Here is a 72,089-nt window from a genome sequence, read left to right as displayed (position 1 = left end):
CACTAATTAGTTTGTGCACAAGCGAACTACACTAATTAGTGTGTGCACAAGCCAATGCACACATTAATTAGTGTATGTTAACACACACTGATTAGTGTGTGCACAAGCCAATTACACAAGCCACTGCACACACTAATTAGTTTGTAATTAGTGTGTGCATTGGTCAATGGGATTGGCCAATGCACACACTAATTAGTGTATGTTAACACACACTAATTAGTGTGTGCACAAGCCAATTACACAAGCCAATGCACACACTAATTAGTTTGTGATTAGTGTGTGCATTGGTCAATGGGATTGGCCAATGTACACACTAATTAGTGTATGTTAACACACACTAATTAGTGTGTGCACAAGCCAATGCACACACTAATTAGTGTACCCCAAACACACACTAATTAGTGTGTGCACAAGTCAATCACACAAGCTAATGCACACAATAATTAGTGTGTGATTAGTGTGTGATTGGCCAATGTGCACACTATTTAGTGTGTGATTAGTGTGTGCATTGGCCAATGCACACACTACTTAGTGTGTGTTTATGTCAATTACATACTAATTAGTGTGCATACATATCAATTACACACACTAATTATGTTAAATAAAACAGTAATGAACACAAAAACATAAACATACCTCCATGATTAAGTCGTAGGTGATGTATTAGGTCCCAATGGCCGTCCAAGTGATCGCGCAATTGGTCACACTAATCATAAACACAATAATCTCTTATTAGTCAATACACACACTAATATCTTATTAGCACTCAAGGCTTTGCAAGACTCTTTTATAGGTTGTAGACACACCTTAGATTCTTTCCACATTGGATACTATAGAGAATCCAATGTTTGAAAAAAATCAATGTGTAAATTTTTAATCATATATTCGAATTTTTATACCCTAGTTTAATCTTTGTCGTAATAAGTGCAGACCATGTCTTCTTCTTCCACACCACGCTTTTGCAGCATTGAGAATTTCATGGCGGACGGGATGTCATATCCCGACGCTCTCTCTACCTATAATTCACAGCCGTCGCCTCAGCAGTCATCATCAGGGTTCGGCTGGTTTCGGGACGCTCTTGGTGGGTCTGCTGCCGTACCGATCCAGATGTGGAGAGGGCATTGTGTCTTCGGGTTGAGTGGTTAGATTCGTAGCAGACCCTTACGCAGCGCTATTCATCGGTGCAGCTAGCAGCTTTTGGATTATCTGAGGTCTCTACTCCGACTGGTGGCACTCCATACCTGCAGAGTTTTCCACGTACAGCTCCAGGTTCATCTTTTCCTTCACAGGGTCCGACGCCCCAGGGTGCGATGCCACGGGCGTCCACCTATCCATCACCTATCCCACCTTCTGCCCCAGATTCACGTTGGTGCTCTTCTGGCAGTCAGCGCCAGGGCAGCTCGCGCGCTAGCGGCGTCGGTTGATCTCGACGAGGGAGCGGAGCTAGTTGTTGTTTTTTTTGGGGGCGGAGTACTACATATTCTCCTCCATAGTCACCGCTCCCTGCTCCCGCAGAAGATGAGGACCATGAAATGCCTTCACCAGATGCTCACGGGTTATACTACCAGGTTCATAGAGGAGGTATGGTGGATCTCGGGACAGCGCAGGGCAGAAGATTCCGCACACACGTCAACCAATTAATCCACTCCACATATATCAATTGTTTTCTCAAATTTGATCAGCAAGATCCCTACAACCTCACATATATAGATACAACCATGCACATGCGTTTCCCCAACCGTGAGGGGCAACAATTCTCAAGGCAATGGTTGCAAGAGCATGTCAAAAGATTTCTCAAGAGCAAAAAATCTAGTGTGAGGAGAGCTGCAAAGAAGACAATGGAGTCTCCAGAGCACAGCTATCGGCCAGGAAATGTCCATGATGTGGAGTGGGAGACAGCTATGGAAGAGAAAGAGGACGAAAGGGCAATGGGTGCGAGGATGTATACCCGTCAAGTTGGGAGAGATCCCATCAGACTCCTACGCATTATGGTTCGGGAGGAAAAATGGCTTGGAAAGACAAATATGTAAGTAAAAATATTCATTTTATTGTAAAAAATCTAATGTTTTTCATTTAATTAATTGGTTGCTATTTTTTGTCAGTATAACATTACCATGAGTCGCCCGACCAGAGATGTGCAGAGATATATAGAGAACCATACCGAGTATCAAACTTGGTGTTGGTTGTTTGAAAATCAAATGGTCTCTCGAGAGGAGTTCGAAAATGCGTGCAGAAGTCTGCAACATGTAAGTTTAATCTTATTTAAATTATCAAATTGTTGATTTTATATCAAATATTAAATAACAAATGTTAATTGTTTCTTTTTCTGGTTTTGCAGAGTCAAGGAGTTCCACGCAAAATGCCGCCATCTCCCCCATGAGCATCCTCTATTTTATATACGTGGGCCCCGCTTTGACCTATCCCACATGACCATCCTCTATTTTGTACACGCGGGCTTTTTTGCGCTTTATGTAAATGCAATACTATCATTTTTTGGCTCAATACCTCCTCCAATTGTAATTCCAATTATGTAAATGAAATTATCAATCTTTTTTTGGCTCAATGTATTGTCCAATTGTGATATTTTGTTGTAATTAATAATAATTTTATAAAATATTTTAAATAAATAAAATAATAGATGACTTTTTGGATGGTCCTGCAAAGGATAATCCAAACGGTCATCTGTTTTTCTATAATAAACCCGTCTGCGGTAATGATCGCGATAATGTCTACGCGGTAAACGTTGCGGGTACCTTGCAGTAAAACCCGCGGTAATAGGCGCGGAAATATAGCCTCCGCAGGCATTACTGCGTATCTTACCGCTAGACCATTACCGCAATGTTTGCCGCAGTCTTTTCCGCATACCGGAAATTTCATATTACAAATTTGTTTGTTTTTTTGTGGTAATGTGAGCGATAATACCGCGCATATGTTACAGTGTACTCTCTTGTGAACAAGTAAATGTTGCTAATAAATTAGAAGAATTATTAATGGAATAAAGATGTTTTTCCACATGATTTACCACCAGGGTTATTGCCAACACGGACTGTGCAACATGGCATAAACGAGGTTGCAAGAAGTTAACCAGTAAGTAAACCACCCTACAGAATGAGACATTTTGAGGCTACTAAGATGGAATGTCGCCTTGATTAGTATCTATGAAGAAGCTTTATACGACCTAGTTCTTCACATGGACGTGTAGACTATCAGGGATTGAGTGCGGTTACTGTTAAGCAAAAAGAGTGGAGGAGTTATTTGATAAGCTCACTCATGCTTGCATATTTACAAAGCTTGATTTACGGTCAGGGTATCATCAAGTACACTAGGATTATTGATATACCCAAAATTGCATTCCAAACAGGCTTGGACACTATGAGATCTTGGTTATTTCAACTTATGCACTTTGGATTAACCAATGCAACTGTAATTTTCATGAAGCCTATGGACAGTGTCTTGAAACCATATTTGGAAAAGTTTGTTATTGTTTTTCTCGATGAAATTCTAGTGTATAGTGCCTCTAAAGATGAGCACTTACAACATCTGAAGCAGGTGTTTGAATTGTTGAGAAAATAAATCATATGACAAAGAATCAAAGTGTGATTCTCTCAAAGAGGAGATTCAATATTTAGGACATGTTATTTCAGCTCATGGGTTACACATGGATCAATACAAAGAGGATTCCATTAGGAGGTGGCCCTCTCCTAGAAATCTTGAAGAGCTTCGTATTTTCTTAAGATTTTCATGTTTTTAGCAAAGATTTGTTAATAATTATGCTCATAGTGTGGTTTTGATGACATACCAACTAAAGGCTAAGGGAAAAACCTTTCATTGGGGTACATCTTAACAACAAAGTTTTGATGCTCTCTAGGATGCACTAGCTATAGCAGGAGGGAAGGCCAATTGCATTCAAAAGAAAGAATCAAGATTCAACCCACTAAAATTATTTTGCTTATGAAAGAGAACTCTATGCAATAGTGTCTGCTTTGAAGATATGGTGGCAATATTTGTATGGTGCTCAATTTGAGATTGTGTTTGACTATGAAAGCATAAAATGGTTTTGACACAATAATTTGATTTGAAGGGTCTAAAGGCAAAGTGGGCTGAGATTCTTAAGGATTATGATGCAAAGCTTTGATATCCTAAAGGACGATATAATGTGGTAGTTTGATACTCTTAGTCAATTTCCTGAGATCAAATCTCTTCTTTTGATCGAGCTTCACAACGAGTTTTTGGAATCTCTCAAGGGAAAATGTGAGCATGATGAAGCACACTCCAAAGTGTGGAGCCATGTGAAAATAAGAGATCCTTCTCACTTCAATGCTGGTAGTGCATCTTTGACCTCCACACTCAATTCTCCTCTTTTAAGTAATAATCTGCAGAGATGAAAGAATTTTTCCATAGATGATGGGTACCTAATTCACAAGGGGAGAGTGTGCATACCAACGGACACAGACATTTGGTGCCAAATTCTTTATGAATGTCACAATAGTTCAAGTGTAAGGCACCCAAGCATTAAGAAGACTTACACTCTCACACGACGACAATTCTACTGGCCAGGTTTATATGGCTATGTTTAAGACTACATCTTGCATTGTCAAAAATGTCAAGTTAATAAACTAGAGCACCTGAAGGCAGGTTTCTTGCATCCATTGGAAATTCCTAATGGTAAATGGAAAAGTCTTCCTATGGATTTCATTTGTGAATTTACCAGTCAATGTACAAGGTCTAAACTCAATATGGATGGTCGTAGACCAGTTGACTAAACTTTTCAAGTTTATTCCAACCAAGTCAACATTAAAGATTCCAAAGTTAGCTAAGTTATTTGTGCACAAATTGTATAGGTTATATGGGTTGCCAAGTAGCATTGTGAGTGATCATGATCCAAAGTTTAGCATTCATTTTTGGAGGAACTGTGTTTGAACGCTTGGGTACACAACTCAACCTAAGTATAACAGATCATTCTGAAATGGATGATCAGACTGAAAGGGTCAATCAAGTGCTAGAGGATATGCTACAAGCATACGTTAGCAAGAAGCAATGGGAAAATTATTGTCTATAGGCATGAATTGGATGGTGAGGACGAAGTTAGAGAGTTCTTTGCTTGGATACCAAGGGATCCACTTTTTACAGGAAAGGACATGCCACATGTGAGCGAAGAGTCTTAAAAAATTCCCTATTTATAACTAGGATATGATACTCCAAATTGTATTCTTAGACTTATGAAAATGAATGAAAAAAGTTATTATGCTTGGATGTTACATATATGGTTTTGAATGGTTCTTTGAAAACACACTTTTGCTAAATCCGTAGTGTCGTAAATATCTCTTTGTGTATTCCCTTTAGCAATTTGTCTTAGTAGAATTGAGATGATCAATCTACTCATCTACATAGATTCCATATTCCTCTCCCTTTGATTGCACCCATGTATCTCATATTGTTTGGAAAACATATATCGTGAGGCTTTTTTTAGGGTGGCCATCCACCATCTACAACATACAATATTGATGAAAACTAACAACATCAATCAAAGATACCCATTAGAAAAATATTTAAATACATGTAAAACAAGTAGTGCATTATGCATGCATAGTGCAATTTCTCCTCTTCTTTGTTCATGGCCTATATGGTTGATTTTTATTGCACAAATGCTTTTCCAAAGTGCTTTTTGCAAAAGGCTTTCATTTCTTAGAATATATATATATTTTTTAAATGTGAAAAAAGGACAAGAAATAGAGGGAAAGAGGGGGAATGTGAGCAAAAGAGAGAGAGGGAGAGGGAAGGAGGGAGACAAAGTGAGAGGGTACAACTCAGTACAAGATAGTGGGGAGAGAACATGAGTGAAAGAGGTAGTGAGAGCAAGGGAGTGGGAGGGTGCGGGAGAAGAAGAAGAAGAAGAAGAAGAAGAGAGAGAGAGAGAGAGAGAGAGAGAGAGAGAGAGAGAGAGAGAGAGAGAGAGAGAGAGAGAGAGAGAGGGCAAGAGCGGGGGAGTGTGTGAGAAAGAGAAAAGAGAGAGGGAGTGGGAGCAAGTGAGAGAGTAGGGAGAGAGGACACAAGAGAGGGAGGGAGCGATTGAGAGAGAAGGAGTGGCAGCATGTGAGAGAGTGGGAAGAGAGAGGGAGTGAGAGAGTAGAGGACACAAGAGAGTGGAAGGGCGCAAGAGAAGAGGGAGAGAGGGGGCGTGAGAAACAATCTAAGGAAGAGAAAAAATAGGAGGGGTCCTTTGAACCCCTTTTATAAAGGGTAGGGGATGGGCGCTCATCACAAATGGTCCAAATGGTGGAGTGGGAGGGGAGGGAACCATGTGGAAACCCACGTGGACTATCAATGAAACCCACAGTTTGTGGCATGCCACATGGATAGGTTTTTGTCCATGTGCTTGACATGTGGACAGGAACCTGTCCATGTGGCATGCCACAGATATGGGATCCATCCCGTTGGTAGTCCACGTGAATTTCCATGGGACATGGGTACCCTCCAATTGGGCCACCCTTGGTCCATGGCACCCATGATGGAGAGAGAGAGAGAGAGAGAGAGAGAGAGAGAGAGAGAGAGAGAGAGAGAGAGAGAGAGAGAGAGAGAGAGAGAGAGAGAGGGGTTGGAGAGAAGGAGGAGTGTTAGGGAGAGGGAGAGGGAGGGGTGTTAGAGAGAGATAGCAAGGGAGAGAGATGAGTGGATAAGAGAGAGAGAGAGAGAGAGAGAGAGAGAATAAGTTTTTTTTAAAGAATAATATTTAAACAAAAATCAAACAATTATTTTGTAATTAATCGCAATGTACTTAATCTTGCTTATTATATAAATATTATCTCATTTATGTTTAATAAGAGCTTATGCTATAGTACCTTCTATCTATTAAGCTTCTTCTCTTTTATTATTATCTTTCTTAAGGCTTGTATTTTCAATTTTCCTGATTTCCATCAAAGTTTATTTCTTTCACTATTATAATTTCTTTAACTAATAGTGCTACATAGCAAATATATTCACCTTTGGAACATACACTCAATCATCTTGGAAAAGGTGGTTACTTATTAAATGAGTGCTTGTCAAGTATTTATAATATTAGTGTACATATATTACATAGCCATCAACTCCTTAGGGTTTTATTGTTAGCACTCCTATTAACTTTAAAATACCTTATTTGTTTCTGAAATGAGCACTAAAAAATTCATTGATTTAAACACCTTCAAAGGGATTGATGTGTCCACGGAGGAGTGTTTACATGGTTCACCATTTGCAAGGAAAAAAATAAGCCTCCTGGATCTTTTGAGACCCGCATCATGGAAGAATACCTTAATGAAAATCATGTCGGACATTGATCTCATCTTGAAGGTGTAAGAGATTTCCAAAAGTGACAACAATGATGTCATTTTTGAGTTTCCACTAACCAAGAGAAAAGTGCATACAATGGACTCAATGGAACACATATGTGATCTTTGTCTCTAGAAAAAGTCATAATCTTCAAACATAGCCTTTTCTAGGGTTGCAAGACAAAAACAATGTGTTATTTCTTCGAAATGCATCAATGAAGTTTTTCCTAACATTTTGAACTATGGATATTCTAAGTATGCACACTTCCATGGTAGCTTGATGAGGGCATCGGTACCAGGCAGTGTGTGCGCCACAACATCAGGCAAAATAATGTTGTCACTTTTGTTCCAATGCTGCGTTATGCATTTGAACTTGTGAATGTTTTGTGTATTATGTTGTGGTATCGGATGAAACATAGGATGCTTGCTCATTGTGGTACATATCCGCACAATGTTTACGATAGTCTATCCAAGTCACTCATAGACAAAACAAAAAAATTGATGAAAAGAGTACTTGTTGTAGACCATCAAGTAGGAGCCAAAAGATTTCGGATATGTATGATGAAAGAGATAGTGTGGGGTTCTATCCTTCAATCTAAGGGTGCATACCAAAAAGCTGGTGAGCAACAACTATCCCCTATGGCAGAAAAAACGGGTCCCTTGGTCCAAAACAATTGATCATCGACACATTGCATTTATTATTGTGTTGATTTACTTTAATTTAAGTTTTTCTACATAAATGTATTATGTTTTATGTTTGTATTCATTGAATGTTTCCACTAGGTTTTGACAATCTGCTTTGGCACTACAAAGTGGATTGACCAAATATTTATTTGGTATCGATGCACTTCTAAATTTGAAACAAGATTGTACTTATGAATTCTTCCAAGATAGCGAGTTTTTGGGGCAAGGTAAAGAAGGGGAAAAGTGCTTTGTTTTAAAAATATCCACGATGGGACCATCATCACGTGTCAACTTGGTAAACCATATGAGCAAAAATGGAATGAGAGATCTACGCTATGGTTGGGTTCAATTTGATTACTTCAAATGGATCATAGATTGTATAATAATGGCATGTCATGTGTATGATCCAAGATATGCTTTTCAAGCATACTAAATACTATAGAAACCATTGTTTTGCAAGAAATTGAAGTTCATTCATGATTGGTGTAGCATGCAAGACATGTTCACTATAGCCATATATGAAAATAGGGAAAATAACATAAAATTGCAATGTTGTTTTTTTTGGAAATGCTTCAATGACACATTTTCCAAGCATGGGTGTGAGTCAATACATCTTTCGTTTTATCATGGAAAACAAAGTGCGGGGAGACTGGATATATAATGCACCATGTACTCAATGGCAGGAAGGACACAATGTGATGGATGTCCAGAAGCATTCTTACCTTTTTCATCAGAAGCAAAGCATGAATCAACACACAATAAAATATATAGTCGCACCCTTGCTTGAAATGCTACAACAATGGTGCTGACTAGGTAATTGCATGGACAAAAATCTTGTATACATGGATTTATGACTAAGTTGGAGGGTGGTCTACATTTCCCATTTGGGTAGCATTATGAGCGCATTTGAAAATAGCACAGACAATCCCAATGCCTTGTGCACAAACGTTGTCAAAAGAAAACATGGGAGCTAACTGCTGACCTGGGGCAATCACTTATCAAAAGACCCCTATATCACGTGCGTTCAAGAGGTAATTAATAATACCCCAATATACATACTATACTTACACTATGAGCCTATTTAAAAAACCCCCACCCCCCTCTGTATGTATACATTTTTATACATTTTGGTCTTTTAATAATCCTCTCCGGTTAACTCACGTGATATGATACACATTCTAAAAAGTGACCGCCCCGGGGCTGTTGACAAGAGAGAGACTCAAGAGGCTACTACTGCTATACAATTTGTGCACCAATGACCTATTACATGAAATTTTTCAAAGCACTAAGGCTATTTTGTATTTGCAGTGCAAACATTTTGGGAAAGGCCCATCCTTGTGACGACTTATAGGGTGGATGAGCACTCGACCAACTCATGTCACATGAATTGTAAGATGAATCCACTGAGGAAACCTTGTGCTAGAAGACACACTTAATTCTAACGAGCAACAAAAAAAATTCTCAAAAAAGTAGCTTGTCAATAGAGGTGATTGATGTAGACGATGAGTCAACTTGTTGATTAGATTATAGTTCAATCACCAAGGATCAACAACCATGTGGACAGCCAAGGAAGATAAATTCTAGAGCTGCAGGGTCTGCAAACAGGTCAATTAAGGGGAATGAAGAGGGAGAACCTATGGTAAAGGGGAGCAAGATCAACAAAGAAATGTTGGCTATTCGATGCATCCTATAGGTAGCAAAGTGACTAGTAGTAGAATGCCTAATGGGGGGCAAAGATGTAGTAGGTTCATTGCAAGGTCTTGTATGGGAATTTTGGCCCTCTCTTTTGAAGGATACCATAAACATCTTTGGGGAATGTTGTGTCAATGGCTTTGGTTTGGTTTTGATCACTTGTTACATTGCTATATTTTTTATAGGAATATTGATATACAACCTAGGACAATACCAATCATTTTGCCAATGCAAATTGGCACAAGACTTAATTCGAAGGAAGGGATAAAATTGTATAAAGGTGGGTATCAAGTGGAGAGAGTTATATGGGAGTATGGTCCTTCTAATTTAGCAACTCTAGCTATCAAGGAGTACGCAGCGAAGGCATCACATACTCCAAAGCAAAGTGATCATTCCAACACTTGAGATAGGGCAGGAACAAAGTACCTCACAAAAATTTCAATGGAGGAATCTAAAATAATTTCTTCGGCTCTAGCTTCAAGGGAAAGGGTGACAAAGAAGATTTGTTGAGCCAAAGTGAATAAAGTTCTCATGGTGAAAAGACGTGGAGAAGTAAACCATAAAAATATGTATGAGGTTCACACTTGCAAAGAGCCAATTTCTTGCTAATTTGCATGTGCCTAGATTTTAAAGATTTTTTCGCATCCAAGCAACTATATCTTGCACATGTAAGCACATCTACTTCCTATTCTTGCATGTTCTAGGCTTAAGTTGGAATGAGAATATGTTTATCCACCAATTACTTGTTGGAAAAGTTCAATTCACTACCATATACATGGTAGCAATTTATGTTTTTAGTTAAATGTTTTTTGAAAATGGCTTGCCCACTTGCCCTTTGTGCTATGTGGCTCACATATGGCTTGCTAAGACCATCTTTAGGTACAAGGTTAAACCATATTCAAGGTAGCAACCACAAAGACAAGTAGGCAAGCTATTTTTTGTTTGTATTTTTGGGATAAAACATGTAAATAAACTTTAGATCTAGATTTTTGGCTTGCTCTGAAGACGAGGGATTGGAGCATGCCACTTTCCACCCAACCATACCGCATGTCTGTCCTGGCCCTTGGCCTGCCCTACCTTACCCTAGGCCTGACATTATTCCCCCCTTGGAGAAGCCTTTTCATCCTCAAAAACAAAAGTGGTTCTATCTTGAATAAGAACGCTAATGTTTCCCACAATGATCCTTCATTGATCAAGATGTTTGTTTGATCGGAACACGGTTCAATAGGAGGTTCAATGAATCAAGAATAACATCTTGTTGTCCCTTTTCAACCGTCTTGTGTTACCGGCACATATCCAACATAGCGTGTAGACTCCATTTAGAACTCACTTGAGTATTCTAAATGAGTTATCACAACTAAGATGTACCCAAAAGAGTACCTCTTTAATTTTCACTTTCCATGAAAGTAACTTGCTGACCTTACTCGTCAGCAAGTGTAAGTCCTTGACTTCTTATCAATTCTCATACTCCCTCCTTGGAGAAGCCTTTTCATCCTTGAAAACAAAAGTTGTGTTATCTCCATAAGAACACTTTAATGTTCTCCATAGTGACATCCTTCATTGATCAAGCTGTTTGTTTCATCGGAACATGCTTAATCAATACAAGGTTCAATGAAATCAAGAATAACATCTTGATTTTTCATATTGTTGTTCCTTTGCAACTGTCTTGTGTAACTGGAACATATCCAACAAAGTGTGTAGACTCCATTTAGAACTCACTTGAGTATGCTAAACGAGTTATCACAACTAAGATGTACCCAAAAGAGTATCTTTTTTCACTTTCCATGTAACTAGGTGACCTAACTCATCAACAAAGTATAATTCCTTGACTTCTTATCAATTCTCATCAGTAAATTACCCCACCATAACTAGTGTTCAAGGTTGAGAATGTGACTTACACACGAAGAGACTAAACATAGTCACAAACATGCTTTACCTTATGGTAAACAAACTCCAACTAGAGCGATACACGCTTTCTAATTGGATTTCTTGGTTCTAAACGCACTTCACATATCCTTTAGCACAAGATTAAACTTGCAATTTGTCTATCCCCTTTGGATAATGACAATACTGAGGTGTGTTTCTCCACCGTTTATAAAAAGTCTTCCAAAACGACTGGAAAACAGGGATCACAATGCCTTACAACATGGCTGAGGAATCAATAATTATAAATAACCACATTTGTTAACTTTAAAGATCCACAAGCACCAAAATTGAGCCATGACCTTTATTGGTGATTGTTAGATCTATGTCATGAATGTGCATGCCGCTCCAAATTAGTCTTTGCTAAACACTAGGGACCATAACACCTAGTGTGCATGCATTTAACAAAAATAGATCCGAACCTGCATATCCATGATCATCCTTGCCAATATTTATGGAAAATATGATGCCCATAACACATGAAAGAGGAGTGTAAATAGTTCTGAAAATAAACTACATACTTTCTTATGCAATCACTTGCAAAGTAGCCAACAATGAGAACACGGTCTGCCATGGTCAAAAGTGTTTGGAATCAACTGAGAAATTTGAATTTCTCCACTACCCCTTGGTAGATTTCCGACTTCTTTCCTTGAAATTACAAGTGTGTTGAGCTCAAATCATGACTCTCAACACCTATGGAGTGATCGTGTATTAACTGGGTCATACCCTTGAAAATACCACCCCTAGAAACATAATCAATGTTGCAGCTAAGCAACAGATATTCTACAATTGGAATCTTATTCGCAACTAAGTCATGAGAGAATCTTCTTCCTCCCTGAACAGAGGAGAAAGATGTCCAATACACCCAAAGAAAAAAGTCATACTAGATTTTCTCAGGTGTTTATACAAGAGATTACTTGTGTGGAGGCACTCTTAATCTATTCATGCATGCCATGAATCAGTTTCTTGATAGCTAGGCCATTCCTACTTGCTACCCATAAAAACCATCATTTGGATTGGTTGCACCTTGTGCATAGTGCTAATGTTGTAAAGTGCTCATCATTGTTGTTGTATACATATCTTGGGGTGTGCGCATGGGGGGGGGGCGGGGGGGGGGCGGGATAACAATGTATAAATTGTGTATATCAAGTGCGTTCAAGGACTGTTTATAAAACTCCTCATCTCTAAACTTTTGACAAGTAAAATATACCCTTTTCCTATTCAATTGTAAATTGTTTTCCCAATTCCATTTTATGGTACCCTTTGTATGTGAAAATGTGAGAAAAAATGAAATTTAATAATCCCTTCCACTGCACTCATGTGATAGTCACATAATTGAAAAGTGAACACCCCCCCCTCCGAAAGATACATATATAATGATTGGAAGCCCATCTATCAGCCTCAATTCTTCTTGGACAGAGTAGCTGATGTTATTGTGGAAGTGTATATAATGATGGAGTTGACGTACTGCCATCTTATTCTCATGAAATGCATACATATTAGAAAAATAAATTGATAAGCCCTGGGCTTCAATGACAGTCTCAACCTTGTGAGCTACTACAATACGTACCTTGCACGATGACATGGGCATGGATACATCACAGTTCATCGTTGCTAAACTCAAACTGTAAGCTTATATCCACTTATTTCCAAGTATGTGTGCCATTATCCTTGATCTGAAGTCAATTCATAGTACCTTAGCACATAATAGAAGCCTTGCTTCGCATGAAGTCTGACAAAGTACTTTGCATTGCACAATAGATAGATCTTTTTGAAATGGAAGGTTAAATTGCAAAAAAAACAAGCATGACATGAAATTTACTAATCTTGTTGCCCATTTGAGACGAGTGGTTGTCGTTGGAATTCGGCTCATAGCCATGTATGTTGAGAAATTTAGAGCTATTGGGTGTACCCTACATGCCATCGTGATCGACCTCCAAGAGAAAATCATAGATAGGCATGGTGCCAAGTTTCTTGAAGTTCGTTGCTAATAGCATATTCCAAAATTTTAAAAATTGTATGCAAGGTGCCCTGAAGTTAAGCCTTTCTCACATAGATTCATAAAAAAGATGATACAAATGTAGCATGAGTGCTCATAGCTAACATGTGCTCCTGGTGACACACACATGTCAAAGCAACAAAAAAAAGAGTTGACCTTGTGAGCTTTCATAAATAAAATTGGCCTTTCCAAAGCGTGCATCTTATTGAGAATCCTTAGATTGCCCAATCTTGAAATAGATAGCTTAGGAAGCTGAGCTATCACATTTCATCTTACTGTCAATTTCTACTCGATTGAAGCAACATTTACTTGTCAAGTTCGCATTGTAGAAAATTTTGCAAGATTTAAAAATTGGACATCTAAATTTAACTTGGTGTGAATCACTAGTATGCCTTTCCTATGGATAAGGCTTTCAATGGTGTGATCCCAAGTAATTGAAACAAAGTCTCTGGCACTTGGCCCTATGAAAGTCTGTTTCAAGTAATCTGTACTTTATTGAAATTCCATGTAGAAATTTATTTTGCTTACACCTCCCAACTATCTGTGGTGAAAAGTGAACATTACTGTCCTTGACATCATTGTTGAACATTAGGTGCAACTCTTCAAGTTCTTCCTCCATTTGAAGAATATGCTTCATAAGCAATGCACACCCCTGCTGTTACAAATTCTGCAGGTAGTCGGCCTTAAATGCTTTACAAACTTTGAAATAATGATGCATCATGGCATGCATAGAATAAAGTTCGTAAATTTCAAGCATACCTCAGGTAGCTAATAGATATGCATGTGCAATCAGAAAATTAACAATCATATATGCTCGCAAATCCAAGCAGATCAATCACTATGACATTTGGACTACATTACCGCTCAGATAGACGCACAAAAACAAAGGAAAAGTTGAAGTCAAAAAATCTCGGGGGCGGTAATGCTTGAGTCAATTCTCGCGGTAATGGTCCTTCAACAATTCACACGGTAATAGGCCCGGCTATATTTCCGCGCTGATTTCCACGAAACTTACTGGCAGTATTACCGCGACCATTATCCCGCACGCGAGTATTTTTTAAAAAAAAGCAGATGACCATTTGGATGGTCCTTGGTAGGACCCATCCAAATGGTCATTTGCCTTTTTTTTCCTATACATTTAATAAATAAAAAAACAACAATTTCATTGCACAAAAACTTTGGACCAAAATCAAATGTTTAATTATATTGGAGAAACTGTTCATTACAAAATTGCCCAAATAGGCGATGCATGGCCGCTATACAACTGTGGCCAAAAGAAGACTTTGGGCCAAAATCAAGTGTTTAATTATATTGGATATTACAAAATGGCCCAAATAGGCGATACATGGGGGCTATACAACTGTGGCGAAAAGAAGACGGGCCCAAAAACACTTGGAGGATTGAGCTACTTGGATCCTGGGACCTCTCGAGGGACTCCTTGACTCTTGAAAAGAAAAAAACAACAAAACCTTTAATTAATACAAATGGATACATAATTGTGCATGCACTCATTTTTTAAAAAAAGTTCACACTTACAGGCTTAAGTGTACGACATGCATTTTCAAATTCTTCGCGATTGATTTTGTTGTTTTCATATAGCCAACACCATGTCTGATATTCGGAGTGGCTCTCTCTGTATCTCTAGATCCCTCGGCTTGGGTGGGTCATAGTAATATTTTGTTGTATATCAATTAAAAATATCACAAACCTAACCTTATTACCACAAATTAAATCAATTCAAATGAAAATACGCGCACTCACAAATTTATCTTTCCATGTTGCTTTTTCGCCCGAGCCGTAATGCGTGGGCGTTTGCTGCTTCCTCGCCTCCACCTGCCGAGTGTGCGCCCTAGCACCTGCCGCTCTCTCATCCTCCAGCTTGCCCTGGGCTTTCTCCCACTCCTCGTCGTGAACATGTCCAGGGCGATAGTTGTGACCCTCAGATTCAAATGTTTGCTTTGCCACCCTCCGCACACTGGACTTCTTATTTTTCAAGAAATTCTTGACGTACTCCTCGAGCCACTCCCTGGAGAACTCTTCCACTTCCGGATTAGGGAACCGCATGAGCAATGTCGTATGAATGTATGTCAAGTCGGCTGGGTCCTGATCTTTGAAAGATTTAAAGCAATCTTGGTATGTCGAGTGGATCGGCTGGTTAAGGTGCCCTCGAAATGTCCTCCCCAAAGATGAACCTAGATCCACCTCCCCCCCTCCATGTATATAATAGTAGTAACCACGAGCATCTGGGGCGGGCGCATCGCGGTCCTCATCCTCATGTGGAGCTCCAAGGGGTGAGCGAGGAGGTCGGGGTGTAAGAGAAGGTGAATCTGTAGCATTGCCCCCTCCACCACCAAAGCAGCACGAGCCACTACCTCGACGAGAGCGTGAGCCACCACTACGGGAAGAGCGATGGCCACCCGAAGAGCGCTGGCCCGAGCCCGAACCGCTGGGTGGTGTAGGCGATGGATAAGTCGATGGTGCTGGCATGGATCGCTGCGAATGCAAGGTGGAGGGAGCTGCGGCGCGGATGACGGGAAAGTCGAGGGTAAGGTGGATGGAGGCCCACTGGGAGGCACACTCTGCACGATTGGAGTGCCGGCGCCCGGTGTCGCAAGGGGTGAGAGCCCATGGGTAGCCAACTGTGCTGGTATGTACCGCCCTAGAAGACTCTGCTACGAGGATAGCCACTCTGCCTGGGCGCGGTATTCCCTCTTGAGGTCGGGGTCGTGTACTGCATCTTGGAACCATCAAAAGCCGAAGGTGGATTGTGACTGGTGGCAGGAAGACTGCGAGTAGTAAGCATCACAAGCGTCCTCGTAAGAGAGGCCCTCGACGAGAAAGTCCTCTATGGATCGATAGCCGGGCATGGAAGAGGATGCTATATCCTACAATTTCACAAAAAAAAAAGGGACCCTAATTAACATTGGATTTTAGTCAAAGTGAGATTCTTTATTGCATAGGATTCCTCCCTGCATTGGATTCCTTTTATCTCCTATTTAAGAAATGGTTTGTGTGCGCTTTTTTTTTTGCATCCATTTAGAGTGTGTGTGTGTGTGCTTCTATTTAATCTATTGTGTGCGTGCGTTAGTGTGTGGCAAAGAAATTAATCTAGTGTGTGTGTTGGACCTTAATCTACCGTTGGGCTTCTCGGTGACCATTGGGGTCTCAATCAACTTCATCACACATCCACATGGAGGTATGTTTTGGTATGCTAATGCTAATGGAGGTATGTTTTGGTATACTAATGCATGCCCAAGCATACACTAATGCAAGAGTTAGTGTGAGCATTAGTGTGTGTGTGCATGCATTGGTGTGTTTTCACACACTAATTTGTGCACAAGCACACACTAATGCTTGCATTAGTGTGTGCAATTTTTTCACACACCAATGCTCACAATAGTGTGTGCTTGTGCATGCATTAGTGTGTAGACACACTAATTAGTGCACAAGCATACACTAATTAGTGCACAAGTACACACTAATGCAAGCATTAGTGTGTGTGTGTGTGTGTGTGTGTGTGTGTGTATAATGCATGCATTGTGCACAAAATAGTGTGTGAAAACACACTAATTAGTGCACAAGTACACACTAATGCAAGCATTAGTGTGTGCTAGAGAGGTATGCACACACTAACGCTTGCATTAGTGTGTGCTTGGGCCCAAATTAGTGTGTGGAAACACACTAATGCTTGCATTAGTGTGTGTGTGTGTATAATGCATGCATTGTGCACAAAATAGTGAGTGGAAACACACTAATTTGTGCAACAATCCACACTAATGCAAGCATTAATGTGTGTGTGTATAATGCATGCATTGTGCACAAAATAGTGTGTGAAAACACACTAATTTTTGCACAATCACACACTAATGCAAGCATTAGTGTGTGTATAATGCATGCACACACTAATGCTTGCATTAGTGTGTGCTTGGACACAAATTAGTGTGTAAAAACTAACTAATGCGTGTGTGTATAATGCATGCACACACTAATGCAAGCATTAGTGTGTGTGTATAAGGCATGCACACACTAATGCTTGCATTAGTGTGTGCTTGTGCATGCATTAGTGTGTTTACATGCTAATTCATGCTTGAGTGTGTGCTTGTGCATGCATTAGTGTGTTTACACACTAATTCATGCACAAGCACACCCTAATGCAAGCATTAGTGTGTGCTTGTAACGCATGCACGCACTAATGCAAGCATTAGTGTGTGTATAATGCATGCACACACTAATGCAAGCATTAGTGTGTGATTGGGCACAAAATAGTGTGCGTGTGCGTGTGTGTACAATGTGTGTGTGCATGTTAGTGCATGTGTGTCTATGCATTGTGTGTGCATGTTAGTGCATGTGTGTCTATGCATTTGTGTGTGTGTGTGTGTGCAATGTGTATGCATTGTGTGTGTGTGTGTATGTGTGTGTGTAGAAGAACGAGAAGAAAGAGAGAGAGTTAGAGCACTTACAGTCGTGACCTAGATCGCTTGGATATGGTGGGGATGGAGATGAAGAGAGTAATAGAGGTTGGAGAGGGAGAAGGAGAGAGAGCTTGGAGATGGAGAGGGAAACAAGCCCGCGCAGAAGAGGAGCTCGTTTTTGAATTTTTGGCATTCAATTTTGCGGGGGCATGCAAGTGCCCCCTTTATATAAAAAAATTTGCTGGAGATTTTACTGCGCGTATTACGGCATCTGTTCCCGCATGTATTACCACAAAAATCTCTAATGAGACATTAAGGTTACGCGACTGCATGACCTCTTGTACCCACCTCCCCTCTATCTTTAATGAGTGTCAGTCATGTCAGTACCAACATTCTTGATTCTTATTTTTCTTATTTATTTTTTTCTTATTTAGCATGTGGTCGTGTGTGCAAGTCGATTGGGATGACGTGGGTCCGCCGGTTGGCACGGAACGAACTCGATGGTTGAGCAAACGACTACCATGTCCATGTACGCAATGTAAGCGATTGCATGGCTTTGGCGTATATGCTTGGCTCACGTGGATGATTATGGACTATGGGACGATCCGAGAAAACACGCTCGAATGGAAACTAGCGATCCGAGGGTTTTGGCATCCATTGATGTCGCTCCCCATTGGAGTGTGATCGGGGGCGGAGGCGGGAGGAGGACGGACGAGCAATTGCGCCAGGAAGCAGTCATGGGAGGGGGATCACACCCGCCGTCCGATGTGGGTGGGTCCACACGAGCGCATGCGCATCCTACATCCACCACATATGGGGATCTCCCCACCACCCCGCCCCACATGGAGGTGGAGGAAGATCATTTGCACAATATGGTTGAGGATCTTCTTGCACGTGAGGTGACGAATGAGTGTGAGCCTGAGTGTGCATGTGAAGAAGCCGCCCAAAAAACCAAACATTCATTGCTAGAGGCAGCACACACCGCTCTTTACGAGGGATGATCCTACTCCATATTACGAGCATCTCTTGAGATCTTGAATATTCAAGCAATGTTTGGATGGAGCAATGCAGGGGTCGATGCACTATTGAGGTACGTTTAAGTGTAATAAGTGTGTTAGTTGTGAGTTTTTTTCCTGGTTATATGCAATAACGAGCGTTCTTTAATTATTTCATAGGCTATTAGGCAAGATGATGCCTAAAGGAAATCATCTTCCAAAAAATCGAAGGAAGGCACGACAGGTGGTGACAGGGCTTGGGATGGACTATGATCGCATACATGCATGTGTCGATGATTGCGTGCTATTCGGCAATGAACATGTAGGGCTTGATGCTATCCCCGAGTGTGGATAATCAAGGTACAAAGAGGAAATGCAAGGAACCACAATACCTCACAAGGTTCTTCGTCATTTCCCCCTCATTCCCCGCATCAAGCACATGTTCAACACCAAAGGAAGAAGCGAGCTTCTTACTTGGCATATGACAAATTGCTCCACCGATGGGGTTATGAGAGTGCCAGCTGACTCGCCGGCATGGAAACACATTGAGCAGACATGGCCGGAGTTTAGAGAAGAGCCTCGTTACTTGAGGCTTGGTCTGGCTAGTGATGGGGTAAACCCATTTGGGCATTGGTCTACCTCATGGAGTACGTGGTCAGTGGTTGTTGTGAACTACAACATTCCACCATGGGAGTCAACCAAGAAGGGGAACATTTTGCTCTCTCTTCTAGTCCCAGGAAAACACAAGGTGAAGAACATGGATGTATATTTAGCACCTTTAATTGAAGAGCTTCAAGAGCTATGGAACGGCATAGATGTTTTTGATGTATCAAGACCACTTCGTGATCGGCGCACAATGATCAAGTGCATTCTCATGTGGACCATGCATGATTACCCCGGGCTTGGAGAGATTTCTAGTAAGCTTATACTTTGTGATGCTCTTTAATGTCTTTGCATTGGTCACTTATATGCGGTTATGTCTTTTGTTTTTGTAGGACTATCGACATCTGGACATAGGGCATGCCCAACTTGTGGACCCTCACTCGTGACAGAGAGACCCGCTCTACTTGGTAAGGTGATCTACCCCAATAACCATCACTTCTTGCCACCCACACATCAATCTTATGCTCCACCGTGCAATGGGATGAAGCCACTCCATTGGACCATGGCCGATTGGGCAAGACATTGGAACGAGCATCACAACACATTGCCTCCTCCCAATGATCCACCCAGGGGTATGTCTAGGTACTCTATTTTCTTATCACTACCCTATTGGGCTTCATTGAAAATCCAACACCTATTGGATCCAATGCATGTGTTCAGAAATGTTGGGCAAGCTATATGGGATCACATAGTAGGCAAGAAAGATTCATTGGGGGCTAGAGAGGACATGAGGGCCATAAGGAGGCTCCCTCCTTCGGCCACACCTCGCATGGGGCCTCGGGGGAAGATGGTTCTTCCAAAGGCACCTTGGATTATATCAAGGGTGGATCAAGAGCGGATGAAACAAGTCATTGCATCCATCCGTACTCCAACAGGTTATATGCGTTCGCTCAAGGGTGCCTTCACTAAAACTAAGAAAGGAGGATCCACACAACTGTATGGGCTCAAATCCCATGATTGGCACAAGATTCTTTAGGTAGTGTGTGTGTGTGTGTGTGGTTTAGGGTTCTGGATACTAATAAGTCTTTTTGTTTGTGCAATATTTTGTGCTTCCAATTAGCATTAGTGGATTTGCGGACATGAAGGTAAAGACTGCAATGTTCAAGGTGGGAGAAGTTGTCAGGTATAGCACATTTGATCCTCCCTCCTAAACTTTACTTTGAAGACTAACTTTACTATGAAGATTATGAAGGGTTTTTTGGTATGATAGGTTTGTGAGTTCCAAAGAAATCAAAGTTTCAGTCATTCCAACAGCTCGACTTCTAGCGATTGAAGCAACTTGTGCTATTGAGGATGCATTCCCACATTCTATCCTTGTTAGCCAAGTTCACCTATTACTCCATCTTGTTGAGGAGATAGCCATTTGTGGTGTGGTTCACTCCAGGTGGATGTTCTTTCTTGAGAGGTTCCTGAAGACCTTGAAAGACTTTGTAAGGCTACGATCACAACCAGAGGTATTCATCGATCTTAAGCCTTAAACCTTATTAGGATTGGATTGCATTCACAACGCTTTTTATTGGTTACTTTAATCACTAATGGTTTCATGTGTTCAGGCAAGCATGGCAGAGGGTTGGATTGTACAAGAGGCTTTTGTGTATGTCTCTCAATATCTTTTCACAATAGACCCATCATTGCCTCGTTTAAAGACAGAGGAAGAGGATCCAAAAAAACACGCAAACATTCCAAGTGGGAAAGATTCTCTCTTGATTTTGGATAGGGAATTTCAAGCCATAGTCAATAACCATTGTCTACTCAATGCTCCCATCATGGGAAAATGGGTGGATATGTATGTGGAGGTGCGTACAACGAGAGAAAGGGAGAGGGAAGCATGGAAGAGGTCGCATGGCGGTAGGCGAGCACCTCCCTTTTCTAAAGAGCTTGCCAAATACCTTGATCTAATTCCAGTTGGGTGGATACACAATGCCATGACCAAGGCCGAGGCACAAGGAGAACAAATAAGCCCTAAAGAATGGGAGTACATGTGAGGATGTCTACCAAGGGTAATATACTCAATGTGTTTAGTGTGTGTGTGTGCGAGTGTGTGTGTGTATGTGTTTCCTCTCTCTCTCTCTCTCTCTCTCTCTCTCTCTCATCTATCTTGATTAGTTTTTGCAGTCCTTCACATTCAACTCTATGTGGTCTGAAGGACGTCATTTTCGAACCCGCAAGATAGATGAGCGTCGAACCACTCACGATAGTGGAGTTATGGGCAACTTTGACACGACAACACAAGAGGTGAGGGAATGTGGAACAATAGAGAGGATAATCAAAGTGGATTTCAGAACATTTCACAAATATCTCTTTGACTGCCGATGGTTTGTGGGTGAGGTTAAGAGACATGAGAATGGGCTCTATATGGTAGACTTTGGGCAATTTCATCTCGGGAAGACCGACAACTTGGTGCAACCTAGTAGTTGTGAGCAGGTAAAGTCCTTGTGCAACTCACTAAAACATTATATGATACATATAAAACTACATTCATGTTGTTGTTTGCTCTATGACCTACAGGTGTTTTATGTGCCTTGTATGTATCGAAGACGACTTTGGTATGTTATTCCAGTCACACCACAGAGCAGATCTATCTTTGCAAATACGAACATAGAGACTTTGGCACATCCCACCATACCATCTCAAGAAGACGCCAATGACAATGATGCAGCTGAGGTCGAGGAGAACCAACCATTCCCAATAACCAACCATAGTGAGGAGGAGGACGAGGATGATGATGATTCAATAGGAGAGGCTGTAGAGGATGAATCAATAGATTTATTTGTTGATTTAGCTACCATGGGGTTGGACATGGATGTAAGCACTTGTAGAGATCTCTTGGAGGATGAAAATTAATAATATCTTTTGGATTTTTTCTTCTTTCTCTACTTATGCTGTACAAAAGGGCTATTTGTTTATGAACGCAAGACAATACAATTTTGATCATCGTTCGCTTGCCATTTCCATATGAATGCATAGTTGACATAAGATTTTGAGGTGGAAACAAAATATTTTTGTGTACTGAATCTCATGGAGTACAAATGAGTAGAGTAGGAGAATCATACCAACAGATGAGGAAAGCAAAGAGAAGAGAGGTACTAAAAATCCCAATGAGAATGGGATTTCTTACACTCCATGCAAAAAGGGGGTACCAATTTCTGAAAAGTAACAAAATAGAATAGGATTTATAGAAAGGGAAAAGTGGGAGAGGAATGGGCCGCGTGGATTCTTTTTCTATTGCAGTAATATGGGCGGCTATATATGCGATAATAAGCGCGATAATATTCGCGGAAAAATTGGAAAACGCGCCGGCGGGGCTGCAGCATACAATCTCTCTCTTTCTTGAAGCTCTCTCTCTCTCCTCTTATGCGGTAATGTTGTGCGGTAACAACAACATTCTCCCATAGTGAATGGAGGTTGCTAAGTCAGATAACATCCTTGCTGTAATGATCACCAAACCATGTCCGACAAGCTCAAACATACCCCTTGGGTGGTAAACAATACTGAAGTTTGCATTCATATTCACAATAAGGTGCATTCACAAACAAAAAGTAAATGCAAATGATTGCATAACGAAAGTGAAATTAAAAATATAACTTGAAAGTGAGTACCTGGTAGCTTTTCGGATATGCCACAAATCGTGCCAACAAGTCCATAGCCCTTTTTGAATTTTCTTACATGTCGATTACAGCATCCAGAAACCACCAATAATCGAGCCTAAAATACTACAAAATTTTCAACGAGCTACTTGCTTGTACAATCTGGTTCGGAGATGCTCATACAAGCCATTGTGTAGGCCATTGATCTGTAGCTCAGGCTTTGGGAGTGTGCATGCACCCTTAAGCAATTTGATAATATTGAAAGTGGCAAGCCCCTGAGGTTATGGACGACTGCATGTGAAAAAACCACTACCAAATGAGCTATGGCATTTTTGCAGACAGCGTAGGAAGAGAAGAGATGCTCTCACCGGTCCATGCAAAGCGTTTCAGCCCTGCTCACAAAAAAGAACTTTGGTGTGCATGCTTTGGCGACACCCTTTGGAACCAGATTCGCGTTCAAATCATGTATACTTCCGCTCCTCCCTTTTGCAGACAAGGGTCGCTTCCTGTGAGCCTCTACCTCCTCCTCGACTCTGAGTATGCGAGGGACCATGCCCACGTCCTTTCCCCCTTCCTTGCAAGAGATCTTGTCCACGGCCCAAGCTCGCCGCGAGAGAGAGAGAGAGAGAGAGAGAGAGAGAGAGAGAGAGAGAGAGAGAGAGAGAGAGAGAGAGAGAGAGAGAGAGAGAGAGAGAGAGAGAGAGAGAGAGAGAGAGAGAGAGAGAGAGAGAGAGAGAGAGAGAGAGAGAACATGCAAAGCCATGCTTTTCCATGCAATGCTTTCCCCCACCTCCATAGCTTCCCCCCTCCCGTGAGCTCTGATACCACTGTGAAGACCGGGGACTGGAGCACTTTCCACCCAAATGTGCCCTATATAGGCCCCCCCTGCTGATAACAGGGACCCCCTGTGCCACATGTATGTCCTGGCCCTTGTCGTGCCCGATCGTACCCTAGGCCTAACACTTTCCATTTGTGCTTTATAGCTCACATGTGGCTTGTCAAAACTATCAATAGGTATAAAGACAAGCCATATGCGAGTTAGCAACCACAAATGAAAAGTGGACAAGTCGTTTCTGAAGTCTTTTTGCCTTTTTAGATGAAAATACAAACGAACTTTAGAAATGGTTTGCTCACTTACCATTTGTGCTTTGAGGGTTCCATATGGCTTGCGAAAACCATCAATAGGCACACGGATAATCTCTATACGATCTGGAAACCTCAAATGATAAGTGGAAAGCCATTTTTGAATTTCGTTTGGATGTTTTGAAAAATAAACACAAACACACTTCAGAAATAGCTTGCCTAGTTGATATTTGTGTTTTACGGCTCGTATATCGATTATCTAAACCATCAATAGTAGGGATAAGGGCAAGCAATATGCGAGCTGCTAACCAAAAATGGTAAGTGGGCATGCCATTTTCAAAGTCCGTTAATATTTTTTGGGCTAATCTTATTTGTTTCCAAACAAGTAACGGTTATTGTTTATGGGTTGTACAGAAAGTTCAGAAATAGCTTGCCTAGTTGATATTTGTGTTTTACGGCTCGTATATCGATTATCTAAACCATCAATAGTAGGGATAAGGGCAAGCAATATGCGAGCTGCTAACCAAAAATGGTAAGTGGGCATGCCATTTTCAAAGTCCGTTAATATTTTTTGGGCTAATCTTATTTGTTTCCAAACAAGTAACGGTTATTGTTTATGGGTTGTACAGAAAGTTGTGGCATACTTGACTATTGTATTTATTTGCAATTAAGTTATGGTTATTGTTTATGGTTGGATATGATTTGTATAGAATTTGCACATGGCATAGTTTGCTATTGTATTTGTTTGTAATCAAGTTATAGTTTTTGCCTGGTTTTTGAATCAAATAGTCATCAAACTTTTAAGAATTTTATTTTCCAAAAAAATTATAGTTTTTATCTTCCGATTGATTTGGAAGAGGACAGGTCTTGCTTTTGCGACCTTTTTTGTGGCTTGCTTTTGTCGCAAAACTATGGAGCTCGTTCGGTTTTTTTTTGGGTAGAGTGTGGGTTTTCGTTGCAACTGCTAAAAATGGATGTCCATAGGTCATTATAGTAGCTGTAGCAAGAAACCTACACTCTACCCAATAAACTTGTAGGTTCTAGCACCAATTTTTCGATGCTTATACTGGTGCATATATTGGGACGCAAATATCAATGCTTATACCATGGAAAATACCGACAATTATATTGATGTTATGAGGCCATCGAACATACCAACGTTCATATTGATGCCGATGCAAAAGTATAGATGATTCAAAATGTCAATATAAGCGACTGTCTCCGAGCCGTCTCTTGTAGTGTAGAAACCACAATCATCACTAGTGAAAGAACACATGAGTTGGTCTAAAATGTCCTTCATTACCTGTAATAGGTCGAGAGAAATAGTGCTGCCTATTTATGTTGTAACCAAATGTACAGTGGTAAAGGCCTAAATAGCAACCAAGTTAGCATGAAGATTAACATTTTTTAAAAGTGAGAAATGGTCAAAAAGGTTTTTCTCTTAGCGATGGCGTGATCCCCTGCTTACCGCCATCATTAGGGGGGAGATGTCTACTCCTCCCTTCTCTTCTCGCTTTAACTCCCCTGTGCCACCCAATGCGTGGCACCCAACTAATGCCCTACCTCACCGAAGCCTTGTTTTGAACAATGTGCACAACGAAGAGACCCCGGTCATCAACAATGCCCTGCTCAGCGAGGTGCTCTTAGCTCTACCGCAAGGGATAACACAGAATTTGAAGTCTGCTCTTCCTGGACAAGATAATGGCAAGCGAGTAGAGGTTCGAGCTCACCTAAGTTCTACAGAGGGAAATCGTCAAGTCAATAGTGAGAGACACGAAGTTCAATTTCCCGAAGATCTTCTCGGCGGAGAAGACTGCCCAACTGCCGCCGCAGGAGGATCTCAATCAACTCCAAGAGGTAAGCCCTTCGTCACCTTGCCCGTTGCCTAGATTTGTAGGAAATAGAGGGACTTGGAGGAGAGAGCTCTGATTGGCTTGCTTGCGGGGCCTAGACCTCCTGTCAATATCTTCAGGAGCTGGATAAAGCTCAATGGGGACCTTTAGTTGCTGAAAAAGAAACCATTCAGGCCCTCCCTAAATGGCATTATCTGTTTGTGTTCAAGCAGGCAGACATGGCGTTTTTTGTCTTGAGCCATGGCCAGTGGGTCATTAGGTCTTCACCCTTGAGCCTATTCTGATGGCACAAAGACTTTAACCCTGAAAGATCAGCCCTTGTCAACTACCCAGTTTGGGTGGAATTCCTGAATCTGCCCATGCACTATCACGCCCATCTTGCAGAGATTGGGGCGCCTCTTTGGCAAAGTTATGGGTGGAAGGCAGAAAGCCAACTATATCCCCTCATGGCATCCCCAAGTGCTTATTGAGATGGATATCTCACTAGACTTGCCCACATCCATTGACACTTTCACTGATGATGGTGAACTCTTTGAATAGGAAATCTCCTACAAGTATCTACCTAATGCTTGTTTTGATTGCGGTGATAAGTCTCACTTTGTAAAAGGCTGCCCTATGAAGCTGCCCTATTAAGTTTTCGCCTTCACCCAAACCTGCATCGGTTTCTAACCCTGAAACAGAGTCGGAAGCTAACAAATAGAAATTCCTCATGCGCGTGGCAAGTCCCCTCAGACTAACAAACCTAAAGACAAGGGAAAATTTTGGCAGCTCAACAGGTTTTCAGTTCTAGTTCCCCTTCCTTGTTTTGATGAGAGTGACTTTGAAGAATCTGAGGTCTCCGAATCAGAAGGTGAGGAGTCCCTCCCTACCAAGTTAGAAGAGCAAGTCAACAAGATGGATGAGGACACATTCATTGATCTCAATCAAGTGTCTCCTCAGCAAGACCCTACCAAAAAGGAGAACTCCCCCCCCCCTCTCCGCTTCCTGCACCCATGGAGATATAGAAGGATAACATGAGAACCCATGAGCAATCCCCTCAACGGCCTGTGAAATCCACCCCTGGCAAGGCCAAAAAAGACAAACAAGTGCGTAAATGAGATTTCTTTCATGGAATATTAAAGGGCTTACTGACCCCTCAAAGTCTTAGATAATTAAAAATTGGCTTAGCTCAAACACTGTAGATGTGGTGGCTCTGCAAGAGATCAAGGTCTACGATAGAGATCTGTCCAGTAGGCTGGCTCAAATCTCCCCCCACCTCACCTAGTTCTCCTCTTCCCACTCGAGAGGGTCAGGTGCTGCTGCTATTAGTATTCCCCAATCTTGGTTGCCCCCATCCCCCTTAGTCACCTCTGGGGAACATTGGATGGCAATGCCTGTTTCTTCTCCGATATCCTACACGATTATCTTAGTTTATGGTGCTGGCTAAGTCTCTCTTTGAGCCAAGTTATGGGCTGAACTGGCTCTTATTCAAGGTGAGATTATCCTAGTTGGCGATTTCAATATGGTAGAATCAATCAATGACAGATTTCTTGCCAGAGGCGAGGTGGTTCATGGTCTAGAAAAGAATGCCTGGGACCACTTGAAGGACGTGCTGAATCTTCATGACAGTGGTGAATCAGGAGTGTTCTCTTGGCAGAACTACTCCAAAGGCCATCTTGCCAGGAAAGCCCGACTTGATCGTAGTTAAATCTCTCTCTCTCTCTGGCCAAATCTTTCACTAGAGTTAAGAGTAAAGTTAAAATCAATTCTTGTCTCTCGGATCACTACCCGGTCATCACCACTTTAGACCAAAAAGACGTTAACTAGATTAGAAACCAGTGGTTTCACACGGACCCTACTCTGTTCAAGATTCCCATTGTACAGGACACAATCAACAGTATTTGGTCCTCTTACTTCACTGGAAATATCACCCCTACTGTGTAGCCTCGTCAGAGGCAGCTGGTCAGAGGCAGTTAAATCTACCCAGCAAGCCCTTTCTCATTTCAGAAAGGAGGTGTCTATCATTAGAAGAAAAAGGAAAGAACAGATTTACCATTCCCTTCACGAACTGGAATCTTCTCCTCACAATGAAATCACCCAGACTAAAATCTCAGCCCTCATATCTAAACTCAGACAGGAGGAAGAAATTTCTATTAAACACGCCTCCATTTTTCTTAGAGAATGGTGGGTTGGAAAAATTGACCGTCCTACTGTGCAAATGTTCAAAATTTTGAGAAAGAAGTAGAATCGGGACTCTGTTCCCTTCTTTGTCTCCCCCGATGGCCCTATCCAATCTGAAGAATCCAATCCGGAATTTGTCCGCTCCCACTTTGAGGTCCTCTTCAGTCCCAAGAAATCATTCTCCCCTCAGGTTCAACAAGCCTGGAGCAGTATTTGGCTCTATAGAAATAGATTTATCCTTGCTGATTCTTAGCGGCAGGCTGACCTACCTGTATCAGTTTCTGAAATCAAGTTAGCTATTGAGCAGCTCGCCCCTCATAAGTCCCCGACCATTGATGGCCTTCCAGCTGAATTCTTTTATGCTTTTAAGGATGTTCTCTCTCCCTTCCTCCTTAAGGTTTGGGAAGAAGTTGTGCATTTTGGTGGTCTCCCGTTCTCGATTAACACAGGGATTATAAAACTACTGCACAAGTGAGGTGCTAGGGAAGACCTGTCCAATTGGAATCCTTTGACCATGCTCACTTCTTGCTACAAAGTGTTTGCCAAAGTAATCGCAAACCGGATCATGTGTTTGTAAAGATTGATTTTGATAAGGCGTATGACCGCCTCGAATGGTCCTTCATCCTCCTCAGTTTGGAACATATGGGGTTTGGTCCGGGTTGATCTCGTTTGTAGCTACTTTGTTTGGACATGCAAGAGCTAGAATCACTCTTAATGGTTTCCTTTCAATTTTTTTTGAGGTAAAATGTTGCATTCGATAGGGTTGCCCCCTAGCCTCTCTCTTGTTCGCTGTGAGTGCTAATGGTCTCAATTGCTTGGTTAAGGGCAAGATGGATGAAGGTACCATCAAGGGTATCCCTCTTCCTAGCTCCAATAAACAGCAATGTCTTTCTCAATTTGCCGATGACACGAATGTGCTTCTAACTAATGAGGAGTCCTCTTTAGCGTGCTTCTGGGAGGTAGTTGATACCTTTTGTATTGCTTCTGGTTCTAGGGTCAATCATCACAAAACACATTCAGATCATCCCAGTCCCCTCTTCCTCAGTGGCTAGACAGCCAAGGTTGTAAAATCATTCTGAACGGGGAAGTCTTTCGGTTGCTTGGTATACCTTTTGGCTTCAGAGTTACCCTCAAACAGAGGTGGGGTTGGGTGATGGAGAGGCTCACCTCTAAACTCATCCGTTGGAAAGGTCTTCAATCCTCCATTGCCGGGAGGGTTCTAGTCGTTAATCACTTCCTGCTGACTTACGTTCTATTTTTGCTTATGTTGTTGGCACCCTCCTGATTCCCACTTAAAGGTCATCAACAAACATTGCCGCAACTTTCTATGGTCAGGTGATCCCTTCAAAATCGTCTTGCTAAAGTTAAATGGGAAGTGTGTTGTTTACCCGTGGAGAAGGGGTGGTTAGAAGTGTGCGACCTAAAAAGTTGGGCAGATAAGATGGCAGTCAAGCTTATTATCAGAGCTTTGATGGACATCGAGCAGGAGTGGGCCATCTTGCGCTTTAGAAATATTAAATTCTTCTTAACCAACAGACCATAAAGGTTGGAAAAATCTAAGCTGGATCACTATTTTTTTTTGGACCAGTGCAAGTCTTAGTCAAAGGTTATGACCTCTCCAAATCTCTATGGGGGGCTTGAAATAGATACCGAGTAAACCTTACAGTACTGTGGAACTCCAATAGATCTATCCCTGTCAGGCATTATGATTCAATCTGATGGCCCCTCTCCCCTATTCCACCCATCCTCCCTTGTCATCAGAGGACTGCTTTGAGATGCCCTTATTGTGGCATCTCTGCGTGGGCTGACCTGTGGTCCTCCTCTTTTCACCGATGGAAATCTGATGAGGAGCTTCAGTTGGAATTTCGTTTGCAACCGTGGGAACTTACCCTTCTCCATTCCAGAATGGAGCTTTTTCCTTAGATAGACCAAGGGAAGCTGTCTCTTCGGGGTTCAATATATATTTTTGCTTTTGGATGGAAGGGAGGTTTCACACTGATTCATCCCCAGGCCCCGCTCAATGACATTAGTCCTCCTCTTCATATCACCATGAACAAACGATGGGGAGTCAGTTTAAATCGACGACATTGGAACTTTAAGTTTAAAAAAATATGGGATCATGCAATTCAACCAAAAAAGTATGTTCTACTCTGGTTAATTCTTGACAAGGCAATTTGGACAAGTGAAAGGAGTATGAAACTCGAACTCTCTAATGGTGTGTGTGGTAGATGTGGCCGCCAGGTAGAAACTTTGTGCCACTTATTTCTCTCCTGTCCTCAGTCTACTGGCTGGGTTCTCTCCCCCTTGTTTGTAGTCATCAGTGTCTCTTGGAAGCAGCTATTGTTAGGGGATTTAGTAGGCATTCTCAGTAGCTTCTAGAACAAGACTAGAGTTGAATTCTTGTGGATTGTGTGGAAATTGCAGAATTGCATGTTTTTCAAGAGGGCTTACCAGGCTCCCAGCTTGAGAGTACTGTTTGGTAATTTTAATTTGCAAGTTTTCAAGATGAAGATCAATCAGACCAATCTCTATTACTTGCACAATCGGATTGTGTGTTATGCCAAGGACTACCAACTTCTACTATCGGACGAAGAGAGAGATGAAGATTCTAATCGTGGTAAGCTCCCTGCCATCGAGCAAATTTTTTCATCCAACCGTGAAGCTATTCAGGAAGCATATCAAGCCCTCAGTTCAACAAGGAATTTCATGGAAAAGATCCAACGATTGGTGGACTCCCTTCCTGTATGAAGGGCTGCTTTTGCTGGCATTCTAAGTTGGGTACGTTTTGGAACATTTTTTGTAAACTGGATAACCAGAATGATGTTGTGGACATACTCACTGGATGTCAATGATGTATAGTTGTTTTGTCTCTTTTCTTCTAATATAAATATCTCTCGCCTTGATGGAAGAAAACAAAGAAGAACATTTTCACACATTTTGTGGGAATCGTGGGATGCATTTTAGGTGTGAAGAGGGGATCGAACTCTAGCTTTCTCGGAGCTCTGTACCACAGCAATGTACCATACTCAAATCAGGCCTGAACCTTTTGCAATAAATAAAAACCGTTTTCTGTGAGTGTAGTTTAGGGACTCATACTATATAGGGAGGAAGTTTGTGTAGGAAGAGTAGTACGCTGGTGGGCACGGTACAGACTCCAGAGGCATGCGCGTCAGTCAAGAATAGGCAGAAAACGTAGAAAGTGAGCTCGCATTTCACTACTTCACATGGCAAAATTTTGGCAATGTGGCATCGTGTCAAAGACTCGAGAAGAGGAAAGCTGGACTTGGAGCTTTCCTGTCGAGAGCTTTCACTAGCGGACACCCACCCTCTTTTGCCAGGTTATATAAAAACCCTTTTCAGACCTATAAAAGGAATTGTCCGTGTCCCCGAGGGCGGTCACCCCGTCAGGCTCATGTCCGGGCGCCCGGCGACAAAGAACACTGGCTGAGCCGCTGAGCAGAGAATCAGAAATTCCCGAGAAATAAAAAGAAAATGCATACACACACACACGATTCGTGTCAGGACCGTTCGATGTGACCCCTCAATGCGGGGCACGATGCAATCGTCGCCGCCGGTTTGGGGGTGGCGCGAATCCTGGACTCTTGCGCGCATTTCCTCGGCAAGCTCGATGTTCAGCCGGACAGAGAGCGACCTGCAGCAGGAAGCGTATGTATGACAGATACGTACGCTGTATAGAGAATACGACCATTTTTTCACGGATTATAATAAGTTTTTTTTTTGGAGATAAACTAATGGAGTAATGAAGAAAAAAGAACTTCAAGGAAAAAAACAGCATTATAGTAAGCATACGGTTATTATATATACGTATATTTCTACTACAGCATGCAGTGTATACAGGTTTTCATGTAAACTGTGCTGAAAAGGAGGAGGGCCCCATGGACGTTGGACGTCGAGCTCACAAATCATGACACCATGCTCCACCCCCACGTACCTGCATCATTCAAGGGCTATTCTCCATACAGCCTACGACGCACTAGTCGCATTTTCTTCGGTAGCGGCTGGATCTGGCTGTGGGTGTCGGTCCCGGGGCCCGTTCCCGCGGTAGCTTTGGGGAGGGATGATAGGATCTGCTATTCTTTCAGTAGATGGGCGGACACGGCCCCGGCGGCCCGGCCACAATGCATAGAGGGTAGGACCAGGTGGTGTGTGTGTGTGCATGGCAATACTGCACGCATGCTGCATGCAACGCATGCTCGCACGCCAACCTGCCTTCCTCTGTGCAAAGCCTTGAAAAATGATAAAGAAAGAGTGGTAGGAGGCCCTTGGCCGTAGCCGCTTCATCTGCCCAGCCGTCACATCCATACGTGAGAAGCACGCGAGTGGAGTACACTCGCTGGCCACCGTTTCAAAATTCCCAGCCGAAATTTATCCCATCTTCTTTATTCTCTTTTATTATTTTTTATTAAATAGCTGGAGCTTGGCGGCCCTTTAGGGCAGGATTCTGTTTCTCCCCGCAAGATCCATATCCATATTTTCTCATGAAATAATATTTCTGCGCAATGGGAATTTGGAAGGTCAAACGTTTGGTATGAAATTACAAAATTATGTATGATTTGTAAGGGTCAGATTTTAGGGTTTGAATGCCAGTTGAGGTGGTGCTGCGTAGGGTGAATGAATGGGGGTTGATGAGAGAGAGAGAGAGAGAGAGAGAGAGAGAGAGAGGAAGTTAGAACCCCTCTTTTTTAATAATCAAAGCCCCACCTCCTCATGATATATAGCGATGGTATCATGGGAGACTCGCAAGGCGGTAGTGCATGGCGCCGCATGATAGGAGAAGAGCATGCTTTACGTGAATTCTTCATATTGGGTGCCCATTTTCCAACTGATATAATAATTATTGCGTCCATCAGAAAAACGACGTTCAGCATATTCTCTCACCTATAAGCGCTCTCTCCCTCTCTCTCCCCACTGGTTCTGCCCCCCCCCCCCCACAAAACACACCAAAAAGCCATACACTGAGAGCATACATTATAGGTTCTCTCTCATACACCCAGCGCAAGCCCAACATTACTAGGTTCTCTCTCTCTCTTCTCTCTCTCTCTCTCTCTCTCTACACCCAGCGGCAAAGCCATACATTCTACTCTCTACTCTCTCTACTCTTCTCTCTCTCTCTACTCCGTATCTCCTCTGTCTCATCCTCAGTCCTTTCGAGCGGCAAGCCCATACATTCTACTGCTCTGCTCTCTCTCTTATCGAGTCTACGCCTATGCCTAAAGTAGCCTCCCCCTCATACTATCGACGTGAGGAATCTGCTTTAGCTTGTTAAAGCCCACTTCCATGGGCAATGGGCATTCGATGGCTCCTTTCTCGTAGAAACGGTTTGCGCCTCTTAACAGAAAAAAAAATAAAATTTGCTTTAGCGTAAGGTTAAAACCTGCGGTACATCATTTCTGCATGATTTCTAAAACGACACCAATTTGTATGTGATTTTTCATGTAATAATAAAGTGAAGTGCGCATGCATGCAGCAAGTTACGAAGTTCTTTGATCCCACTTACGGCCCCACAAATTAGGTAACACGTGTGCACAATCTGCCTATCTCGATTCCCCTGATTTTGTGTGAATATGTTGCCTTTGAAGCGAAGGTCTCACGCTAGCTACGTGATGACGAGCTTCATTAGCATGAATCGTGAATTATATATGGCACCAACTCTCACACTTCCGTGACATTATTCTTGACTATTATAACTCTTTGACAAGTTTGTAACTTCAAGATACCTTATTATAAGATAAGAGCTGATTCACATGCCCATTGTGGCATTGACAGCAACGTGGGCACAACAAAAGCTTTCACAAATTTAACAAAAAAGAGTCGATTTTTTCTTTTAAACTCAAACATTTAATTGGAGAGAAAAAGTGGCGGTGCTGGTGTGGGTGTAGAACGAGGGAGTGAATGGCTATACAGGCGTCAATCCCTCCTCGTCAAGTCATCATCTCTCTTTTCCTTGCAATATCTAGCACACGCTGCTTGGCCTCTCATCCTTTTCCCCCCTTTCCCCCTCACCTTTGGGGAGGAGGGCCATGGAACTCTAAGATGCTTTACATGATGGTCTCATGCACATTGGTGTTCAACCCCTAATGCACAGGCCCCCAATCAGGCCGACATGCTTTGGAGGAGCTACATTTGTCAACTTTGTGCCTAACCTTGTGTAATGCAGTCAGAACCAACAAATCTTGGAGGGTTTCCTGTTGCTAACCTCCCAATGACAACCATGAGTGGTGTTCCATCCTATGCTACTTTGACGGCGCTGCCCTCTAGCGGTGCTCTCCCTAACAAAGAAACTAATGGCAGAAATGTCTTCTCCCTGATGCAACCAGCTCTGGCTCAACTCTCTGCTCGTCCTCCCGCTCAATCTCTCTATTGTCTTCACCTTAGAAATTTAGGGCACCTTTTCTCACCCTCCCATAGAGAAGATTTTGTGCCTGAGGCTCCCCTTCAACCTCAATCTAACAGTAGACCTACTACCCCTGTTCAAATAGACATGGAATGCACCTCAGAGGAAGAATCTAACCTTGAAGAAGACAATAGAGATACAAGTGAAGAGGTGACCATCCCTGTAAAGGAGTTGAAAGCCTGGCACTCTCAGCTTTAGGACATGGACTCTGCCATGGAGTAAGGCCATCGTTGGAGATTCTCAAATCTTGAATTTCCCAACAATGGGAGAACCAAAACATTCAAAGTGGTACAGGTACAATATTTACTTAACAATTACTATTTGCTCTTCTTTGAGACGACCAATGCACATTTGCAGATTGTTAGCCAGGGTCTGTGGATTATAAGAAACACCTCTATATCTGTTTTTAATTGGTACACTGGATTCAATCCTAGGGGGCCTAAACCTACCAGAGTCCATATCTGGGTAGACTTCTCGAATCTCCCTTTAGACTTGTCCTGTTTGTTGGAAGACATTGGTTAGTGCATGGGGAAGAGATTTTTAATTCTTTAAAATTGATTTTGACTTATGCTAGGATGTAGTGGGACTTTATCTTCGAGTCTTTATCTAATATGGGTTTTGAAAAGAGGTTTATCAATTTGTTCACCTTTTGTTTGGTAATGCAAAGGCCAAGATTTCCATCAATGGAGAACTCACAGAAACCTTCCCTCTCACTAAATCCATTAGGCAAGGATGTCCATTATTCCCTTTGTTATATGCTATGTGTTATGATGCTTTTGGCTAGCTAATACAGGATGCAATGAGCAAGAAAGTCTTAAAAGTTATTTCCATACCCAGTGCCACTAAAGATCTTTTCTTGCAACAGTTTGCAGATGACACAAATGCAATAATGTGAAATCATGTTCAAATTGTAGCAACATTGTGGGACTGCCTGTAAACTTTCTACATGACTAGTGGTTCAATTATTAACCACTCCAAAATTGGATACAAAAGCTCAATTGGAAGTGTGCCCCAACTAATATTGATGCAAGATATACCCCAATAATGGATGGACAAGTGTTCAGGCTGCTTCGGATCTCTATGGGCTTCAAATAATCTCTCAATAAAAGATGGGAGTGGAGTTTGAAAAAATTTAGATGGAAGCTGTTCAGGTGGCAGAGTCACATCCCTTCCATAACTTCTAGAGATTTTGTCCTTAATCGCTATATTCTCCTTGGAATGATCTACTGTTTTTTCTTGCTAGACCCCAACTAAATTCAAATTGCAAAAAGTTCATGCTTTAGCCATAAAGTTTTTGTGGGGAGGAGATGAAAATCACCAAAAAGTTTCCAAAGTCTAGTCCTAGGATACATGTCTACTGTCCAAAGTCAAAGGGGGTCTTGGTATCCTGAACCTGAACCATCTTGCTACAAGGATGGCTGCAAGATGGATTATGAGAGCATCAAGCTCTTTTGATTACTGGTCCCTACTCATCAAAAGGGATTGCCATAAATTCAAATATAATGCGCTTGGTCCAATTTGGATTGTAGAGAAAGCTTAATTTCTCCTCTTCCAATGAAAGCTTATGGTTCTTAGATGTTGTATGTAGACTATGGACATCTTGGAATACTGTCAAAAGCTAATGGAAACCTTCTAATTATTTCAAATCAATATAAATAGTTTGATTAGAAGGAGATCTCACAAGTGCTTCTAGACAAGGATCAAGTGTTAGAGAAACTTGTTTGTCAACAACATGCTGAAGACTAATGCTAAGCTATAGGAAACTTTCAAAATTAACATGGCATGTACTAGGTGGTGTTTGGATAGGGAAAAATTTATGATGTCAAAATTTAATCTGCCTAGCAGAGCCTCTGCTAGACACAACATCCTTCAGTTCATTTGTTTAGAAATATTTAGACCATCAAGCTATTGAGCCTTGTTGTATATAACAAGGAAAGATAGCATACTTGTGTTGACAAGAAAGCTAGAAGGAAAAGGAAAGCTTCAAACTTCAAGGAAGTAGTGTCACTCTTCCTTTTCACTTCTTGGAGGAAGGCAAGTTTTCCTCCAAAAATTCTTTTTTCCTCAAGAAGGTAGCTTCAAAGTGAACAAAAGCCTTCACAAAAATGACGAGTTTTTGTGAAGAATCAACAAAGGTGTTCTTATGATGAATGACATGTGAAGCACTACAATTTTTGCAAGGCGAGCTTTGTATGCAGCGCCAATCGCCGAGCACAAAAAACCAAAAGACTTCAAGATTTACAAGGTACAAGTTGATGTTTTTTTTCTCTCTTTACATTAGTGTATGTTTACCATGGCCAATTGAGGATATCCCACCTATGCACACTTTTGATTTTGAGCACGTAGATCAAAATCAGGGCACCACGGGTGTTGCCAACACTAATATGCATGATGATGATGATCTAGGAGATCATGGTCTTGTAGATATGGCTACTTTCAAGACTTTGGAAAATCACCAAAGCGTACTTGACGCAACCTTTATGCACTCAATGCAAATGTTACATATCTTACTGAGCTAGTCGTGAAATTTCGTGAAATTTTATGAATTCACGGACGGCTCAAGGAGCCACAAGTGGCACGGTTCAAGGAAACCAAGCTCGCACGACTCAAGGAGTCCAAGATATAAGTGCTTCAGAAGATGCAAAAGGTAGCAATGCATTGCTTAAGAATATCACCATTCTTGAGTTTCACGGGGAAGAGCGTCATCGCAACAAGGATGCGGTCAATACGTTCTTACACAAATGGAGTGATATTCATAGATTGAGACACACCCCAGATATAAAGAGGGCTGTGGAAACAAGTCTATCTCTTAAAGACAAGGCCTATAAGTGGTAGATGACATTTCCAATAGATGCTCTTCCTCCGTCTTGGGCTGCATTTCAAGCTTCTTCCTCCAAAGAATTTTTGGACTTCAATGAAGAAGATAAGAAGTGGTTAGCATGGGATGCATGTTGCATGTCTGGCCTCTCTTTCATACAGTACCTTTTGAAGTATCGAGAATCATATTAAAACTAGAAGGTCTATATGAATTCCAAAAGATACGAGGTTTTAATAGGGGTCTTGACAAAGACTATCGTCTTTATGTTAAGATTCAACATCCAAAAACTTTGGAAGAAGCCATCAATCATGCCCAAAGATATGATGATGACCAAGAGAGGAAGGGGAATGTTCCTTACTCTAAGAATAATTTTGCTAAGAGCAATGTGGCTAAGAGCCAATGGCGAGGTAGATCTCCCACACGTTCTAAGAGGAATTAGAGACAATCTACCTCTCCACACCCAGAAGAGGCTAAGAAGCCTAAGCAATCACGAGATTCTCCACGTGGATCTCTCAGCATTGCTGATTTTGAGCGTGCAAACAAACACAATTTGTGTTTCACATGTCTTTTGGATCAGCGTAACAAGAAGGATTGTCCTCTTTTGCAAGGCAAAGAAAAGTCATGCACACGGTGCAATGCCTCACATTAGATTCATCTCCTAAATATTGTGCTGTAGAGGTTCTTCATGTGGAAGAAAAGCACAAGTGTTGTGTGCCTGCTTCAATGTGGAAAACCACCTTTGGTACCCATGATTTGATTCGCATGCATGTCACTATTAACAGACAACGTGTTCGTATTTTAGTGGATCACGGTGCAACTCATAACTTACTGAACTATAGGCTAGTCAAGAAATTGAAGCTTACATAGACTCCCTGCTCCCATAAGTATGTGGTAGAGCAGATGCCTTGGAATGATAAGGAAGTATGGGACATGGTAGTTCAAGGGGTTGAGCTTATTGTTCTAAATCATATGATGACCCTTGATTTTCAAGTTATGAACATGGACCGTGCTGATGTAGCTGCGTGGTTTAGGAAACACATAGCACACTAGTTATGAACACAACTCCCTATCCTTTATGGACAATAGTAAACATGTGTTTTTGCTTGGTGAGAAAAATACACCATGTGCGCCTCTTATATGTACAACCGAGCTTTCTATTTTATAGAAAGTAGATTTAATAGATGAAGTCTTTTTGTGTTACTGCGTTGTCTCCAAGTCTTGCAAATCCTTAAGAGCAAAGTGCTGTGAATTCTACTAATGGTATGAAAATTGCAATGAATTTGAATGATAAGCAAAGTGCTCTCAATTTCAATTCTATTGAGCAACGTGCAACTGTTGTAAAACAAACATTACAAGAATTACAAGATTCTCCATCAAGCATAACTCTAGTTTACTTTCTCCTTTTGTATAGCAAAAGGTGACTCACTTACTCACGGAGGATAGTGATGTATTCTCAACTAATTTACTGCCAGGTTTACCCCCTACACGTGATGTGCAGCATGGCATAGATGTTCTGCTAGGCACTAAACCGATAAGTAAACCACCTTATCGTATGAGTGCTAAAGAAGCCAAGGAGGTTGAGAATCAGTTGGCTAACTACGTCGCCCGTGGCTTCATTAGACCTAGCACTTCGCCTTGGGCATCACCAATTCTATTGGTGAAAAAGAAAGATGGTACTATGCGCATGTGCGTAGATTATCACCGATTAAACGCCATAACCATCAAGAATAAGTATCCTCTACCTGGAGTAGATGAGTTGGTTGATCAACTCCATGGGACAAGATACTATACAAAGATAGATCTTCGTTCAGGATACCACCAGGTGCATATCCTTTTACAAATATCTCTAAAAGTGCCTTTAGAACACGGTTCAGGCATTTTGAATTCTTGGTTATGCCTTTTGGTTTACCCAATGCTCCAGCTACATTTATGACACTCAAGGATAGTGTCTTACGTCCCTATCTTGGAAAACTTGTTGTGGTTTTCCTTGATGACATTCTTTGGTAAGACTGAAGATGAGCACATAGAATACTTACAATTAGTGTTCGAACAGCTACGAGCTCACGCTCTGTCTGCTAAGCAAAGCAAGTGCAATTTATTTAAAACCAAGATACATTACCTTGGTCATGTGATCTCTTATTCTAAAATCAAGATGGACACTGACAAGGTCGCTGCCATTCTTCGATGGCCACATCCCAAACACAATTGAGGAGCTTCAAATATTTTTAGGCATGGATGGATTTTATCGACAGTATATCCGTGACTATGCCAAAATTGTTGTTCCTATTGAGTGGCATAAAATGGTAACCATCTTTTTGCAACATTTGTCAGCCTACTCAACGTCCTCTTCCTCATATGTGTATATATTTTTCTACGCTATTAAGTTATCTAGAGTAAATTCCCCCTCTTCGTTTAACCTTTGTGGCGACACATACATTATACTCTTCCCAAAAATGTCACCTTAGTCATATATTTATATTACCACCCTTTTCTTTTTTGCTTTGTAAATAGAATAAGCATACAATAACCAACTATATACCCCCAAACTTTCTTACCTCTTGTGAATTAGTAGTAGAAAAATAATATATCCATCTTCCACCCCATATAAATAAATTCCCATGGAAATCAACTCCCCACTTGTCTTTACCAAAGATTATGGTCCCTCTCTACAAGTCTTCTATGCCCCCTACATAGGTGGCCCAATATCTCTTAAGAATATACATATAGTTTCTCTCCTTTCAAAAAGACTCCAATTGTATATTCTTTTCACAAGAAAATAATATTGGGCCCTCCTCTATTTGTTTAAGCATCGTAGCCTTTTGAAAAAGCATGATTCCCCTTGGATGCATACAAGCAAAGGGCCCATACAAGAAGACTTGGAAGCAAAAGGTTCCCTAGCCTAGTGTGGACCTTCCAAACCGAATTCCTTGGTGCATGTGCGTGAAGAATAGTCCAAATTCATATCAAACATGTTGAGAAGGTCATTTTTGCCTTTTGAAGCATGTCATTCCGAGCTACAGGTAAAAAGTTATGGTCAAAATAGTGTAAATCTGTCAGATTCGCAGCAAAAGGGAACTGTAAATCAAGTAAATCAAGAGGGTGAGATCTTATTTTTCCCCTACTCATCTTCTAGGAGAGCAATGAGTATTCAAGGTCACTTGCATGTGATGGGACTAACCTAAAGATGCTTTCTAAATGCCAAGACAGACAAGTTGAGATACCTCGCAGGAGCCACCCGTAGGGCCTCATGGTGGGGCCCACCTACATTATGCACCCCTATGGAGACTTCACGGTCTAAAATGATATTTTTGGTGAATAAATAGTCCCTTTTATATCCAATATTCAATGAGTGGTCAAAGGACACTTAATTAGGGCTAATCACTCACCTTAATTAAGTGTAGCATAATCCCACTCCTACACAACTATAAATAGCCCCCCTTGGAGAGACTCAAGGACACACACCTATATTTTCAACTTCATGTTGTTTCTTGATCAATAGTAGAGAAAACCCCAACTCTCCCTCTTTCATATCCTCACTCCTAACCCTCCTCTTTGGAGGAAGTGCAACTCTATCCTCCACTCTTTCTATTCTACAATCTCTTACTCCATCAACCCAATAAATCATTTGTAGCACCTCAATAACTTGTAAATACATCATGATCTCTCTCATGGTTATGTTAATGATCATGATATCATCTTCAAAACTTTCAAGTGTCGCAATTCGTGATGGTTAGCCAGCGTCTGTCCTCCCCTTAAAAGGTGTGCGAGAAATCAAGTAAGTGTTCTATTCTCAATTTACCATTGGTTTGTTTCTCCACACTTATTCAATTGGTCTAAAGAAATTTCTCACTCCAAATCTCTTTTGCTTCATTACATATGCATGTGGCTACCTCTCATGGTGATTTTATTTGTGTCACGACATTGCATAGATGGAGATGAGCTCTCTATGCAAAGTGTGTTAGTTTGATGTAAGTGATTCTCTTGTGTGTTTGAGAGGCAAGTCTTGTGCGCATGATTTTTTGATGAGTGCTTGAGAGAGGAAGAGTTTGGATGTATTATGGGTATTCTTATGGGGAGAAGGTGAATGCTATTCCACAAATTGCATATTTCATTGTGATGCATGGCATTGGGTTGCATAATCGTTGATGGTGTTGAAGTGTCCAAAGTGTATATAGAGTAAGGGGGTTTTCAAAGTGTGTTTCTTGAGTGGGTGAGTGCAAGTGCTATTTTGATTGGTTTCCTTCTCCACTCCCAAAAGAAGGTGGTGCCCCAAGTAGTGTGCGTACCTCTTTACGAACATTTTGTGAGGGTAGACCCATTGGTTTGGGTTTAGAGGCCCCATTTTAAAAAGCTCGCCCTCATGAAGTGGTGCCCCCACTAAGGAACATATTTCCAAGTTACCTTCAAATTTTTTAGTGATGAACAATGGAGTTCCCGTCTATCCAGTTCATTTTGCACAACACATTAGAGTAAATGTTCACATAGATAGAAAAGTCTTTTTCCAGCAACGCATTGTTTTTATGTTTGGTGCAGAAAGACTTAGAGAAATACTGGCATCACCCAATCCAATTATACTTCCAATCATCAATTATGAAACTTCTTTTGATGTTCACGTTTTCATTTTGTTTTAAAGGCAGGAACAAGGAGTGGTGAAGGGGTGCTCAAGGGCCATATGAAGGAACGAGGTCTTCAAACCAACAACGAGGAGTAGCACATGAATCACGATCAAAACAATGGACCTTTTAGGCCTATTGCTCGGCAATCCATTTATATAATCATTGCAACTAAGTTTAGGTTTCAATCTATCATAAGGAGGATATTTGGATCCACTCGCCTCAATGAAATCAATGCTTCAATTAATCCATTTATTCTACCAATGATAAAGTACGAATTAACAATGGATGTGTACATCTTCATTTTAATGTAATCAGATTTATAGTGTCAACAATCTTGTGCGGCCCGTAAGAGAAAAGTTTCTTTTAAAAAAAAGAAATTTCAAAAAGTCTAAACAAAATGTCAAGTTCTTTTCCCACATTCTATGCAAGAAGTGGGGAAGATGCACAAGAGTTTCTTGACAACTTGGAGATGGCACATCTCATATCCGGGAGAGATGAAGAGGAAGTAAAGCTACGAGCCTTCCCGTTGGTTCTAAAAGGAGAAGCTAAAGCATGGTATGAGATCTTGCAACCCCAAATCAAGTCCAATTGGGAGAGACTGCGAGCAAGCTTCCTCTCCAAGTTCGGGCAAGGTGATACTTCTGAAGGACTATGGAAATGTCTTATTGGACATAAGCAGGTATCACTTGAAGACTATCCCTCTTATGAAGCAACCTTTGTCAATCTATGGGGTAGGTGGGAGGCTACATTAGAAAATCATGGTGGTGCACCTAACTTTCTAAAAAAAGAGAGATTCATGGTTGGCTTGTATCCACTTTTAAAGGCTAAAGTAGAGCTAAAATTCCCATCCACCTTCGAAGAAGCACGTGAGGTAGCCATCATCAAGTTTAGAAAACTACACTTCCAAGCACATAGAGCAAGGGGTTTGAATGAAGTGAGTGAGAGGGAGTCTTCACAAACCATGGAAGCACCAATTAGGGCCCCTCTTGCACAATCTTCACAAATAGGAGATAACTCTCAGCAAGAGGTTTTACAAAGGCTAACTCAACAGCTTGAGAACCTCACTCTGAATCTAGTACAGGGCCTACCTCAACAACGACAACCAAGAGAAGGGAATCGCAATCAATGAAGACAAGCTCAAGAGTTGCAATGTTGGAATTGCAATGAAATGGGTCATGGCATGTACAATTGTCCACATCCAAGGTGACTTCCGGGAGACATATATCCCCCCAGACCGCCTCCTCTCACTGTGCAGCAAGAACTAGCTCAAGGCCCACAAATCCTTCGTCGACCACCACCACCAGCAAATATACCTCCCGTCCCACATGAGGAGGAAGAAAGAGGAGTCAACATCATCAAGCTAGAAGAGGTAATAGATGAGCATACTCTAAACTTTGATGTTATGCCTGCAGAAAAACGCACAAGAGCACATGATAAGGATGAAGACATGAGAAGTGAAGGAACAAATTCAACCAGAAGGGACAAAAAGAAGAAGTCAAAGATGGAAGAAGCTGAAAGTAGCAGGAAGAAAAGATCAAGGCGAAGGGAAATTGGTATCAACGACTTCCCATTGGGGAAGGAGCTAGAGCCCTACAACATCTTGGAGGATTTACAAACCCAAAAGCCAAACATTTCATGGCCTCAACTTCTACACCTATGAGCCAAAGTAAGAAGGCAATGCCCAAAGTTGGTAAGTACAAGAATTCCAAAGAAGAAAGAAAATCTTTCCATTAAGGTTGTGGCCTCAAAGCTACAAAAAGATGTGGAACCCATTGTGGATGCTTACATAAGGGGTAAAAAGGTGTCTAATGTATATGTTGATGGTGGAGCTCAAATGTGTGTGATCACGAAAAAATCAATGAACAGGTTAGGGCTTGAAATTACAAAGTCCTCTAATTGTCAAGCTAGGCTAGCCAACAACTCAAGTGTGAAGTGTTTGGGGATCATTGAAAATGTAAAAGTCTTTGTATGTAACATAGATGCACGAGTGGATATGTATGTCATGCCAGCTAAGGGGGAGGGCTATCCCATCATCCTAGGGAGGCCTTGGCTCATTGCTGTGAATGCAGATAAAAAATGGAGAAGTGGTCGTTTGATTCTTAAGAAGGGTCAACCGGTGGTGTATGATTGGCGAGAAGGAAAGCAACTAGATATCAACTATGAAACCACGGCAGATGAAGAGAGCGAGGAGGAGAGTCCTTACTCAAGTGATGAGGAAGCATCAACCAGTGCATTAACCAGTGAAGAGGAGTCTTCTTTGGAGGTAATGGGAATTGTATTCAACTCCAACACCCAAGATGTTTCTGTAGAAGAAAAGCAACAGACAATCACACACGAGGGGATGAAAGATGCCACCGCCTTGAAGAAGGATTTGAGAAGATGCTTGCAAAAGATCTTACTTGTGAGGAGAAGAGGTCCTACATCAATATGTTAAGGAGGTATCCCAATTTGTTTATCACTGACTACTCACAAATAAGAGGTGTAGATGTAATAGAGCATCGAATTGAATTGAAACCAGGGACCAAACCCGTGGCTCAAAAGTTAAGGCGACTAGGATCTGTGCAACAAAAGGCTCTCCTACAAGAAGTGAATCAACTCTTGAAGGCTGGCTTCATCTATCCAGTATCCAACTCCGAATGGGTATCACCTATTGTAGTCACTCCCAAGAAGAATGGTAAGTGGAGGGTCTGCGTGGATTACAAACCCCTCAACGCTGCGACAAAGAGGGACCATTTCCCTCTCCCTTTCCAAGATGAAATTTTGAATGAAGTAGCAGGTCACGAATGCTACACTGTGTGTGATGGGTATTTAGGATATTTTCAAATTAGAATAGCAGAAGAGGACCAACCAAAAACCACCTTCATCACACCTTGGGAATTTTTTGCATTCAGAGTAATTCCTTTTGGGCTCACCAATGCTCCTAGCACCTTCATGAGATTCACAATATTTGTATTTCAGCCATTCTTTGGAAAATCTATAAGAGTCTTTATGGATGATTTCTGTATTTATAGTTGTAGATCACTTCACTGCCAAAAGGTTGAAGAGGGGCTTAAGAGGCTCCATCAATTTGGGGGACAACTCAACCCAGAGAAGTGTCATATCGGTGAATCTCAGGTGGTTTTGCTAGGCCATGTGGTTTCTTCACAAGGAATTCAAGTGGATCCCTCTAAAGTAGAGGCCCTTTTGTCATTATCTCCACCAACAACAACTAAGGAGCTAATGACCTTCAACCACAAAGTGAGGTACATGTCTTGCTTCATCCATCTCCTAGCAGAAGCCATCGCCCCTTTGCATAGGTTGGCAAGCCAATCTACATTTGAATGGGGGAGGGAACATGCAAAATGTTTTGAGGAAGTGAGGGGCATTCTTAGCTCTCTCCCAATCCTAATGCCACCAGATCCAAAGGAGACCTACTATGTCACTCCAAGTGTAGGTTTCGAAGCAATTGGTGTTGTTTTGATGCAAAAAGATCCTAAAATATCATACATGAGGCCGATCTATTTTGCAAGCAAGGTGATGACTCCAGTCAAGAAGGGATACACTGAAATGGAGAAAGTGGTCTTTGCAATCTTGTTTGCGGTAAGGAAGTTTCGATCATATCTTCTCCCTGTGCCATTTGTTTTTCTCACCTTAGAGCACAATCTACCATATGTAGTACAACACATGAGCCTCTCATCTAGAATAGCAAAGTGGGTGCTTGAACTCCAAGAATTTGAATACACTTTCCTTGTAGAAGATAGCACAAGAGCAGGACTTGCAGACATTCTCACCTACAAAGTGAGAGAAAGGGAAGGATCACGACTACAAAGAGAGGAAGGCTCAAAACAGTTCAAAGTGAAGGAGATTGATAATGCCCATACTTTATGCTTTGACGGAGCTTATCAACGCCAGCAAGACAAAGCAGCAGGGGGAATCATCATTTTGAACCCACAAAAGGAGGTAATGGTTAGAAAAGGTATCACTCTACCCAGTGTTCACTCTAACAATGAGGCTGATTATGCTGCTCTAACCCTTGGGTTAGAAGAATGCAAAGAATTAGGCATACAAAGACTTATTATAAAAGGTGATTCTTTGCTAGTGGTCAGGCAAATCCAAGGGACTTGGAGGTGCAAGAATCGTACATTGTTTGAGTGGCTTAGTAGTGTAAGAGCTTTGATGAAGGGTTTTAAAGCAACACAGGTACAACACATTGTGAGAACTCATAACAAGGAAGCAGACTTACTCGCAAATGAAAAGCTTCAAATGGCGGTAGGAGGTGTGAAACTATATGAACCCAAATATCAAGGTCAAGAGGAGCTAAAAGACATTATCTTCTTTCTACAAGCAGGTTAGTGTCCCAAACACTTAGACAAGGTGCAAAGACATAGACTAGTTAAGAAGGCCACACCTTACCAGTTGATCGGGGATGATTTATATCACAAAGGGAAAGATTTGGTCTTGAGGAGAGTACGAGGTGTGCAAGAGATAGAGAAAATTCTTCTTTCATGTCATGATGATGTCTGTGGTGGTCACTTTTCTCAAGATATTACAAGTAGGAAGATTTTACAAGCAGGGTTTATTTGGCCGAGCTTACATCGTGATGTCCAATATTGGTGTAAGGCATGTAAGCCATGCCAAATTGCTGGGGATAGACGACTAACATATGGTCCTCGAGTCCCAATAATATCTTATGGCCCTTTTGAAAAGTGGGGTGTGGATGCAATAGGTCCCCTACCTCGTACTTCTACAGGGAAGGTTTTCATCATCATGGGTGTTGACTACATGACACGATGGGCGGAAGCAACAAGCACAACCCGAATCATAGCTGAAGAGGTATCAAAGTTTATTTTTGATCATATTTGTAGTAGGTTTGGAACACCCCTAGAAATCTTATCAAATCGAGGCCCGGGTTTTAGGGATGACCTTCTGAATGATCTCTTGAGGAGGTTAAAAGTGAAACACCTGCATTCCACACCCTACTATCCTCAATGCAATGGATTGGTGGAAAAAGTGAATGGAATGATATGTAAGATCATTTCTAAGCAAGTTGTGGACTGGCCCAATGATTGGGATCGCCATTTGACGGCTGTTCTTTGGGCGTATAGGACATCTTTCAAGGTATCTACCCAATTCACCCCTTTTCATCTAGTTTATGGACAGGAGGCACTTCTCCCCATTGAGGTAGAGCTCTCAAGCTTGCGCATTCTTGCAAGAGTGGCAAAAAAACCAAAAGAGGTTCTACATGAAAGGATCTTAGATCTCCAACGACTTGAGCTAGATAGAGAAGAGTCCATTGATCACTACATCACCAAAGCGACAAGCCAAAGGGATAAAATCAACAAGAAGCTCAAGGGGAAAGGATTGAAGGAAGGTATGTTGGTTCTTCGCTATGATAACCGACTTGATACTCGACTTGACAAAAAGTTTTTGCAAAGATGGGAGGGACCTTTCATGATAAAAACAAATTTTGGGAATGGTAGTTACAGATTAGCAGATTTATCAGGAAAACTCCACAAGACCAGAGTCAATGGATGGAGATTAAAGCCCTACTTTCAACGTATCAATCCGTTGATAGGTAGTCATCTGCCTACATCGTCTAAGCTCCAAATTGACATGGCTCCCTTCGGCTTGGCAAATGCTCCACCTATTTTTGAAGCTTTGATGTGCAAAGAAGAACCAACCTTGGAATCTGAACATACCCAAGGCAACCCTCCCATCTCCGATTTATGGGATTGAGGTAATGAAAAGCAGGTCTAATGGAGTAAAAGAGTGCATGACACTCCTCCTATTGAAAAAAAAAAAGTGAAAAAGGAAAAATGACAAAAAAAGAGAAAAAAAAGAAGAAAAAGAAGCAACACCGTCCTCCTAAAGATATGAATATCTCTAGGCTTGGGGGAGGGCTAATATGAGTGGCATAAAATGGTAACCATCTTTTTGCAACATTTGTCAGCCTACTCAACGTCCTCTTCCTCATATGTGTATATATTTTTCTACGCTATTAAGTTATCTAGAGTAAATTCCCCCTCTTCGTTTAACCTTTGTGGCGACACATACATTATACTCTTCCCAAAAATGTCACCTTAGTCATATATTTACATTACCACCCTTTTCTTTTTTGCTTTGTAAATAGAATAAGCATACAATAACCAACTATATACCCCCAAACTTTCTTACCTCTTGTGAATTAGTAGTAGAAAAATAATATATCCATCTTCCACCCCATATAGATAAATTCCCATGGAAATCAACTCTCCACTTGTGTTTACCAAAGATTATGGTCCCTCTCTACAAGTCTTCTATGCCCCCTACATAGGTGGCCCAATATCTCTTAAGAATATACATATAGTTTCTCTCCTTTCAAAAAGACTCCAATTGTATATTCTTTTCACAAGAAAATAATATTGGGCCCTCCTCTATTTGTTTAAGCATCATAGCCTTTTGAAAAAGCATGATTCCCCTTGGATGCATACAAGCAAAGGGCCCATACAAGAAGACTTGGAAGCAAAAGGTTCCCTAGCCTAGTGTGGACCTTCCAAACCGAATTCCTTGGTGCATGGGCGTGAAGAATAGTCCAAATTCATATCAAACATGTTGAGAAGGTCATTTTTGCCTTTTGAAGCATGTCATTCCGAGCTACAGGTAAAAAGTTATGGTCAAAATAGTGTAAATCTGTCAGATTCGCAGCAAAAGGGAACTGTAAATCAAGTAAATCAAGAGGGTGAGATCTTATTTTTCCCCTACTCATCTTCTAGAAGAGCAATGAGTGTTCAAGGTCACTTGCATGTGATGGGACTAACCTAAAGATGCTTTCTAAATGCCAAGACAGACAAGTTGAGATACCCCGAAGGAGCTACCCGTAGGGCCTCATGGTGGGGCCCACCTACATTATGCACCCCTATGGAGACTTCACGGTCTACAATGATATTTTTGGTGAATAAATAGTCCCTTTTATGTCCAATATTGAATGAGTGGTCAAAGGACACTTAATTAGGGCTAATCACTCACCCTAATTAAGTGTAGCATAATCCCACTCCTACACAACTATAAATAGCCCCCCTTGGAGAGACTCAAGGACACACACCTATATTTTCAACTTCATGTTGTTTCTTGATCAATAGTAGAGAAAACCCCAACTCTCCCTCTTTCATATCCTCACTCCTAACCCTCCTCTTTGGAGGAAGTGCAACTCTATCCTCCACTCTTTCTATTCTACAATCTCTTACTCCATCAACCCAATAAATCATTTGTAGCACCTCAATAACTTATAAATACATCATGATCTCTCTCATGGTTATGTTAATGATCATGAAATCATCTTCAAAACTTTCAAGTGTCGCAATTCGTGATGGTTAGCCAGCGTCTGTCCTCCCCTTAAAAGGTGTGCGAGAAATCAAGTAAGTGTTCTATTCTCAATTTACCATTGGTTTGTTTCTCCACACTTATTCAATTGGTCTAAAGAAATTTCTCACTCCAACTCTCTTTTGCTTCATTACATATGCATGTGGCTACCTCTCATGGTGATTTTATTTGTGTCACGGCATTGCATAGATGGAGATGAGCTCTCTATGCAAAGTGTGTTAGTTTGATGTAAGTGATTCTCTTGTGTGTTTGAGAGGCAAGTCTTGTGCGCATGATTTTTTGATGAGTGCTTGAGAGAGGAAGAGTTTGGATGTATTATGGGTATTCTTATGGGAAGAAGGTGAATGCTATTCCACAAATTGCATATTTCATTTTGATGCACGGCATTGGGTTGCATAATCAATGATGGTGTTCAAGTGTCCAAAGTGTATATAGAGTAAGGGGGTTTTCAAAGTGTGTTGCTTGAGTGGGTGATTGCAAGTGTTATTTTGATTGGTTTCCTTCTCCACTCCCAAAAGAAGTTGTTGCCCCAAGTAGTGTGCGTACCTCTTTAGGAACATTTTGTGAGGGTAGGCCCATTGGTTTGGGTTTAGAGGCCCCATTTCAAAAAGCTCGCCCGCACCACCTGTAAGATTCAGTTGGGACAATCTAAGGCATGGATTGGAAGTGGAGTTTGTGAAGACAGAAGATATTGACAAAGTGTGCCAAGAAGTACAAGGTTGGTGCAAAACAAATGTGAGCCAGGAGATGCATACATATGTAAGGTTTCATTGGCATGGGAGCGGATGTGCAAGGCCTTAGCACCACAGGTACCCCCACCTGACATGATGAAGAAGGACAAGTTCTTGGCTGGTCTTTGGGAGAATATACGTTGGAGAGTGTTTTAGGGCAAAACTACTCCCCTGTTTATACTCACGAGCATGACACAGACAACATACTTATCATCCAATGACACGACTAACCCGTAGGTTCACGTAGGCAATCTGGTTAGCTTGTCAGGCTGAGACCAATCTACATATACGCACTTTTATGATGCATCGATCACTAACCCTGGTAGAATGCAACCCACTCTATCCCTAAACGCTCACAACACAGTTTACACGTCCAATGAACTCGGAATCGCATGAAACTTACTAGGCACCATCCTCTCACTAGGATATACTTACCTATAAGTCTAATCTCACCAGATTTGAACCCTAGTTATCTCGAATACAGTCGCGTTAGACTAACATGTCATAATCCAAAAGTGGGCAAAACTTAAGTTTATAAGTATCGATGTGTAGCTAATCTCTTTCTCATTCCATAAAGCACTTGATTATTGAAAACAGACACCGTTTGTGCTACTTACAAGCAAAACAAGCTCGAGGAAGGATCGATCGCAATCAACTCAAAACGGTGAATGCGTAGCGTGGGCACATAGCTCTCAGAGAGACTACCGCGATGGTGTGGTCGCGTCGTGAATCCGGTGAGGGAGAAGCGCGTAGCAAAGAGGATAAGACACACTCACTCTCTCTCTCTCCCTCCCTCTTAGACTCGTACGACACATGATTAATATTCAAATGTTATTCAAAAATGGTTCTAAGGTGACTTTTACACTTTAGTCACCTTAGCTCAAAAATGTACATGGGGTTCTCTTACTCATTATTACAAAGTGGGAACAAATCTGAGTCCTGACTAACTGATTAATCTTTACATAACCCAGACGAATGGATCAAAATGATAAGATGTCTTTGACATAAAATGGGAATTTGATATGCTTTACAAGATGGGCTCATTACAACAGTTGGACCAATGGGGCTCCAACACTCTCCACCTCCTAATTCATGTCTACCACGACATGATTGTCTTTGTCTTCATTGTCCTTGTCGTCTTTCTTGGTTGATTTGATGTAGAAACGCATCATATCGCATAGACTCGCTTGCCATTAATGGGCTAATAAATTTTGACTTGTACATGAAGAAGCCTGTGTAAAATGCTTCTTCAAAGGTTTGGAGATGGTAGCTTGGCAGAAACATTAGCCGTTTGAAGTAGGCATACAATACTGGTTCTGTCGGTGGCCCACTTAGATCGTATGACAACTCTGAGATGCTTCTTTCAGTATTCATATACTCTGATGTCCAGCTTTCTGAGAAGACTGTGAGACAGGCCAAAAATGTTCGAGCTATTTTACATAGCATCTTGCAGGATAGGTTGGGAGAGCCTCCGAATTCTGCAAAGGCGCCCTGTAGGGTTTTCACCATGTAAGAACCGGATATACTCTCTTCCTCTGCTGGCCCTGGCATTACTGGATAATTTAGCCATGTCGGATTTCTGCTCTGTAGTGCTTTATGTTGGCTGTAGGTGTATGTTCGGGGAGTTGGGAAAAAAGTTCTGTCATTCCTCAGCTTAGGCGGTGCGTTGACTAAGTGGATCAGGTTATTAGGATGATCCAAGAGCCATTGACGCCTCCACTTTGGCTGGGTGTCTACTATTCTGTTTTGCTGTTCCTGATCCTGTACTTCTCCTTCAAACACTGTCACTTGTTCTTCTTTTTCGAGCTGCCGTTGATCTGTTAGAGTTTTGTACTTCAGCAGAGCATAGGGTAACATAGGTGCATTCCATTCCTTCCGTAGCTCTGTTGCTGTTTTGCCCGATCTGGAAAGCCCTTGTAGCAACTCCTTTTCGAGTTGCATTGCCTTGTACCATATCATTTCTGTTTGTTTTTCCATCTGCTCGGCCAGCCTCTGCTCTTCCAATTTCGTGATTGAATCTTCTTCTGTCTCTTGGTCTTTGGAGCCGGTTTGATCAGTCTCTGTATCTGGTGCCTCCTGTTCATCTGAATCTTCCTCGTACTCATCTTGACCCCCATATACTTCGGCGAGTCCAACCAAATTCGTTGTTGCTTGCTCTAGGTGCACTCGTACCTGTCCTTGGTGTTGCCCTGCAGTTTGTAGACTTGCGATTTGCGCGGCCGTTGTTCTACTATTGATTTGTAGAGCTTGAAATTCCATTCTTTTTGAGCGGCAGACTCCTCTAACTATTTTAACCTGATGTGCAAGTTTTCATTTTCTTCCCTGAGTGATTTGGAAACAATGCTTTCCATTTCACTGTCAGGAGCTGGTCCTTGTTGTTGTTCACTTTGTAAGTTTGAAATTTGTCTTTGTAGTTGATCTTCTGCTCTAAGCGCACTTTCAGCAATCATTAAACACTGTTTTCTTTCCAACTCCAACTCCCTTTTCAGTGCAGCCACTTCTTCTTCTGGGTGGACTACCGGTGGTGTTGGTAGCGACGTTTTTTGCTTCTTAGCTCGTTCGATTTCTCTTGCTTGTATATATGTTACTGCTCTCAAATCTTTGACTTCAATTTGTAAGTCATCGATGACGACTTGCAAACTTTTGATGGTCTCCAGCGCATCTTGCTTTTCTTTTTTCAACTTTTGGATGTGTTCATCTCTGTCACTGACATCTTCAAGGAATACGTTTATTGTATCCTCACATATGGCATTGAAGTCTTCCGACTCCTGTAAATTGTCTTTGAGGAGATTTACTATGCCTTTGAGCCCCAAGATCTCAGCATCTCTGATGCTGATCAGCTTTAGAGTGTCCTTCCTTTGCTCTTGCAGTCTCAGAACTTCCTCATGGGTTTTTTGTAACTTCATCTTGTTGGATCGGTTCTGATTAGCTAACCATTGACTATGCAGTCTTGTTCTGTTTAGTATTGTCGCCATTGACTGCAAATCTTTATCTATAGTAGCTTTCAACTCAATTTCTTGAGAGGAGGAAGCTTTATCTTTAGTCTGATCCACCTCCTTTTGCTTGCCTTTATCACTTTGTGATATGGTTCCTGTGTTTGGGTGTCCATCTGTTCTTTCTTCTTATTCTTCTTCTTCTTCTTCACTTGGAGGTGTGTGAACTCTGTCATCACGATGTGAACTTTCTGAATGCGAAGTAGAGTCAGCAGGTGGGCTAGATTGCCTCTCACTTGTATCTGGCCTTGGAGATGGCGGCGGTGTTTCCTGATCACGTGAAGTTGGCCTCAACTGATCTCTCAAAGTTTGGAGATCCTCCTCTTCTAGTAGCAATTCTGGTTCGTCCCTAGCATTTCTTTCTTAGATGTACCTCTCGAACCAGTCCAACTCAAAAGCTGGGTTGTTTCTATTCTTCGTTCTCAGTGTGTAAGTGCTACTAGAAGGTTTCCAAGTGGTGCCTACATCGCCTCGTAGAGATCTTTCTAGAGCAAATCCTTCTAGCATCCTTTCCATTTTTGCTATCTTCTGCAACCTGGTGTTGTTTTCCATTTCCGCTTTCCGCTTCTTTAGTCTGGCATCTTCCTCTTGGGTTCTTCTCTCTTCTTCCATCTTTTCTTGTGTACTTCTTGTTACTCTTTCCAGCTTGCGTCCTCCAATGGTGTTAATAGAGGCCGGTACTTTCGTTTGTGATATGTCTTCGATATTCTCCCTTAATACCAGCTAGTCGTTCTGATGAGGGGCAGGTGGCAACTGATCTTCCGCGCCTATGGCATGGTATATTACTCTGGTTAGGACTTCTCCTCCTGCAATGTAATTTGGTATGTCTTGCCTTAGCTTTGTCATTTCTTCAAACAGATATGACGCATGATCTATATAGAACTCATGGGTCATTCCGATAGCCCATGTCAGTGTGGTTGAGATGCTCCCGTGTGGTGTAGTGTATCTTGGTGGTCTTTTGCTGTAGCTCAACAAACACTGACTGTAGATCTGTGTCAGTTCTCTTACTTCCGGGTTTGTATGAGTTCGAAAGAAGGTAGTTTGGACTTTTGCAAGTAGACTGTGAGGTTTTTCCTTCTTTCTCTCATGTTGGCTCCTTGATCTGACAATTTCAATGCCTCTTTGATGATCTCTTTGGTGATCTGGATCTCCATCACTTCGTTATCCATGACTGCCACTTTGCAAGTTCCATCTTCTTGGATAGTCTCTATTAGATGTTGTACCCTCTTGAAATCTATCCCTACTGGTGGTAGTGATACAAAGTTACACAAGCCAACTTTTTTGAGCCATGACCTTTGCGGTGAGCTTTTCAAGTAATTCTCTGCCTCCTTGGGAATCATCACTGTATCCACTAAGTTTCTTTTGTCATCCACATATGAACCTTGATAGATCTGAAAGGCTGCTTCCTGTTGCACATCTGCAGGTATCCAGGTGGCTGTTGGCTTTAAGGAATTGGGTAGAAGTGCATAGGGTACTACACCTTCCGTTGCCAGGTTCTTGCCTTTTCTTTTTCCCGGAGAAGCCTCCATAGATCCTGTATTCACAATTAATAGTTAATGCACAAACATAGTACTACTCTCCTAAATTAATTATTACTTAATCATGCATCTAGATGAGCCTTCTTAGTCCCAAGATTAGTTAAGGTAAAATGTTAGCAGATAGACAAGCTCTTCCATTGTGCGACTTTGGCGGCTTCAAATTGATGTTGTTGGTGAAGGAGAACAAGTCCAAATGCCTTGAAATTTGGTGTGGTGTATGCTCACAAGGCATGTAAGGTCACTCTATAAGCCCAGGCTCAAAATCTGTTCATTTGCAGTTTTTTCTCAGTCTATCGCGATAGACTAACCTTTTTTTCACCAAGGTCCTATTTTGCAGTTGTGCCTCCACCAATTGGTTTCCCATACCTTGCACATGATCTGATCTCATTTTCACCTCAAATGAATGTCACGTGACCCCTTTTTAGATCAACTCCCAATTTTTCCAGATTCCTGCCAAGGAGATGTTGGTCTATCTCCTTCATTTTGTGTTGTTTTGGGCTCAAACTTACTGGGTGGTCCTCTTGCATCATGTTGAAGACAACTGATAATTCAAATTTTTGATAAGATGGTCCAGTATCCCTCTGCTTAGTCTATCGCAATAGACTGGTACTTAGTACCAATTTGTCATTTTTTTGGCTCTGTGACCATCTGTCTGCCTTCTCCAAGTTGATGCAAGGTTTCTTGACCCCTCACATGAGAATTTTACCTGTCTGCCCTTGAGATGTCCTGTTCTGACTCTGAGTTGTCTGCATGTCTTTCTCAGCTTGCCATATGAGTCCATCTTGTCACCAAATTTGGTGTACTGCCTTCATGTGCTTCCCAAGTCTAGCTTGTAAAATTTTTGAAAAGTCTTTCCCCCAATAATTGGTGTAGCAAGTCTATCGCGATAGACTAAGTTTTTGGCCAGAAAAGATCCTTCTTGCACTTTGACTTGATATTGGCGGTTAATAATCCTTGTTAGCACCCCTCATGAAGCTAAAGTCCAAATTTCACTTGTCTAAGTGTAAATTTGAGTCTGTCACGATAGACTAGCACTTGGTCATTTTTACCAGTTTTTTCTTGATGTTAGTTGACCACCATGGTTTTAATAGGCCCTCCTAGACACACACATCAAGCTTTAATCAATTTAGAAGAGTGTACTCCTTGTTTGCAGCACTTAGCTGGTCCTGGAGTCGAAGTAGACCACTTAGGTGATGGTCGCGGTTCCTTTTGGTCATTGTATGATTCCAGCTCTCTTTTATTTCCTTTTGACCTTCCATCAAAGCAGTCAGTTGTTGTTTTGGTGTTTACAACACCAAGAACGACCATTTGGACATCCTTCTGGTCTGTTGCCGGCATTTGCCCTAGTGGAAGAGCTTTTTTCCCGAGTGGACACATTCCATCTCGTAGTTGACCTCTTTTGGATGTACCTTGTTGAATTTGGTGTCATTTTGTCACTTGGTCGGCCCTTTAGAGTATCGTGACGCTTTGTGCGGTTTTCGTCAGATAGGGACTTTAGGCTTCGTTTTGACGAACTTTTTCATAGTCTAACCCTTCAATCGATTTTTCGAGGTTATTGGCTTGCTGTCTATGAATTTTGGCTCATTTCCGATCACCTTGGTTTAGTTGCCCTTTTGCAGGTCCTGTGAAATTAGGGTTTTCGGAGCGGCTTCCTGTCATAGGCTCGATCCCTAAGCTATAGGCATTGTGCCTTTCAATTTTGGTTCCATTTGGTGTCCTCTAGGTCTCCCTAACAACCAGTCTACCGTATGTGTGCACAGGTTGTGATTGTGATGCCGGCGAGGTTTTGCGACTAACTGAAGTAAACAACACTTAGAGTCAGTGTTGACGAGCATACCTCTCATATCTGATGTCAATCTGGTGACCGTGCACGATGGATGAGCTCCTGGAAGTCTCAACTACTGTAGGGAGCTCTCTCTCTCTCACTATGGAAAATGACTCAAATGAGGGATTTCTAGCCTAGCCTCTCTCTATGTAATCGAGACTCCGACACCAAATTTTCCAATCTTTTACCTGTGGTTATAACTTTTTGCGAGATGCGGTTTAGGCTCGCAAATTTCCTGATTTGGACTTCGGTTGCTCCAGTTTTATCAGTTTTGTAGATTTCTCCTGTTGGAGGTCCCTTCATGACGGTGGTCATTTTGCCCTGTCACCTTTGCATTCCCTATTTTTTCTGTGTCTTCTTTACCTTGCTCTAATCAGGCGTCTCTTCTTTTAGGTTTCCATCTGGATTATAGATTTTTTTCTATAATTTTTGCTAGAAAATGGCTAAAATAAAGCAAATAAATCCCAAAATAACCCGAAAATAGCAATTCTAACCTAGAAAAATACCAATGAAAAGCAAAACACTTTGTAGCTCACTTTTCTCTCGTCTATGTACAAACTCGCTCATTATCGTCATCTTTGGCCTATTTTTTGCTGTTTTTTTTTAACATTTTCTGGCCAGATTTGACTCTCTTTATAGTCTATACACATCCCTAGGGGCTCATGAATGATGATTTGGTCCCCAATTCTGATTAATTACGAGGACATATTCTTTTTCCAAAAATCACACAATAAAATACAAAAATGGTTGAAAAATTGCTCACAAACATTGCCCTCTAATATATGACATGAGTCCGCATTTGGAATGCCTCCCCCCCTCCTAGTTGGAGTCCTCCCGGATGACAGGGTATCGTCAAGGGTATGTGCTGTGCATGGGTTTGAACTCGTGCTAATGCAGGCCTTGTAATATAGCCCTATATGCATGTGCAGTCAATGCATGTAGAAAGAATTTATGTGGTGCAGGAGGAAGGTATAAGCGATTCGCTTATTGGCATTTGTTGTTGAGGCTTCCTGTGGTATCTTGAGTTGGCTAGCAGATTTTCTTTGCAAGGAGTAAATGTAGATCTGCCGCTCTTGGTTTGATTGTTTTCGACTGGTTTTGAATTGGCGTATGTGGTTCCTTTGAAGTCAATATTGTCGTATCTGGTGGAACATTCTTTCTTTCTGCCTTGATGACTTGGGTCTTAGACATCCTTGTAGTTTTTGTTGTTGATTATGTTTGTTTCCTCATGCTGTTTGAATGATGTTGCATTACCTTGACAGTTGTAGATAACTGCTCGTTTGTCATCTTTGGCCGCCCTTCTTGTGTTGTTGGCTCGTTTTGAATTGGCAACTTTGGCCACCACCAATATAGTCCGTTGCGTATTTGACAAATTGACTATGTTTCTTTGAAGTTTTGCTGGCTTTCGGTGTTTTGTCTGTTCTTCTAACTCCTTTTTTATAGGAATTAGGCTATCGTGCCTTATCCAAACTTTGTATTTCCGCTTTTGATGTAATTGTGCCTCGGTCATCTCTGTACGCCGTACCCAAACTTGCCTGGTTCCCTGCATGGTTGCTGATTTTTGATAAGACGTTGCTGGACTTGTAAACTTTGTTTGTTGTTGGGAAGATCTTTGCGGTTGTATTGACTTTTGTTTCCTCCTTGACATGAATTGGTTATGATAAGAAGGGTTCTGAAAAGTTTTCCTTTCTGAACAGTGCCTCATTAGTATCCAAATCAATGAATACCCTGTTAGCTTTCATCCATGACACTGCTAAGATACACGACGTTGCTGATGTACTTGGTGGCAGTACATGGAATTTTGTAGTGTACGGGTGTGCCTGCAGTGTGATTGGTATTATAATAGACCACAACGTGGTCACCTCATCACCCGATGCTACTTTCAACCGGTGTGTCTCTGGGATCGTCTTCATTGGTCTAAGTTTATGAAAGAGCTCAAAGCTGATGACACTCATTTTTGCTCTAGTGTCAAGCAATGCATAGATTTCAACTTTTTTTGTGTCTGCATAAGCTTTTATGTAAGGACTAGGGCCATGTATCTTCCAAGTCATCCAGGATGCTATCGTCCTGAGCCCTAAGGTCTGTCATGGTCTTTTCTAATTCGTCACTTTGTATATCTGCTTCGATCTTTTGGGATGTTGAAAGAGGATATTCGTCATTCATCAGTGTGGTGACCATGTTTATTGTCCTGAGAAACTGCTTTCGTTTAGCAATCCATTCCTTTGCTTTTTGTTATGCCTGGTGCTGAATTCTTTTTGTTGTGCCTGGTGCTGAATTCTTTGTTTTTCCATAATGCAGTTGAAACAACATTTCCGGTGTTAAAGGTAGATGATATTTTTTTAAACGACACCCACTAATCCAGTTCGGCATTTCTTTTCCATCTAGTGTCGACAGTTTTACTGCTCCGCTGGACGATATTTCTTGGATCAAATAAGGCCCTTCTCCTTTTCTTTAGCTTTTTGGCATGCTGTTTAAGGGTGTATACCAAGACATAGTCTCCCGTTTTAAAGTCCTTTTTCTTGACATGTTTGTCAAAAAACTCTTTCTGTTGTCTTTTTTTTGCATATATGGCCGCTACAGCATTGAGTCGTAACTCATCTAATTTTTCAAGGTCCTCTAACCGTTCTGAAAGTTCATGTCCCGTCCAGTCTAATTGTTTGGCTACCCTTAGTGTGGGGATTAAAAAGTCAATAGGCAATATTGCATTTAACCCATATACCATATTAAATGGTGTAGCATTGAGTGTTGTTTTATATGCAACTCGATAAGCCCACAATGCCGAATAGAGCATTTGATCCCAATCTGTTCTTGTTTCACTAACCAGTTTCGTAAGAACCATGCACAATATTTTGTTGGTCGCTTCCGCTTGGCCATTGGCTTGTGGATCATAGGGTGCAGATTTGCGATGAATTACCATAAACTCATTTAAGAGATGTTGGATAACTTCATTTACAAAGTGTGTCCCTCTATCACTCACCAGCTCAATTGGAAGGCCATAACGTGTAAACACATATTCATATAAGAATTGTGCTGTGGTTCTAGTGTCTGCTTTCATTGTGGCTTTTGCTTCCACCCATTTGGTCATGTAGTCCGTGGCCACTATGATATATTGTGCTTGTGAACGATACGCTGGTGGAGTGATAGGACCAACAAAGTCCAATCCCCATTTAGCGAATGCTCGAGCACTCATCATCGGTCTTAAGGGCATTTCATCTCTTTTAACTGGTACCTTAGTGCGTTGACATTCATCACACCTTTTCACGAATTCTGTTGCATCTTGAATCATGGTCGGCCACCATATACCTGCAACCATAATGATTTTTACGGTTCTCTCTGCTGAAAAATGACCTCCTGCTATGCCTGCATAAGCTTGTTCCAATAATGAAAAGTAGTCATTTTCATGAGGAACTAACCTCAGCTGGTCATCAGTTCCTCTTTTATACAATTGGTCACTAATGAGGGTATACCTATTCTCTTCGATTTGTAGAGCCTTTTATCTGGCTTTAGACCAATCTCCTGGCAGCTCCTTATTAGTCAAATATTCCACAATAGCATGACTCCATGCGGGTGCTATTGTCACTTGGTATAATGTGGCATAATCCACAGTGGTATTGGGTGTGCAAAAGTCGCATTTCTTGATGTAATTTGCTACATTGCCTACCATTCCTGGCCAATACACTCCAAGTCTTCTTAATTGTTCATACAGCATTTGATTTCCTCTATGCAATCCCCCTGTTTGTGTGTGGGCCTCCTCTAGATACGCTCCGTACTCCTCTGGGCCTATACACAACCTTAGAATCATATCGTTTCCATGATGGTACATTCTTCCCGCAAGCATTGTGTATTTTCGTGCTTGTCTAACGTCTTCCACCGTGTGTTTGTCGTCAAGATTCATTCCATATGTCAGCAACGGAATAATTTGCTCTGACCATTCCGGTATCATCTCTATATTAAACACGTATGCTTCTGGGAGATCATCATCTACCCCGGTAGCTTTTTCGCCATGTAGTAGTCGAGAAAGGTGGTCTGCTCTTTGATGCGTTTTTACTTTCTTAAATATTGATAGCCATTTTTCGGCTCTCTGTAATTGCCATAGTGAGTTATCTCACCCTATCAAATCACTCAAACACTGTGGTTACCCTCACCCTTTCACTGTATATAGGTGCGTGTGAGTTAGGGGACTTTTCCCATATCTCCATACTGAAATAAAAAACCCTCAATTAGCTAGGCATTGGGCTAGTTGAGCCAAAAAAATAAAAATATAAAAAATATAAGTATATTATGGCCCATGCGTATGTAAATATTTCTTTGTATATAGGGCCTAAATAAAAGATTTTTTCATAATTATTTTGGTATTTATTAAAATATTTCTACTTAGGTGTGTGTTATTTATGCTCTGTACATTGCCTCACCATTACCACAATTTTTCTTACCATTTTTCATACTCTTTATTCCATATAGAAATATTTTCATGTAAGCTTCTCTTATATTTGGTGTAACTCCACCCCAACAAAAATCCAAAAAAACTAGTTTTATTTATGTGTATATTTTTTCACTATTGTGATTTTTCCCTTCCTACATCTATTTTGTTTTTTTTCTAAAAACTTAGAACACCAAAAATATTTATCTTTTTATGGTAGCCTCATAATGAGAAAGATTTATTTTGACCCCTTTATATTTTTTCCACTTATATTATTTATATTTGACATGTACATATTTTTTAGACCCCTCAATATTTGATTTTCTTAGTTGTACTATTCACTTATATCATGATCTCAACAATATCTTCAATTATAGACCTACCAAATAAGGTCAAGGGTAGGTGGAATGCATACATGCACTACGGAGGGCTCACTCTTGGAGGTATTCAAAAGAATCATCCAAAGAAGGACCCCACAAGGACCTTGTGCAGTGGAAGAAAACGATCGGTTTTGCTGAATTTTTAAAGTTCACTTGCTCTCCGAATTTGAAAAGGTGATACAAACAAAAGTTGTAGCTCGTGGGCTGAAATTTTGCCTCAAATTTTTTCATATTTTTTTGAGCTACGAGCTGTGAGCTATGATTTTTTTAGTGGACCCCAGTTTTCCCATGCTATGCAGCCACACTCTCTCTTCCACTTTATCATTTTCCTCTTTCACACACACTTCTCCACTCATCATCCCCACCTCTCTCACCACTCCTGTGTGCACCCTACTCACCTTCTCCTCAACCTTGAAGAATAAGAGAAACCATGGTGAACTCATACCTCCCACACACAATTCCATTCCAAAATTGACCACCTAGTCTCATTTTTCCTCCTCCAAATTACCCATATCTATCAAAAAACCACAAAATTCAGCCTCTTCTCTTAAAAGACAACATCATGGTGGTTGATTAATCAGCTTCAATTACCTTGTCTCTCAAGGAAGGTCAAGAGTGGAGAAAAAATGTACCGTCAAAGCTAGTGGACCGTCAACAAGCGTCAAAATTGGCCCTACTCAAGACACTTGGAGCATCAACCTTGTAAGAAATCCACCTTTTCTTACCTCTTAAGAGTTTTTCTTCCTTATTTGTATCCTACATGGATACTCCCATTGTAAATATCCAATTCCATTTGTAAATTAATACTAACTCTACTTACACTAACCCACTATGAAAAGTCCTATCACCTCCATTTCTCTCCTCTCTCTTTCCCCACCAACTTGTTGATAATTCCAAGCAAAAGAAATTAGGTAAATTGCTGAAAATCTAACCCAACCATGGTTAGAGGAGTAACCCTAGCCTTCAAAATTGCTATAAAAGGAGGGTGTAGCTAGCACAAAAGGGGGAAGCCATAAGCAAGAGCACTATGCTATAGCTTGAGAAGCCAAGCTCAACCTCTCTAGAAGGAGCTCTTGAGTGGAAGCTCATTGTCTTATGCATATGCATGTGTTGTAATAGGGGATTAGCAAGGGAACTCTATGCCATTGTAAGAGAGAGAGTGATCATTCAATTGAGAGTAGGAAATCTATCATTTCTCCTACTAGTGTAAGCCCAACATTTGCTGAATCAAGGAGGGTGGATTTGGACTAAGCTTCGATACTTTGTCTCCCTTCCAACGTGAAGTGATGGACAACAATGATGCGTAAGTGTCTTGGTGTTTTTTGTTAAGTTCTTGATAGCTTGTCTCTGGTGTTGTCATCAATCTAGCCATAAATCCCACAGACTGTAAGAGGGCGACAGGGTGGAGAGGACTCCCCTGGCCTTAAGACAGTGATTGGGGTGGCTTTTCTTGTGATGTGTTGTGGTGAAATTTACGCAAGCTATGTTGAGCAAATACTAATCTCACTTTGATTTGTCATGACAGATTTGTAAGAAGGTATTAATTCAACAAGCACCCCCTCCTGCTTTCTCTCTCTTTCTTAAATATATAGTTGTGTTTGCTTGATCATTGCCGATACGTTTCAAAGCAACCCGAGCACTATCTCTCTCTCTCTCTCTCTCTCTCTCTCTACGCGTCCTAGTTCGCATCCAAAACTAGGTGGTGCCCCAAATTTGTGTAGGGTTAGGTTGCGAGTTTGCGTGTGTGTTTGTTGTTTTTTCCAACCCCAACCCAATTGAGCAGCATGGGAGCCTAGAAGAGTGCTTGGAGGCCACTCTTCTTGTTGCCCGCCCCAGACGGCTTCAAATTGGTGCCCCCACTGAGGACAGGCTTGTGTATGTTTTGTGAAGGTTCAACCTTTAGCATAATCAAGTAGCTTGCATGAATCACGAGAATTTGTATGATCCGTTCATTCCCATTGCAAGGCAAAAGGTACACATAATTGTTAGTTCTAAGTTGCAATTTCAGCGAGTAATTCGTAGAATTTTAGGTCCTCTTAGGCTAGCCGAGATAAACACTTCGGTAAATCCTTTTATTTTGCCTCTCATTAGGTACGATATTAGCTTGGACGTCTATATTTTTGTGTTATTTTAAGCATTAGGACATGCATAGGCCATGGATAATGGCCCATGAATAGAGGTTTTTCCCTTTTATTTTACTCCACACATTAGAATAAAAGTTGCAATTAGTAGAAAGATCCATTTTCAACAACGAATGGTGTTCATGTTTGGTGCCCAAAGAGTAGGAGAAATTCTTGCATCACCAAACCCTGTCATTCTACCTCTCATCAACTACCACACTTCTTTTGATGTACATGTGTTCATTTCATTTTAAAATGAAGTGCAGCCCGGCAAAATAGTGTGTATGTTTGTTTTCTTCTTTGTCCAAGTTGTTACAAGAAGCAAAAAAACGATCATTTGTTCTAACTGGGAATGTGTGTGCAGTGAAAGTTCAATCCTTAGAGATCTAGCTCTATTACCAGTTGAGTTGCAGGAGCAAGTAGTAAGGCATCTCTCTCATAACAAGAGGGTGGTGAAGTTAAGACGGAAGGTCCTACGTGTGGATTCCATTTTCCTCTTGTTGTTGGGCACTAAGGAAGACCGCGCATTCATCCAACTAGTGTGTGCCCTAAGATTGGTAAATAGAGTGAAATTTGGCGTTTGGCGAGTGCATTTCACCATTGAGGAAGACTCTTCAGGAAACTTGCGGCCAGAGTTCATGCTTCATAGACTCACATTTGGTGAATTTTTCCCTCATTTGCGTCTTATTAATAGTCTTCCTTTCGCTTTCAACAAAGGAGATATGGAGCTATTCAGAGCTTGTCTTAATAAAGAGAGCATAGAGAAGATTGCAAATTTGTATAAATTCTCATCCTTCTCTACTTTCTATGACACTTTGTTCATAGAGACATTGTAAATCTTTTTATGCTTTTGAATGATTTAACCATAATCCTAAGGAGTTTTTGTCCAGGAATTTTGTAGCACAAGTGGAGTCTTTAAATCTTGCAAACTTGATTGGACTTGATGAGGATGTTCTTTATGAAATTGTGAGAAGGTTGCCTCACTCCGACTGTGTGGAACTCGAAGGAAAGGAGCTCCTAGTCAATTGCTACTTTCTCACGGCCTTCGACGAGCATGAAGATCTAGTTTTTATACAAACCGCTTGTGCGTTGGGCATTGTAGAGCAAGTGCAATTTATCACTTGGGACGTGGTTGCTCTTTTGGATCCAAAAAATGAAGTTCTAGAGATTTCTGTCTATCGCCTTAGCTTTGAAGAATTTCAACCCTTCTTAGAGCTCATCAATAGTCTACCTTTTTGTTTTGATCAAACAAATCGAGACCTCATTGAAGCTTGGATAGCTGAAGAAGAAAACCTAGAGTGGTATTTTTTTACTTCTTCATTTGCAGGCGAGTGGTTCTAAATCTCTATTGTATCCCTTATTGTAACTCGTGTTGTAATCTTTCATAATAATGGAGAGCCAACGCCAAATGTCTGGATATCCTCTTTTCTTTGGAGAGCCTAGAGAGGATGCAGAATTATTTTTAGCAAATTTCAAGATGTCTTGCCGTATCAAGAGGATAGTAACCGATCAAGAACGTGTAGAAATGTTTGAGGTGGTCCTTAGGAAAGATGCTAGTACTTGGTTTGACTCTTTGCCTGAGGAAGTTAAGGGGAATTACACAGAAGTTTTGAATCGTTTTAAGAGATACTTTTTTGATCCCCAAAACACTCAAAAATTATGGCAAGACATTGTTTCTCATAAGCAAAAAGACTTAGATGACTACTACTTGTACAAGCAAGAGTTTCTACGTCTTTGGGCTCTATGGATACGAAATGTTGCTAACCGTGGTGATGGTGTAGAATTTTTAAAGAAGGAGAGGTTCATAGCCGGACTCTTTCCTGACCTTAAGGTAAAAGTTGAGGCGGGTGCACCTGCTACTTTTGATGCAGCGAAAACTAGGGCTGCTGAGAAGTATAGGAAACTCAAGTGCTTAAGGGGAGAGGTTCCAATAGAAGGTCTTAGACCCAAAGGTAAGTCACAAGCATCAACATCTAGGGAGCTTCCTGAGGTAACGGCTGAAGTGATTGAGAAGTTAAATGAATCTTTAAGCAGCCTGTCAATTCACCTTGCACAAGCTGTAGGTCCAAAGGGACAAGCAAAGAAGTCAGAAGAGAGAGAGCCACGAACTAGGAGAGTCTTGCAATGTTGGAATTGCGGAGAGTCTGGACATGGGATGTATAATTGTCCTTGGCCCCGTGGAGAGCCAGGGAGACCTAACTTGAATTACCCAGTGATGAATGCAGGAGAAGGAGCTGGTCAACAACCAAGGCTTCTACAAAGGCCAAATGGACCAAGACCACCTCCACAAGGGGTAGAAGGAGTTCCACCTTTGCTAGAACCAAATGTGCATGTGATAGAGGTGACAAATTCAAATGAGGTTGACATGGAAGCCAATGGCATTAAGCGTGGCCGAGGGAAAGGTAAAGAGAAAGAAGGAGTCGCATCACAGAGTGACCATGGACAAGGCAAAAAGGCAAAGGAGACCAAGGAAACCAAGAGGACTCAACGTCGTATCAACCTCCAAGACTTCCCTCTTGGACATGGTATGGCTCCGTACAACTTGTTGGAAGACATGAGAGGTAAGGGTCCTGATATTTCATGGCCTCAATTTCTTGCATTATGTCCACAAGTAAGGAGGGATTTAACAAGGGCAGTTAGCACTAGGAGAAAGGTAAAAGAGAGTGTGTCTGTTGTAAAAATTGCACAAGCTGAAATGAATGAGGACATTACACCGGTGCTAGAGTGTTACATCAAAGGAAGATTGGTTAGGAAAGGTCTAGAGGATGGGGGTGCACAAATTTGCATCATGACAGAGGGACTCATGCAAAGACTAGGCATGCACATCCATGAGACACCTGAAATCAAAGTCAAGATGGCAAACAATAGCAAGGCTAGGTGTGTAGGCATTTGTAAAAATGTCTTTGTAGAGGCCTTTGGCATTAAGAAAGCAGTGGATTTTTATGTTATGTCGACCAAGGGAAGTGGTTATCCATTTATCCTAGGAAGACCATGGCTAATGAAAATGCGAGCTTTGCAGGATTGGGAGAGTTGGAAATTAATTTGCAGGAATGACAATCATAAGAAGGTTGTCTTTGACATGAAGGAGAAACGCCAAGAGGAGCTCCATGAAGAATCATCTCAAAGTGAGACGGAAGAAGGTTGGACCGATAGCACTTCAGAAGAAGAAAGTAGCGGCAGCATTACTGAAGAGGAGTCTTCCATCGAAGTCATGGGGGTAAGGTTTAAGCCAAGCAACCAAGAGACCTCTTGTCAAGGCTTGGAGGAGGTAGGTCCTCAAGAGAACAAAGGTGTTCAAGATGAAGGGATGCTGGGAGGTATGCTATCAACAACACTTACAAAGGATGAAAGAGAGGAGTTCAAATGTGTGCTAAGGAAGTTTCCTAGGCTTTTTGCTAAAGACTACACCGACGTGCGTGGGGTAGATGTTGTTCAACACAAGATTGAGTTAAAGCCTGAGGCCACACCTAAAGCTCAGAAGCTACGAAGGCTAGGAGTTATAAAGGAACATGCTCTACTTAAGGAGGTAAGAAAGCTTCTAGCAGCAGGTTTCATTTATCCAGTGGAGAATTCAGAGTGGGTCTCTCTTGTTGTTGTCACTCCTAAGAAAAATGGCAAGTGGAGGGTGTGTGTGGATTACCGTCCCCTCAATGAGGCAACAAAGAGAGATCACTTTCCCCTCCCATTCCAGGATGAGATACTAAATGAGGTAGATGGTCATGAGAAGTACACTGTGTGCGATGGTTACTCAGGTTACTTTCAAGTAGGGATTGCATTGGAGGATCAATTGAAAACAACCTTTATCACTCCTTGGGGTTGTTATGCTTTTAGAGTCATGCCATTTGGTCTGACAAATGCTCCTGCAACATTCCAACGTTTCATGAATATGGTGTTTCAAGCATTCTTTGGAAAGTCAATTAGGGTGTTCATTGATGATTTCTGTATTTATAGCTCAAAATCATTGCATCTACAAAGGGTAGAAGAAGGTTTAAAGAAGCTCTACGACATGGGAGGTCAACTCAACCCCGACAAGTGCCATATAGGTGAGGATGAAGTAATCTTGCTTGGTCATAAAGTTTCTTACAAAGGCATTGAAGTGGATCCTTCGAAGGCAAAGGCTCTTATTGAGCTACCATCACCCAAGAGTCTTAAGGAGGTCATCTCATTCATTCAAAAGGTGAAGTATATGTCACCCTTCATTCACTTAGCCTCGGAGTTACTTCACCCTTTGCAAAAGTTGACACAACAAGTAGAATTTTCATGGTTTGATGAGCTTGAAGAGTACTTTTGTAACATTAAAGACATTTTGTCAGAGCTACCAATACTCATGCCTCCTTGTTGGGAGTACACATTCTTTGTTAGCTCTAGTGCTGGGAAAGAAACAATTGGTGCAGTTTTGTTACAACAAGATCCCTATAGTACCAGGATGCGGCCCATCTACTTTGCTAGTAGGGTCATGAATGCTTTAGAGAGAGGCTACACGGAGGCAGAACTCATGATGCTTTCTCTCATGTTTGCGATAAGGAAGTTTAGATCCTACTTGCTCCCAAAACCTTTTGTAATCCTCACCGCAGAGAATTTGTTCCCTTGGGTGTCATCTCAAATGAATCTTAGTACTAGGATCTCAAAGTGGATTATGGAGTTGCAAGAGTTTCAATACTCTTTCAAGGTAGAAGATAGTGTGCGTGCACAATTGGCAGGGATTCTCACTTATAGGGTGCATGAAAAGGAGATTAAGGTGCCTGAAGTAAAGACCCTACCATTGCCACCACCAAAAAGTATTCCTAATGCTTTTACCTTGTTCTTTGATGGAGCTTTTCGTCGAGCCACAGGAAAAGCAGGGGGAGGGCTAGTGTTGCTCAACCCAAGTGGAGAGGTGGTCATGAAAGAGAAGTTCAATCTACCAAGTTCAGCTAGCAACAATGAAGCAGAATATGACACTCTACTTCATGGTTTGAAGATGTGCATTGGCTAAGGGATACAACGTCTCATGGTAAAAGGAGATGCACTTCTCATTGTTAAACAGATTATAGGCATTTGGGCATGCAAGAATGAAAGCTTAAGGACAAAAGTTCATGCCATTCGTAGGCTATTTAATCAATTTCAGGAGGTGCAATTATATCATATTCCTAGGAAACAAAATGAAGATGCTGATTTAGTTGCACAACAAGCCGTTGCATGTGTAAAGAAAGAAGTGCAGGTCATCATGGTGGCGGCTGCTGTGAAGCAACCGAGGTACTAGGGATTGGAGTCATTGGCTCCCATCATTGGCTACATTTTGGAGGGTGAGTTTCCACAAAACTTCACAAAAGCTCAGAAGAGGAGACTCATGAAGAAGGCAAGCATGTATCTCCTCCTAGAAGGCTCCCTCTATCAAAGAGGGAAGGATAAAGTGTGCAGAAGAGTACCAACTATCGCGGAAATTCCAGCCATTCTAAAAGGTTTGCATGAAGAGGCATGTGGTGGTCATTTTTCCCAAGAATTAACTGTGAAGAAGATTTTGCTTGCGGGGTATGTTTGGCCAAGTCTACATGTGGATGTCCAGCATTGGTGTAAAAGTTGTCACAATTGTCAGGTAAATGGGAATAGAAGATTGATTTATGGTCCAAGGCAAATCGTGCTTGCAAATGGACCCTTTGAAAAGTGGGGCATTGATGCTATGGGTCCTTTGCCTAGGATAAAAAATGGTAAACTCTACATTCTAGTGGCTGTAGACTATATGACTAGGTGGGTGGAAGCACAAAGTGTGGCAAAGGTAAATGAGAGGACAGTGAGCAAATTTGTCTACACTCACATTTGTTGTAGATTTGGCACACCTTTGGAGATTGTTTTTGATAATGGTCCAGGGTTTAGAAAGGGATTGCTCACAGAAGTCTGTGAAGAACTTCGCATTCTACATCGTCACAGTACACCCTACTATCCCCAATCAAATGGTTTGGTAGAAAAAGCTAATGGTGTCATTGCAGGCATCATTAGAAAGATGGTGAAAAACAAGACAAAGTTGTGGGATGACTTCTTGGATGGTGCCTTGTGGGCATATCGAACCACATATAGGGAAGCCACGGAGTTCACACCATTTCACTTGGTCTATGGTCGAGAGGCTTTGCAGCCTATCGAGCTCAACATTCCAACAATGCGACTTCATGGCAAAGGAGCACAAGATGATCAAGAGGTATGGATGGATCGACTTCTTACCTTAGCTGAGCTTGAGTGGAAAAGAGAAGCAGCATACGAGTGCTATAAGAGGAAATCCACACAGACAAAGGAGAAGCTTGACAAGAAACTGAAGGACAAAGGCATCAATGAAGGAGATCTTGTGCTAAGGTATGACAATCGACTCGATAATCGTTTTGATGCCAAATTTGAAACAAGATGGCAGGGGCCGTACATAGTCAAGAAGGCTTTTAATTCAAGTTACTATAAACTTATGGACTTGAATGGGAAAGAGCACTCCAGGAAGGTAAATGGCTATCGCTTGAAGCCTTACTTGAGTCGCCTTGTACCAAAGGATCTACCAGAGAAAAAGGCAACTATCTCATGTAAGTATTGTTCCATGAAGCATGAGTGTAACACAAACCAAAATTCCAAGGGGCCAAACAATGAAGATCTTGTCAAGGACTCTGAAGCACTCTCTTTGGAAAAGATTCTTTATGATGGTACATGAATATACCATCATCCTGGGGGAGGGCTAATGATAGCCGTTTTTCAGCTCTCTGTAATTTCCATAGTGAGTTATCTCACCCTATCAAATCACTCAAACACTGTGGTTATCCTCACCCTTTCACTGTATATAGGTGCGTGTGAGTTAGGGGACATTTCCCATATCTCCTTACTCAAATAAAAAACCCTCAATTAGCTAGGCATTGGGCTAGTTGAGCCAAAAAAATAAAAATATAAAAAATATAAGTATATTATGGCCCATGCGTATGTAAATATTTCTTTGTATATAGGGCCTAAATAAAAGATTTTTTCATAATTATTTTGGTATTTATTAAAATATTTCTACCTAGGTGTGTGTTATTTATGCTCTGTACATTGCCTCACCATTACCACAATTTTTCTTACCATTTTTCATACTCTTTATTTCATATAGAAATATTTTCATGTAAGCTTCTCTTATATTTGGTGTAACTCCACCCCAACAAAAATCCAAAAAAACTAGTTTTATTTATGTGTATATTTTTTCACTATTGTGATTTTTCCCTTCCTACATCTATTTTGTTTTTTTTCTAAAAAATTAGAACACCAAAAATATTTATCTTTTTATGGTAGCCTCATAATGAGAGAGACTTCTTTTGACCCCTTTATATTTTTTCCACTTATATTATTTATAGTTGACATGTACATATTTTTTAGACCCCTCAATATTTGATTTTCTTAGTTGTACTATTCACTTATATCATGATCTCAACAATATCTTCAATTATAGACCTACCAAATAAGGTCAAGGGTAGGTGGCATGCATACATGCACTACGGAGGGCTCACTCTTGGAGGTATTCAAAAGAATCATCCAAAGAAGGATCCCACAAGGACCTTGTGCAGTGGAAGAAAACGATCGGTTTTGCTGAATTTTTAAAGTTCACTTGCTCTCCGAATTTGAAAAGGTGATACAAACAAAAGTTGTAGCTCGTGGGCTGAACTTTTGCCTCAAAGTTTTTCATATTTTTTTGAGCTACGAGCTGTGAGCTATGATTTTATTAGTGGACCCCAGTTTTCCCATGCTATGCAGCCACACTCTCTCTTCTACTTTATCATTTTCCTCTTTCACACACACTTCTCCACTCCTCATCCCCACCTCTCTCACCACTCCTCTCTGCACCCTAGTCACCTTCTCCTCAACCTTGAAGAATAAGAGAAACCATGGTGAACTCATACCTCCCACACACAATTCCATTCCAAAATTGACCACCTAGTCTCATTTTTCCTCCTCCAAATTACCCATATCTATCAAAAAACCACAAAATTCAGCCTCTTCTCTTAAAAGACAGCATCATGGTGGTTGATTACTTAGCTTCAATTACCTTGTCTCTCAAGGAAGGTCAAGAGTGGAGAAAAAATGTACCGTCAAAGCTAGTGGACCGTCAACAAGCGTCAAAATTGGCCCTACTCAAGACACTTGGAGCATCAACCTTGTAAGAAATCCACCTTTTCTTACCTCTTAAGAGTTTTTCTTCCTTATTTGTATCCTACATGGATACTCCCATTGTAAATATCCAATTCCATTTGTAAATAAATACTAAATCTACTAAAACTAACCCACTATGAAAAGTCCTATCACCTCCGTTTCTCTCCTCTCTCTTTCCCCACCAACTTCTTGATAATTCCAAGCAAAAGAAATTAGGTAAATTGCTGAAAATCTAACCCAACCATGGTTAGGGGAGTAACCCTATCCTTCAAAATTTCTATAAAAGGAGGCTTTAGCTAGCACAAAAGGGGGAAGCCATAAGCAAGAGCACTATGCTATAGCTTGAGAAGCCAAGCTCAACCTCTCTAGAAGGAGCTCTTGAGTGGAAGCTCATTGTCTTATGCATGTGCATG

The 72,089-nt window shown here is 41.3% G+C and overlaps 1 protein-coding gene and 2 pseudogenes across 1 annotated transcript; 2 read left to right on the top strand and 1 right to left on the bottom strand.

Annotated features, from left to right (window-relative positions):
- Nucleotides 1-19,063: 19,063 nt before the first annotated feature.
- Nucleotides 19,064-27,882, top strand: LOC147454022 (uncharacterized; annotated as a pseudogene).
- Nucleotides 27,883-32,143: 4,261 nt separating this feature from the next.
- On the bottom strand, nt 32,144-33,294 carry LOC147454021 (uncharacterized). The gene has a single exon (XM_086517245.1). The coding sequence runs from the start codon at nt 32,676-32,678 to the stop codon at nt 32,340-32,342; it is 339 nt and encodes a 112-aa protein (XP_086373371.1). The 5' UTR covers nt 32,679-33,294; the 3' UTR covers nt 32,144-32,339.
- Nucleotides 33,295-34,268: 974 nt separating this feature from the next.
- Nucleotides 34,269-34,968, top strand: LOC147454020 (uncharacterized; annotated as a pseudogene).
- The last annotated feature ends 37,121 nt before the right edge of the window (nt 34,969-72,089 follow it).

Source organism: Adiantum capillus-veneris, chromosome 7, assembly GCF_014529385.1.
Source record: "Adiantum capillus-veneris isolate H3 chromosome 7, ASM1452938v2, whole genome shotgun sequence".
NCBI lineage: Eukaryota > Viridiplantae > Streptophyta > Polypodiopsida > Polypodiales > Pteridaceae > Adiantum > Adiantum capillus-veneris.
This window is presented reverse-complemented; position numbering and strand designations above follow the sequence as displayed.

Coding starts and splice junctions, on each gene's coding strand:
- LOC147454021 (XM_086517245.1), bottom strand. CDS start 32,678: ATGGATGTGACGGCTGGGCAGATGAAGCGGCTACGGCCAAGGGCCTCC.